The sequence below is a fragment of the Dasypus novemcinctus genome, chromosome 14 (genome assembly GCF_030445035.2).
Source record: "Dasypus novemcinctus isolate mDasNov1 chromosome 14, mDasNov1.1.hap2, whole genome shotgun sequence".
NCBI lineage: Eukaryota > Metazoa > Chordata > Mammalia > Cingulata > Dasypodidae > Dasypus > Dasypus novemcinctus.
The window spans coordinates 85,187,292-85,259,380 of record NC_080686.1 but is presented as its reverse complement, the minus strand read 5'-3'; the positions used below and the strand labels follow the sequence as shown (position 1 = coordinate 85,259,380).

The following is a 72,089-nucleotide window of genomic DNA, read 5'->3' as shown; positions in this document are numbered from 1 at the left end:
AAGAGAGGAGTCAACATAGCTTTAAAAAGATATAAATTTATTTCTCTCTCGTAAAATAATTCAGGACGTAGGATAGTTCAGGCCTTGTGTGACATGCCCACAAAGTTCTCAGGGATCCAAGATCCTTCTATTTTTCTGCTTTGCTGTCTTTAGCATAAAGATCTCCAAGGGCAAATTATGGTCCCAATTAGCAGTTGGAGCCCTAGCACATCTACATGCTAGGCCATGGCAAGGAGGATCTTCAAAGGGTAAAAAGAACCCCTAACTGAGTCAGACCCCTTCAATGAGCTTTCCTGAGTGTCCACACAGGACTTACACTCATATTCTCTTGGCCAGAAAATAGTCACATGGACACATATAGCTGCAAAGGATGATAGGAAATACGTTATTCAGCTGTGCATGCAGTATTAGCCCAAATAAAATTGGGATCCTTTCACTAAGAAAAAAGCGAGACTGGATATATGTTGGTGGTGTGTTATGGGTGGTCAGAGGAGAGGACAGAAGCCCATGTGATGGGAGGGCAGAGAAAGATTCTTAGGGGAAATAACTTCTACACTCACCACAGTTAGCCCAGGTTTAGAATGACATGTGCATATGCACATCTTTCTCACTTGGCTGTGAGCTCTGAGAGAGCAGGCACTCTGTCCTCTTCATTTGGGTAACCCCCCAGAAGGGAATTTTTACATAGGAGATCCCTAGCATTTTTTTGCTGAATTGAGAAAGGTGATGCACATTCCTAAAGAGCTTTTCAAGAACTTTGCACTGTCTTTTATCTTCTCAGAAATCGCCTCAGTCTTTAAATCACAAAGGCAACTTAATAATACTTTGGAATATTTGCAACTATGTAACCCTTAAAGACCCCCTTACTAACAGCTGATCTGTTATTTAGTCATCTCAAAGAGCAGAACTTCCCCTCTATCCCTCCTCCTTTAGCTGTCCTAGCATGCCTTTAAGCCTTAAAGACAAACCAACCCCCAAATCAGGCTAGACCATAGGCTTTATGAAGGTAAGAAGCAGTGACTCAGGGTTACAGACACCATGACTGTTGGTGTCACAGAGTACAGCTTTTGGAATAGGCAGCGCCACAAAGCCAACATTTGGACATAGGTCATCCCCATAACCGATTCCCAGATGAATCACATTAGCCATTTCCGGATTTATGGGGTTATCTAAAGTTGAACACGGTCACTGCTACTTTAGAGTCTAAAACCTAAACTAAAACAAATCCCAACCACCAGGGGAAATTTAAAAGCAGCTGCTAACACACCTTCTCTTATTTCATCCTATTTGTTTTACCTGGTTTGAGATTATGCACAGAAAGAATGCCTCTGTGAGATGACTACTGATTTACCCAGAAACGAAACCTGAGCTCTAACAGCTAGTTACCTTCCTGTTTGGTTTCATATTCTGTTACTAAGGAATGAGTGTCTATGCATGCACATGTTAATTATCGTGAAGCTGATGGGAAGTTGGCTGCCAGGTCTAAATGCTTGCTGAACGTGCATCTGGCTAGAGACCTGGTCCAGCTTGAACCTAGATTATGTCTTGACCCCCTGAATTGCCTGTTCCCACTTTCCAATTCTGAGAGCCTGATACAGGCATGCCGCCAGTTGCTCTGACTCCAGCATTTCCTCATTATCTATGACTGGGTGTGTAGGAGAGAAAGCAGACTGCACCCTTTCAGATTCTGCCTGGTAGATATGGAGAGTCAGGCTGGAATGTGGATTTCCAGGGCAAGGATCCTAGATGCGCTCTTTAGGGCTCTTCAACAGATGAGCTTCTTAGAGATAAGAAAACATTTTCTCTGTTACATTTCCGGTTTTCATGTGATGATTTGAGAGAAAGCAGGAGATCCAGGATACCATTTAGGACCGCAGAGCTATCACACAGGGCAAACTGATAAGCTGCCAAAGTCAGGCAACATAAAGATAGCTAGGAGCTTCTTGTTCATCTCTGCAGCCTGAGAAACTCTAAGAAACAGCACCTCAAGGGAGGAAGGTGAGAAGCTGCCCTTAAAACAGGAAGATGCTTCTTTCTCTAGGCAGGTCCTCAGAAATCACAGGTCCAGAGCCTGAAATCCAGCACACCTGACCTGTTGTGGTGTTTAGCCTTATGAGAAATGAAAAACAGAAGCTAAGAGCCATAGCATCACAGATCTATGCTGAACCTTGGATTTCTATTCCTACACTCTTTTGTTACAGATGATGAAACCAAGACACAGGCAGGTAAAATCAGAGGGTTAAAACCTAGTCATGACATAATGATTTGCTCCTAAATGGATTCTAACACAGTTGTTTACTGCCATCTTTAGCAGAAATTAGGCTGCAAGTTAACCAAAACACAGTTTATTTTCTTCTAACTAGAATTGTATCAGCTCAGTGTAGTCATACTAGTTTCTCACGAGAAAATGAAATCATAGTGTCATGAATGCAAGGTGACCTAGTGGAAAGAATATGAGGTTAATTGTGGCCCTGCCGACTAGCAGTAAATTGGACGGGTTACTTAAACTCTCTGAGCCACATTTTTTTTTTTTTTAATCTTTAAAAGAGTTAATTCTCACCTTGCAGTGCTGATGAAAGGATTCAGAATAATATATTGAAAGGATCCAAAATGGTAAATGGTATTGTTTGAGCTCAAAAAATAGCAATTAATATCTTTTTTGTTATTAAATATTAGAAAGACAAATTACCAAGTTGAAGTTGAGAGGGCAATCCATTGAATCATTTCATTATGGATTGTGGAATGACCTGTTGCTCACATTTGCAGCAAAACCTCTTCTCTGTTTACAAAGAAATCCTAACTTGTTCATCTGGGAGATCCTAGTCAAGCCTTCACGTAAGCGCTTGAATACCCCAAGGAAGTGCCCCTCAAACCTGCCTGGCCTGAAATACACTGTGTTCTTGGATATGCCTGAGTCCACATACATTTGTTGTGTTCTGAATGTTTCTGGTGTTGCCATGGTTTCTAATATTCATTTCTAATCTGCAACAGAATATCTGAAATGAAAGGTTGCCAGCTAAAAGGAGAAAATGGGCTGAATTCATGGCACCATGTGTGATCCCAAACATGCAGCAAAACCTTTTATTTTCCTTATTTATAAAGCAGGATCATAATGCCTGCTTCACACGTTTGTTGTGAGAATTACATGGACTAATGGATGTTAGAACATATAGTGTGCAATATGTCCAGTGATTACTACATATTTATATTTTTGTCCCCTGTATGTCCTATCAAAAGCACTATATTCCTACCAGTGTGGTTAACTCATCCTTCCCTTGAACACACAGTCATAACTACCTCTTTCCTCTGCTCTCTTCCCAACCAATTCTTTAACTCCCTTACCTTTTTTCTTTTTTTTTTTTTTAATTTATTTGATTTATTTCTCTTTCCTTCCCACCCACTGTCTGCTCCCTGTGTCCTATTGCTGTGTATTCTTCTGTGTCTGCTTGCATTATCAGACGGCACTGGGAAACTGCGTCTCTTTGTTGTGTCATCTTGCTGCGTCAGCTCTCCATGTGTGCCGTACCACTACTGAGTGGGTTGCGCTTTTCTCACGTGGGATGGCTCTCTTTGCAGGGTGCACACCTTGCGCATGGGACACCCCTATGCAGGGCACCCCTGCATGGCACGGCACTCCTTGCACGCAGCAGCACTGCACGTGGGCCAGCTTTACCACACGGGTCGGAGGCCCTGGGAATTGAACCCTGGACTCTCCATGTGGTAGACGGATGCTCTATCCGTTGAGCCATGTCCGCTTCCGACCTTTTTTCTAAACGATGGATTACATGGAGTTGCAGCAAAGAGTAAGGGGCCTTTTATAACTGCCTTTTTTTTCAATTGCTGACTTCATTACTCTTTGTTAGCCCCACCTAAACTCAAGCTACTGAGATATTTTGGTGAGCAAGAAGAAGCCCCATGAGAGGACAGGCTTTGTCAGTCTTACTCATTTATGTAACTCTCCAGTGCTCAGCACAGAGCCTGGTCTAAAGAATCAGCATTGGCTCTAGAATCTGCGTTTGTGATCTAAACTCCTCTATTTTCTACCTTCTGACTTGAGGCAAGTTTCTTAACATTTTTCTGCTCTATTTCTTAATCTAGGAAATGGAGGTAGTAATAGAACCTTCCTCAGTATTGTGTTGAATATAACATGCAAAATACTTAGCACATAAGTGCTCAAAAAATGTTATGTCTTTATAGACAGTTACTATTAAATAACAATTAGAATATCTCATGGGGCTAAAATAATTGGCAAAAAATGCACAAGTAATTTGAATTATCTATCCTGTAGATCAAGAGATAGATGAGCAGTGAACTCAGAGCCTCCGGGCCTTCTGACCCTTTTACAAAAGGGCACCCGAGGCAAACTCTCCCCAAACATGTGACAATACTGTTATTATGATACTTTCGTGCACGCGTTTCATTCCATTTCGAATGGCTCATCCTTTCTAGCCTTTAGAAATTCTATATACTTTTTACAATACAAATTGAACATTGAGTAGAACAGCCTCCATGATGTCTTCCTGGATTTCCCACCTCCTCCTTCCCCTGCAAGAGGCTGCATGTCTCCTCATCCCGTGACTCCTTGGCAACCTGCTCGCCTCCCTCACACCACCACACACAGTTGCCTGGCTGGCTTCTATGGCTTCTCTCTGCTAGATTAGGAATTTTTTCTCATCAGAGTCTTCATTTTTTATGTCTTTTATCTCCCCAGTCCCCTTTGCACAACAAGCACCTGTTGGATTCTATTGAATCACACACTATTGATTTAGTAGGAATTGACGGCAGTTTATGATATCGTTTACTTTGCTGCTTCTCACATCCTTGTTAATTTGACAATTACTCAAGTTACCTCTTACTGGAATTGTACTTCGTGTAGTTTCTTGAAATCTGCTTTAGTTTCCTCTTTGCTGAAGCGTATAGGATGCAATGGGTTGGCTTATTAAATAATGGGAATTTATTGGCTTGCGTTTTTAAGGCTAGGTCCAAATCAGTGTCTCATCAAGGCAATGCTTCCTTCCTGAAAACTGTCAGTCTGGGGCTGGCTGCTGAAAATCCTTGGTTCTGGGCTTTTCTGTTACATGACAGTGCACATAGTGGCCTCTCCTGGTTTCTCTCTTCTCTTTTAGGTTTCATGGACTTTCAGATTCTGGCTGCTCCCTTTGTATGGTTCTTTTCTACTCTTTGATCTTACCCATAAGGCCTCTAGTAATAGGACCAAGACCCATCCTGAGCCACACCTTATCCTCAGTGATCTCATCAAAAGGTCCTATTTACAAAGGTTCACACCCCCAGGAATAGATTGAATTTAAGGACTTGTTTTCTGGGTACATAGCTCCAAACCACCACAAGATCCAATTATAGCTACACACACACACAGTTGGGTGGGTTGAGGCTCTTTAGGAGGGATTTTAAGGGATTTAAAAGCAGTGTTTTAGAGGCATGCCAGTCAGTACCAAGAATCTACCCAGCTTATTCTCAGAGTTTTGTAAAATTTCTATCCTTTTCTGTTATAAGGAGTCACACTCATGAACTGAGCACAAGGGTTGCTTTAATCAATAGGCTGAATAGAACACACATGAACTCGCCTCTCTGAAGACCTTTAATTCTGAAAGTCTCTTCTGAGAGAGGCTAGCTGTGCCCACAGCCAGAGCATGAAAGGAAGCCTACCTTGCTCATTTGTGCTTTTGTTTATGTGCACATAGAAGTGTTTTCAAAGGGCTTTTGAAAGACTTTTTAATATGATAATCACTTTTTGTAAACACAATACTGAAAAAGCAAATGCTTATTGCTAAAAGGGTGTCTTAGGAAATAGACTCCCCTATTACATTTCTAAAAAGTATATGTACATTAAAAATCACATATTGGTATATTTTAAATTTTTCTTTAAAAATATAGTTGATCCCTTACTAATTTTTAAAATATTCTTTAAGGGAAATAAAACATTTTTATTAATTCCATACAAAATTTCCATGTTAGTTTGTAATTATATATCAATTCCCTTAAAATACGTTTTACATTGGGAAAACTATAAGCCACATTAAAATTATGCAAATAATTGTAAATGAATTTATCACACTTCAAGAAGCCATGAACGTTGAGGACACTTGGACTGTGTGAGTCTTAGCCCCTTCCTTCACTGTGGGTCCTTTGACATGCTCTCAGGCTCTCTCACTTCCTGTTCTCTGGACTAACCATCATACCTCCTTATAAGACTAATGTGAGGATTAAAATAGAAAACACATACAAAATGCTTAGCATAGTGCCTGACACCAATAAGTGCCCACCAACCTTTTTTTTTTTCTTTCTTTTAATCGTTAAAACTTAAGTATCCACTCTGATCTAGGCACCTTACCAGGCCAAGATGATATAAAGGTTAAAAAAATCATAACCCCTTAACCATAATCCTCAACCTCGACTTCATTGAGAAGAAAACCAAGGAGGTTGAAAAGAGTTGAGTAGGGAAGCGGACTTGGCCCAGTGGATAGGGCGTCCGCCTACCACATGGGAGGTCCGCGGTTCAAACCCCGGGCCTCCTTGACCTGTGTGGAGCTGGCCCGTGTGCAGCGCTGATGCACGCAAGGAGTGCCCTGCCATGCAGGGGAGTCCCCCGCATAGGGGAGCCCCACGCGCAAGGAGTGCGCCCCACAAGGAGAGCCGCCAGCGCAAAAGAAGGTCAGCCTGCCCAGGAATGGCGCTGTACACACGGAGAGCTGACACAACAAGATGACACAACAAAAAGAAACACAGATTCCCATGCCACTGACAACAACAGAAGTGGACAAAAACAAGAACATGCAGCAAATGGATACACAGAGCAGACAACGGGGTGGGGGAAAGGGGAGAGAAATAAATAAAATAAATCTTAAAAAGAAAAGAGTTGAGTAGCTTTTAACTAGTCACTCTGGGAAATTCTGACACTGGAAGCAAATAAAGATCTTTATATTTCTGAAATTCCAGCTAAGCAAAGCATTCAATTAATTTCGACTCTTAAAAAGCTGGAGATTCTAATTCCCAAAAGAATAAACTTCGAGTTGGGAGCTCAGTTATCTTGAAGTTTACTGGTGAGGAGCATGGATAGTTTCTTTCTTTGAGTGTACTCTCCTAGATTGGAACCTTTGAACAAGCAATTTCTCATCCTTACTTGACCTTTCTCTGTATCTTCAAAGCAAACTCCTATCTATCCTTCAAGATCTAGCTCAAAAGTTACTGCCTCTCTTTATTTTTTTCTATTTTCCCATATACTCCCAGTGATTAATTACTCTCTCCAGTGTTTCCACTGCACTTTTTTTATATTCCTCTATACTGGTACATAATATAAAATGGTTATAGAGAAATGTGTTCACTATTTATTCTCTAAGGATAAAAGTTGAACTATCGTATCTGGCTATATCCTCATTTGATGATGTTTTGTGGGCATTCAATAAGGACTGTTTGCTGAGGAGATACACAGGAAAAGAGAGCTCTACCATTTTTGAACCTGCAATGTGAAAGGACTCAAGGATTGCCAGCAGCCAAAGCTAGGTTTTAGGTTTGTCACTAATTGTGTAACAATGATCAAGGGGCTTAATCTCTAGACCTTAACTTTTTTAGCTACAAAATGTTAACTTGAAACATATAACCACTAAGATCCTTTTCGGTTCTGAAATGCTATAAATAACTAAAATAACATGAAATTCTGTTCTCCCTTCATTTTGAAAATTAGAAAACCAGAGTTCAGAGAATTTGAGTGATGTTAATGGTATTTAGGAACTAGAGCCTGGCTTGACAGAGCCAGAATCCACTCTGGATTGGATAACTGAACTTCAGTGCATTTGGAGGCAAAATCTGACTTGAACTGACATGAGACTATATATATATACATATATACACTGTATTTGTCCAATTTAATATAAACGTTTATGTGATTTACTATTATAGAATAATTAATTTTAATGGGGTACAGCCCTAAATCCTCTGAGGATATTATTAACATAAAGTATTTTGGTTGTTAGATTATATACATAGTTAGTACTGCATTGCCTTTCTATCATTCAAAACTTTGAAATTCTATTTTCTCAGGATGATGGAAATGTTTTATAACTATTGTGGTGATGGTTGCACAACTCTGTAAATTTACTAAAAATCATTGACTTGTACACTTAAAAAGGTGGATTTATGGTATGTAAATTATACCTTAAGCTGATTTCTTGGGATAGAGCACATGGGAATTCTTAACCAGAGTCCACAGACCCCCAAGGGGTCCATGAAAAGATTTCAGGGGGTCCATAAGCTTAACTTTTTTAAAAACATCAACTTATTATTTTATTTTCTCTGACCTCTAACTGAAACCTAGCATTTCCTTCACTTACAAATGTTTGCAATAAATGACAATAGTATTCATTTCATATCACATTACAGTTGTTGCAGATCTTGAAAAATTATTTTCTCTGACCTCTAACTGAAATCTAACATTTCATTCACTTATGAATGTATGCAATAAATTACAGTAGTATTTATTTCATACCACATTACAGTGTTGCACATCTAGAAAAATCGCTTATGCATATCCATACTTCAAAATTATGGTAATTATTAGACCGGACACTAGATCACACGTGATCACAGTCCTGCTGTGTACAAATGTGCGGTGTAGTTGGTCAACTATCTGGCAACACAAAATAGGTAACAAACAGAAGAATATCTCCCAAGTGGTGTCTTTGATCTTTTGAAGTACGGGGCACCATTTTGCAAGGTTAAATCACAGGGATGGCCAAGTTATAGATATTGAAAATTTCACTCCACACAGGTATAATCAATGTAACTATAACAAAAAATAAAAATATACAAAGCACAATTTTGAATAATCCTAAAATTTAATCTAAAGACATGCCAACGATGAGTGTCATAAAACTATCTGCTGCTACATTCTGAGAAGGGGCCTGTGGTTTTCACCTGACTGGCAAAAGCACCTGTAGAACAAAAAAGGTTAAGAACCCCTGAGTTAGAGTATTAACCTACTCTCTTTTCTTCAGAAACTACCAACTCTATCAGAAAACTCAAAACCATTAAGTGCATATTTTTTTTGTCTACTTTCTTCAAACTATAAGCATTACCTGAGCGAAATTCAATACCCAGAAGTAGACAAGCTAGTAAAGAAAAGAACGAAAAAATGGAAACACTTATCTCTAATTTAGTATTGTCTTTTTATCAAGCTCCTTAACAAATTATCTATCCATCTTCTCATGATGCAAATGGGTCCCTTACCATGATATGAGACCAAAGGATAAAACGTCAGATTTGAAAAGCAATAAATATAGTGCAGTACAGTTTCCTGGGAAAATTCAAATGTTTTGAGTTTGACTTCCTCTCTATCCCTAAAAACATTTCAGAAAGAAAAGACTGATAGATTCCTTATTGGTCTTTTTCCTTTGTATGTTTTGTTAGATTTTTTAAAGCAGGCTGTGAAAAGTTGTTGTTCATTAATGAAACTCAGAAAGCAGTGAAATCCCTTTGAAGTTTAAGAAAGCATCTGTTCCTCTGTCCAAAGAAAGTAGGGAAATTAGCATCTCCTTCACATGGGTTTCAATGTAATTCAAGTTTTTGCCACCCAGAAGTTGCAGGTGCAGTAGATAGCTAGCTTTGTTTATAAAGCATATTCATTTGTGTGTGCATATGTATGTGTGTGCATGAAAAATAAGGACCTGATCTCAGAAATTGCATATTTTTAAAGTTAACTTACAAACACATTGAAATTAAGTGAAAATTGCTCTTCAGGTGGATTTTTCTCAATTACCTATAAAAAGACATTTAGAGCTCAGTCAATAATGGTCTTGGTCTTATTGTTGAAAACATTCTAAGGGACAATTCAACTTTTCCAGTCCAGATCATTGAAAGGATAAGTTTATGACTGGGAAATCAAATTCATTCAGTATATAAAGGTAGTTCAACTATCCTCCCTAATCAAGATAAAATTTTAAAAATTAAATTGTGTGTTGTGACAGTTTGAAGTTTTGTGAATCCCTGAAAAGTTTGAGTTTTTGAACTAATCCATTTCTGTGAATGTGGGGGCCCTTGATTGTATTAGATTCAGTTAAGTGAACTTTTGATTAGATCACTTTAGGGCCTTTGATTGGACTTTTTATCAGTGAGGTGTAGGTAGGTCTTTGCCCTCTTGCTAGGGTCTTATATAAATTGAGAACTGAAAGTAGAACACACAGAGAAATGAGGTCTTGCCATTTTTACCCCGCCATGCAAGAAAGGACTCCAGGATCACCTGCAGGTGCAGAAAAAATAGCCTGAGAGGTTGAGAGAAAGGTTGAGAGAAAACCAAAAAGCATAGGCAATGGAACAGCTCAAATCTAAGAGAGCAGTCCTGCATGGAACTTGATTACCCATAGCTGAGCTCAAGGAGAAAGTGGTCTGGGAGAGAAGGCAAGACCCAGAAGGAGAGCCGCCATTTTGACTCTCCATGTAGCAGGAGTCCAGGATCCAGCAGCTGACCTTTGGTGAGAAAGAATTTCTGATGATGCCTGGATTTGGACATTTTCACAGCTCCAGAACTGTAAGCTTTTACTCTAATAAATTCCCTTTATAAAAACCAACGGTTTTCTGGTATTTTACATTGGCAGCCTTAGCAAACTGAAACAAGTATGCAAAGCTGTTTCAGTATTTGAAAACCATCCATATAATACAGGATATCAACAATCTAATGAACAACAATACAGAAAAAGCACTTGATAAAATTTAACACCCACTCATGATAATAACTCAGAAAATTTGGAATAGAGAACATTCTCAATTTGATAAATAGCACCCACAAAAAAAGCCTACAACTAAGATTATACTTAATGGCAAAGTCTGAATGTTTGACCTTTAAAATTGGGAATAAGGCAAACATTTCCTCTCTTGCCACTTTTGTGCAACATGTGCTGTCAGTTCTAGACAGTAGGCAAGAAAAGGAAATAAAACAATAAACATTGGAAATGAAATTAAATTATCCTTATTTGCAAATTTCATGATTGTCTATGTAGAAAATCCCAAGGAATCTATAAAACAAAGCCAAATAAAATGCCTAAAACTACTATGTGAGCTCAGGAATTTCACAGAATAAACCTACAAAATTCACTTATATTTTTATATACTAGCAATAAACATATGAACAACAAAATTAAAAAATAGAATAACATTTACAATACCTCCCCCAAAATGAAACACTTAGATGGCAACTTAACAAAACATGATGCAAGACTTATATGTTGAAATCTACAAAACTCTAATGAAACAAACCAAAGTGACCTAATAAGTGAAGAGATATACCATATTCAAGGACTGGAAGTCTCAAAAGTAGACCTGAGTTAGTCATGATTCACCTGAGAAACAGGACCAACAGGATATACACATTCTATTTCTCTTCCTGTAGGCCCTGTCACTTCAGCTTCCCTCCCTATGGTAGTAATATATTACACTTCCCATCCAATTGATGTCAACTTTGGCAATGTGACTTGCTTAAGCCAATAAACTATGAGCAGAATGAGCTTCGGAGCAGAAGCTTCATGAGCCTAGCCTGGTCTGCCGTGTTCTCTTTTCTCTTTGGCCTGAGATAAACCATGTCCCAGATAGAAGCTGCTCTGTCTGTCTGGGCCCCAAAATGAAAAGTCACAAAGGAAAGCTTCTGTTAGTCACATGGAACACCAAAAGAAAATGTTTTATGTTTCCTTCTGCAAAAGACAAGAATTATTTGTAAAAGTTAAACTAAGCACAGTTTATGCCAATTTGTTTTAAAGTTATCTTGAAACTGCAATTATTTTCCCCCCAATAATTCTAATTTTACCATTCTCCTCTCAAAAAATTCTTAACCTTAGGTGAGATCCCAATTTCACAATATTAATGGGAAAGAGAAAAAAGAACAAAGAGCTTTTATTAACTGATCTAATCTTAATTGCATTAGCCATTGTGGAGATTATGAGATAATTAAAATTCCATTATCAGAATAAAAATAAACCAAGAACCGTGATTATTAAAGAACAATAGTTTGTAGAAAGCATCATGATTAGTTTTCGCTTCCTCCTCCTTCCCTTCTTCCTTTTGTATATAAATATATGTTTTTAGAATCTAACATGTACCAACCAGGCAGTAGGCTAGGTGCTTGAGTTTCATCAAAGAATAGGGCAGTCTCTGTCCCTGCCATTAGTGAATGAATGTGCTTAGTAGATGGGGCAATTCCTTCCTTATGAAAACAAATCATATGACTTTCAGAACTGATTTCATGTCAACAAATTTGTACTGTCCTCCACTTGGAAAAAAGCAAACAGGTTACTAAGCAGCTGCCTAATCACCCTCATGTGTAGCTGATCTAACTCTGTTAGAGGCTCCTGAAGAAACAGAAGGTTGTATGTCTCATTCTCCAATTTTTGTTTTCTCTCTGGTTACAGGAGATACCTGTTGTACAAACAGCTAATTCTAAGAAGCCCATTGCTATGTCAGAGTTTTTTATTAAGATGAAATAGTATAAAATCATTATTTAGCTAAAAGGCAGAGTGGTGTACTTGAGAAAGCACTGGACTTGTAGAAGGAGGGAGTGTGAGACTTTTACTGGCAGGTCAGTTGTTCTATTTGAATCAAAGCTTGTTCATCTGCACAATGGATACTATCTTAGTTTGCTAGGCTGCTGGAATGTGGTATACCAGAAATTGGTCTGCTCTTCCAATGGGGATTTATTAACTTTCAAGCTTACAGTTCTGAGGCCACGAAAGTGTCCAAATCAAGGCCTTACCAATCAGGTGATGCTTTCTCTCCGAAGGCCGGCTGCCATGATCCTGAACTCCTCTCTCACATGGCAGCACCAGCTGGTCTTTCCCTTCTCTTCCAGGTTTTGTTGCTTTCAGCATCTGGCTTCCTCTGGTTTTCCCTCTCCTTCTATGCTTTTTCAGCCACAGGAGAGTAAAACTCCTGTGGCTTTACTCTCTGTCTCTCTCTCTGTATTCATCCTGTTTTTAAAGGTCTCCAGTAAAAGGATTAAGACCCACTCTGGGTCATGGCCTACTGAAGTGATCTAATCAACAGGCCCTACCACAGTAGGTTCACACCCACAGGAATGGATTAGCTCTAGGGACATGATGTTTTGGTGTCCATAAAAGCCTCAAACTACCATAGATGCCATAACAATAGCTTTATCCTCTCATAAATTTGTTACAAGGATCAAATTAAAACATGTAATGCCCACTGCTATTGTCTTTTACTCTATTTATTCCAAGCCCTATTATATAGTTCTTTTTCCTTCTTGCAATAGTAAAGGTGTAGCATATATCCAGACCAACTCCTCTGAGAACTTCCATCCACAGTTATATGAATAGATACTAAGTAACCAGTCACTAATCTACTCATGAATTTATTCATTCAGACAATGCTGAGTAAATACTTACTTTTAAGGCATTGTATCAGGTGCTCCAAAGATATAAAAGTGAATTTAGGAATTCCCTTTGAATAGACAGAAAACTAGTTTTCAGAATTTACCCTATAGAGAATTGTGTATGTTTGAAAAGATGGAAAATGAATGACACATCTTATAGCACTTTTATCACAGATAACAATGAGTAAAATAAGTAAAATTATCAATCAAGAGAGACTGATAAATGTTAAACTAGCACAGAATAATATTCAGTCATTAAAAAGGACTATGTAGAGCTCTATATCCTTACCCTGAAAATACACAGAATAGTCAAATAAAGAAAAAGTTACAAAATAAATGTTCCTCTTTGTATAACTTTTATATATCAACCAGTGTCTATATAGGAAAAATGGTAACTTTTCTGAGTTTTATTTTCTATTTGCATTCTTGTTTGGTGTGACTCATTTGCAATGAATAAGCCTGATTTCTCCAAAAACAATAAGCTCTTTTCAAAGAACTGAAAGAAAGTGAATATGTCAGGACCAGTCTTCAAAGATTTCACAACCAAAAACAGGAGATATGGCACATATAAAATATAACTATAGGGGAACCAATGTGGCTGAAATGGTTGAAAGCTTGCTTCCCACATGGGAGGCCCCAGGTTCACTTCCCAGTGCCTCCTAAAAAAAACCAAAATCAAACAACAAGCAAAACGATGAAAAAACTAACCCAGGTGAGTGGATGTGGCTTAGGGGTTGAGTACCAGCTTCCCACATACAAGGTCCCAGTTCAATCCCTGGGTCCAAAACAAACAAACAAACAAACAAAAACATAACTAAAACAAAGAAACAAAAAACATAACTAAAAACTTAGTAACAAATAAATATAATGTGAAAGGTAGGAATGGAGTATCCTCAAAGACAAGAGAAGGGAGAGGTAAGTAAGAATATTGGGGTAGGGAGAGATTGAAAGAGTATTGCAGGCAGACAGAACAAAATGGACTGATAGGTACTGAGATGGGAACATTTTCTCTAACTTGTTTAACACAGTATACTGTAAAAAGAAAAGTTTGTAATTAGTCTGGAAAGTTTAAGACCAGATCAGTCTGAGTTGGGTCTTTGCTGAATTGACAATGGAAAGTGGTGTGTCATAAAGCTGAAAATTAATATTATGTACTGCTTTGACATCTGAAGCTAGGAGGGCCTTACATGACTCGATTTCAAGTACTCCTATCCCCTGTGCTCCCATGGATATGGTCCCTGAGCCAAGCAATTCTCCTTATCACAGAGACCAGACACTGAGCCTACTTATCACTTAGTTGGGAGCTTCTATCTCTGCCAGTGTGTGGAATTGCTCACCCAAACCAATCACATCATCCCATGGAAGTGAGAGTTACCCCACCTTTTATCACTATAAAGCTTGCCTCCAACATTTCCTGCTTGTTTAGCAACCATAGTGTAGCCCAGCATGGCATGTGATATCCTTCTCTCCCAAGCTGTGAGTATATGTGACTAATAAACTGCTGTCAGTCTCCTCTGGCCTGTGTTGGGTATTGTGTTCAGCCATCCCCATAAAACTAGGGCACGAATCCCTCCCTCACCAATGCAGCCAAGAGGAGGTGAGTAAAACAAGTGGTACTATTGTGGGAATGGGAAAATGATTTATTCATATTGTATGGTAGAAGAGTGGATGTCTTGGTATGAAGGACCCCAGTCATGAGCACATTCTGAGGCCAGCACAGACTTCCATCCTTGGTTTGGAGGGCTGGGGTCTAAGGAGTGGTACAGTCGTGACTGATTGCAAAGACCATGGATCAGCTTGGATATGGAAGCCGGGGCATTCAATGTATGTGTGCAGGGCCCCTCCCAGTGAGGGATGTGGCCCAGGTGGGAAAAGAGGAGGGATGGACTGAGAATGAGGGACAGGAGTTAGCACTAGAGGGAAGGTAACTGGTGGAAGGTCCTCCTTGCACTACTGTCCTGTCCTGGAACTCAGAGGTTTTGAGAACTCTAAATTTGAAATTGGCCTTCCAAGTTTTTAATTTTTTAAAATTTAATTTAATTTTTTTTTTCCTTTACAAGGCACCAGGAACCAAACCTGGGACATCCCATGTGGAAGACAGACACGTAACTGCTTGAGCCACATCCAATCACCCTTCCAAGTTTTTATGCAGTTATATTTTATGCAGTTATAAAATTGTCAAGGTAAAAAGAGCTAATTTCATTCAATACTTTGCCAGCTTGATTTTTTAGTATTAGGTATTTAGACATAAGGTATGTAAGCCTCTGTTAGTACTCTTACACTGAGTCTGAGTCCAAGGCTTATGCCAGGCCCATAGTAGATGTTGATAACTCTTGGTGAATTAATACCTGGCCAAAGGGAATGAGATGACTCAAAATGAAAAGAGGATGGCAGAGACCAGATCAAATTGGCCAGAACTTCTAAGAGGTAAAATCTTTTACTACAGTTATAATTTAATATAGGCAGTGAAAATGTATAAATTCAGTTATTTCAAGGAAAGGAAGGATACCATATTTGAATTATTATATTTATAAATATCTTTTATTTTACTTAGAAATTTAAAATTGAAGAAAGTCATAAATCTTTGCTCCAAAACTGGAGGCACTAAGATTTTATTTTCAGTTAACTATCCTTGGACACTCCTACTGGCAAGACTTGCCAGAAGCCCTGGCAAAAAAAAATCCTTGACTTAATCTGGCCTGAATCACTGGCCATTTGACCTCTCTGTACCTCAGATCATTCAGCTGGAAACATGGGTGTAAAGAAAGAGTTTACTAAAAACCAAATGCTGCATCTAAGTAAATTTCCTTAAATAAATAAATTATGAAGGGAAAAGAGCATTCAGTCCTTTCAAAGGAACATTTTAAACATGGCATTTAGACCTTCTGAACATGGGGCTTCCTATCATTTAGGTAGACTTGGTGAATATTCATATAGCAAATTTCCTCTGAACTACATACTTCCTGCTGGATACTCAGTATGTTAAAGGGATTTTCTTTAGGAATTAAAACTCTAATCTATAGCTTTTATTTTATTTTTTTAAAAGATTTTTTTAAAAAATTTATTTCTCTCCCCTACCCCCCTCATTGTCTGCTCTCTGTGTCCTTGAGCTGTGTGTGTTCTTCTGTGTCTGCTTGGATTCTTGTCAGTGGCACCAGGAATCTGTATCTCTTTTTGTTGCATCATGCTGCAGCTCTCCTTACGGGGCACACTCCTTGTGTGTGAGACTCCCCTACGCAGAGGGCACCCCTATGGCACGGCACTTCTTGCATGCATCAGCACTGAACATGGGCCAGCTCATCACACAGGTCAGGAGGCCCTGGGTTTGAACCCTGGACCTCCCATGTGGTAGGTGGGTGCTCTATCAGTTGAACTAAATCCACTTCCCTATAGCTTTTAAATCTTCAAGGATTTAACCAGGTTTTTTCCTCCCCCATTCTGAGCATAATCTAGACATATATAGTAGCAGGAAGCCCACCCATAACTGAACATCTCCATTGCAACAGAGGAGTGATTTCTTAATGAACTGTCTCAACTTTTAACCAAACAGTGTTGTCACCAATAATTATGCCTAACATTTATTGAGCACTTACCAGAGCTCTAAAAGCACAATTTACTCCCACAATGAACTTCTAAGGTATGATTTTATTACTATTCCCATTTTGCAGAGAGAGAAACTGAGGCTTAGTGAGATTAAGCAATTTGCCAAATACCATGTAGATAATAAGTGTGGGGGTGTACTAAAACAGGTGAGGTTTAAGCCCAGAGCCCTTGCTTTTATGCTTGATATTGCCTCACCTGTGATGGAAATCACAGAATTAATGTGCTGGCAGATAACTTATTGATGAAACAAATCCTCAGAGTGTTGAAGGAAAACATACTGTCATTAAACAAAACTTTTTTGGAATTTGCAATGGTATTTTGCAAAAGAAGCAGTGTTACTATTTTTATTTTTTATTTTTTATTTTTTATTCATTTTTTAAAAAATATTACATTCAAAAAATATGAGGTCCTATTCAACCCCACTGCCCCCACCCCCCACTCCCCCCACAGCACAGTGTTACTATTTTGATATCCAAGTAAAGTTAAGAACAGAAATCCAATTTAAAGAGCTATGAGTTTAAAGCCCAAGAAAATGTATTTCTTTATCTACAACATCGTTAAGGCAGATGTTCCAGAACTTAAAAGAGCATAAGAATCACTTGGGGAGCTTTCAAAATAGGCATATTCTCAGGCACCATTGCCTACATATTCTGATGTAGCAGGTCTAGGGTCTAGGTTGGGACCTGGGAATCATTATTTTAAGAGCACTTAAAGGTGATTGTGAAGGAAGCTACCCTTGGACCACACTTTGAGAAAAACATACTTTTCACCTTTGCTGTTTGGAGACACCTGGCTTTTCAAAACAAACAATGCAGCTACTTCCCAAGTTGCTTAATTAAAATCCTGACAGGTTTGGGATGAACAAACAGCAGGTACTATCTGCATGAGATGAGTCAGGAACAAAACTAAAATAGGCCCAGTTCTTTTCTCAAGCAAAATATACAGAAGGAAACTTTCTAGACTTGTTCTGAGACCCACACAAATCTAGGAAGAATTTTGAAACTTTAAAATACTAGAAAGAAAATGCTATAAGTGCTAAGGGGGAGAACATTCCTATAATTCAGGAAAATGTAATTCCTTTGGTAAGCATCACAATTGCTTACCTTCATCTTTAAGTTATCCTGGGGAGAATTTCAGAGTAGTCAGGATATGACTAATGCTCAGAGTCACACTTTTTAATAACATTTCAGGACTGATAATGGCAGTATTTACGCTGAATAGTAATTCTGTGAATTGGGTCTTAAAGAGCTAACATCTCTCTTAAATATAAAGGTAGGAAGTTATCACTTAACTGAATTGGTTCAGGTTTTCTCCCCAAGGATTTCAGCCACCTGTATTTGAAGTCAGGTTTCTTAAACTAAATGCTTGGGATAGAATTTGGATTTTCTTGTTCTCCTAAAAATATAAAATCAGGTTTCAATTTACCTGAGGAAAAGGAAATGTAATAGGTTTTTAAAAAATCTTTTATTCTCAGTTGCCTATTTCCCTTGGATAGTTTTTTCTAAAATGACAAAATTTCTTTTATTTGAGATCCACCCCACCACCACCAAATTGATGAAGTTTTAAAAAAAAAAGTGCAGATCATTAGAGAAAATAATACTTTTCTTGGATAAGGGAATTTTTAAACTGTTCATAGACAGTTCGGGGAAAGCAGACTGTGAACCCCTTGAAATTGTGTAAATATTTTTTCAGTGTATAATCACTTTTCTGGGGAGAGAGTCACTTTTCCCCAAAATTATCAAAAAAGGTTCCCTTTACCTAGAAAAGCTTAAAAACTACTTCCTCTAATAAGAAATTAATCAGTTAACAGAAATTAAGTATATCTTTTTAAACTTTTTTAAAAACTGGAAAGTTTCTTAAGGTTTCTAGGAACAAATTGAAAGGCCACATAATTTGCCAGTACTGAAGTTACTGTGGCCATGGTCAAGATTATCAGCAATTGTGCACATTCACTTCAAAATCTTCTTCTTAGTCATTACAATTAATACATTAAAATATCAAAGGACAATTAGACCGCAGACCACAGGAATTGAGTATCACTCTCTGCTTTTGTTCATTTGTCATGTAAAATATAAGCCCTGGTTGATAGAAGTTGTTGGTATTTAAATAAAAGTCAAATTACTTTCTTCCTTTTCCATAATCTGGTTTAAAAAAATGCAAGTGACAATGTGCCATTTAGACTATGTAAAATAACTATTTCGCTTCGGATCTGAAACACATGCATGGGTCAGGAGATAATTCTTAAAAATTAATAGTACAATAATATGAAAGTAAAGCTCCCACTCGATTCCAGTTCTTTAAAAATGTACTTGAACTGAATAATTACTCTGTGATTTAAGTTGAAGTTCCAAAATACAAGTTTTTTTTTTTTTTTATATAAATGTTCCAGATGGTTGTCTGTGGGATTTTGTTGTTAATCAAATCACCATCACTGACTTCAGATACTTACAGGCATCCATGTTTTAGGGTTTAGCCAAAGTCTTCCAACATTTTAAAGCTAGTTTCCACATCAATGAAAGGAGCTGTTGAAAGTCAATTATAAAAATAATGTCTGATGATTTTTGCATTTTTGTCCGCTTCCATTTAATTTGGGTAATCCTTTAAAAAAATAATTCAAATAACATTTCGAGTCTAATTTGAAATGATCAAAGATTGGTAAATTACCACTATATCTGACAGTGAGACTTTGAAAACTACAATGAAAAAGAAAATTAGCCTTGTCTACCTATATCAATGAATAGACAAGTATTTGATTTCTTCCAATCTTTTAATTCTAATTTTTTGGGTGTCTGATAGATACTTAGATATCTCCTTCTACTCACATTTCCAAACCTAATGACTATCACAAACTTATTGTACCCATAACCTCTTCAAAATTTTGTCTTAATTATTCCCAGCTCCAGGGGATATCAGCCTTGGAAGTGATATTAAAGGTCAAGTAATTCAGTCTCTATGTGATGGTGGAAATCCCTTTGTATCATCTAACATGGGAGACAGAAAACTAAATTCCAGATCAATCATTTTCTATCTTTGCACAGCTCAGAATCCTATGAAATTCAACTAGTCCCATGGAATAGTATTTTAATCCCAACTGGTGTAGAGTCTTAGAGAATATGTTAAATCTCATGTGTATAAGCAAGCCCTATAAAAGTTTTCCAATGGCTGTCATGTTCTCTGAATCTTCTCTGTGCCATACAAGCATTTCTATTTCCTACAGCCATTCTTCAGATGACAAGGTTGATACTATGTTCCTCTTACTGCTAGACCTTCTCTTAATGTGCAACAGTTTATCTATACTACTTTGAAAGAATACTCAGAATTGTACACTGCTTCATGTGTTATGCGTAATACAAAGCAGCATTTTTAAAAGTATGGTCTGTGGACCCTTTGGGGGAGCCAGAGTTCCTCTGAGGGTACCAGGGAGACCAAAAATATTCTCATAAATACTAAGACATTATTTGTATCTTTCATGTGTTGACATTTGTAGTGATGGTACAAAAATAATGGTGGGCAATGCTGTTCTGCCTTAGCTGTATTTGAACTCAGGTTCTTAACCTGATTACTTGGAAACAAGGCTGTGACACAAAAACTGTACTAGCAGTCATTGCATTCTTCACTGTCATAGAATCAGAAAAACAAAAAGCCAGTTTTATTTAGGGAGTTCCTTGATAAAGCAGTAAACATTAATTACATTAAATTTCAACCCTTGAATATGTGCCTTGATTTTCTATGTGAAGAAGTGGAAATACAGTATGCATAACACACTCCTGCTTCATATCAATTTACCATGGTTGTGTGAAGGAAAAGCTTTAATGTGATTGTTGAGTTATGAACTGAGCCACTTTTATTGTGGAACACCATTTTTACTTGAAAGAACAACTGACAGGCAAATGACCACTACTCAGACTTGGGTATTTGGAAGGTTTTTTGTTTGTTTGTTTTTAATGAATTAAGTGAAGCTACCACTTCAATGAAAACAACCAACAGTTTTAGTTTCTAGGGACAATATTTGACCTTTTAAGAAAAAATTAGAATTTTGAAAAACCTGTTCTTGCCACCATGATGGTGACAGCTTCTCCATATTTGAAGAATTATTTTATGATATTGGTGGCAATAGTAATGGTTGTGATTTTTGATATTTAATAATGAAATGTACCAACATTTGTAAAATCTGCATAACTCAGTGAATCACTATGTTCCAAATGATCAATACATAGTAATACAAATTTGTGAATGTAGTAAAAGATTCATTTACAGTGCAAGATATGTCAATCCATTCTAACATGAAAGAGTACACAAAGGTCACTGAGATAGTTTTAGATTCAACTTTGCAGGTGACCTTTAAGAAATTATCATTTGTCAAGTTTTGATGAAGTATAAAAAAAATATCTTAAAAGAACATTAAAATATTTCTCCATTTCTGAATTATATATCTGTGAGGCCAACGTTTTTCATATACTCCTATCCAAACATCAGATTGAATGCAGTAGTTATGAGAGTCCAGCTGTCTTCCACTAAGCTATTAGTAAAGATATTTGCAAAAATATAAAACAATGTCATTTTACTTGCTAATTTTTGAGTTCATGGTAGTTATTTTTACAAAAATATGTTACTAAGTTATCATGGGGTTGCTGATATTATTTTAAATGAATTAAATATTTTTAAACTATTTCAGCTGGCTTTAATTTCTAACATTGTAAATATAGATATAACCTTTATAAACAAGTTTTTTTTGAGGTCTTCGATAATTAAGAGTGTAAAGCAATCCTTTATATTACAAAGCTGGAGAACCACTTATGTAAAGAATTATGAAGGTACTAAATCCATGCTCTCTATACTTCATCTCTCAGACACTTGAACTTGTTTTGTGCTGTGGGAGGGGATTAATGACAACATATTGCTCCTGCACGTTGACTAAAGTAAAAACTCCTGTCTGAAGTTCATTGCTCTGTATTTTATTGATATGGAGTACGTGGTGATTCCACCACTTCTTCTAGTCATTGTGACTTTAGGCGATATTGTCTTGTAGAGTCGAAAACATAATAGGGGATGGCTTGGCTAAGGTATGTCTTAGTGTTGGGGACCCAATCATGTACTCCACAAAAGATATGTTTAAGTCTTAATCCCCGTCCCTGTGGGTGTGAGCCCATGTGTAAACAGGACCTCTGAAGATGCTATTAGTAGTGAAGGTGGGGGTCTCATTTGTGAACAGCATCTTCCAAGATAGGTGGGTCTTAGCCATATGATTGGAGACCTTTTACAAAGAAAGGAAATTTGGGTGCAGTCAGTTTAAGAAAGTCATAAGAAGCCAAAAGTTAGAAGAAACCAGAGAGGAGAGAGAGATGGCCATATGAGGAGGGAGAATTGCCATCCCCAGAAAGTTACCTACCCTGGTGATGGCATGGCCTTGCAACATCTTGATTTTGGAATTTTAGTCTTCACAACTGTGAGGCAATAAATGTTTGTTTTAGCCAACACCTTGTATGGTATTTGCCATAACAGATATGGCAAACTGAGACACTTAGGATGCCAAAGGTTGAAGAAACATTTGCCATCTTCTAATCCAAATAGCTCATATTTGAAATAAGAAACCCGAAGTTTAACTGTCTAATGTTATTCCATTGGTTGGTATCATTGCTTGTTTGTGAAATTGTTTCACATCCCCTAATTTGGTGCTTTTGAATCTGTCTCTACAGATTACTGGTAGCAGGAAATGCAGGTCTGGGACCCAGAAACAAAGTTGAGTTAAATGTGAAGATTTGGAATGTATGTGGGGGGACACAGAATAATTCAATCTATTAAAGTCAGTGAGGGGACAACAGGATGCTGATGTAGGTGAAATAAGAGCATAAGTTGATGGCATGGTTAATGCTTACCAAGGAAAATTTAAGGTATAGAAATATATTATGCATACTTACAAAATAACAGGCACAGTATTTTAACAACTGTGTGAAGTAGGTATTTTCTTCATTTTCTAGGAAATGAAGGTTCAGAGAGGTGAAATATGTTTCTAGGATGACACAGTGAACATTAAAGATGGGATTTGAACTTAAGGTCTCTTATTCTGGACTTTCTCTTATAAAATCTGAAGATACAATTCTCTGCCCTCAAGGATCTTTCACCCCAGGCTTTAAATTGTACTAACCTCTTCCCAGAAATGCATGGATATATTATCAGCTATTATAGCCATCCATTTTCAGGGAACATGTTACTTTTGCTTTATGGATCATGAATTACAGATTCAAGAGAGGGAAAAAACGTGTTTTTGTTTAACAAAGAAAACCAGTTTTACTAAATTTTCTCATTGCTTGAACTATTATTACAGTAACAATCAAATGCTACTAGGCAAAAGTGCTTAGTATTATTTGTAATGCTCCTGTATTACATATAATATTCATGGAAGGTTAAGTGTTCCCCTGGGGTCTCACAGCTAGTCACTTGACACCCCACCATTTCTACCCTGCCCCTAAATTAGTTCAATCCACTTTAAATATAAGAGTAAGGAAGTCAGATAATATATTTTAAATTGTTATTTAGCATAAAAAATGACTATAAAAGTAAAAATTAGGAAGCTTGAGTCTGATTAAGTGGGACGAAATGAAACTGCTCTGAAATTCAAGCCAGTCTCTCAAGAGTTCAACCACCCAAGGCAAGGTTCAAACAAAGGTTGAAGTCTAGAAGCTTTGCTGGCGGAATATGAGTAAGTCGAGGTAATGCTTCCCAGAGGTGTAACCACTGTGCGTGTGTGGAGTGGGGGTGGGGCCAGGAACAAGGGACTGAAACTGGTAGATGCTGGTAGTTGGCTGGCCTGCCTCTGGGGACTGGGGTGGCTGAGCACCTGTACGGCAACAATTCCTGACCACAAATCGCAACCCCCACACCACATCCTCCCTGATGTGTCAAAAGCAGACCTCTCTTTTCACTGGACTTTTGTTTCAACTTGTTTATTATTGCTTAAAAAATGTGATAAGCCTCAATACTGAGGAATGAACAAACGTAAGGGGGGAAGGCAACTATGGACTAAAGTAGATTTATTATTATTCTAGAAATGGAAGGACTTCAAACACTAATATAAAGGCAGTGGCCACCAGAGGTTCTGAGGGGAGGGAGAGAGAAGAAAGAATATCATGGAGCATTTTGGGGACATTGGAATTGTCCTGCATAACATTGCAATGATGGATACAGGCCATTATACATTTTGTCAAAACCTATAATGTGTGAACTATAATGTAAATTATAGACCATGGTGCTATGTGTGAACTATAATGTAAATTATAGACCATGGTTACTAGCAATGTTTCAGTATGTGTTCACCAATTGTAACAAATGTACCTACACTAATGAAGGATGGAGCTAATGGGGAAAAGTGTGGGACGGGGAGGGGTGAGGTATATGGGAATCCCCCTATATTTTCCATGTTACATTTATGTAATCTAAAACTTCTTTCCAAATTACGTTAAATTTTTAAAAATGTGATAAGAAGCAAGAACAGTTTTCAAGGTCTGGATGAATCCGAAATAAGTCAACACCTCGAAGGAATCTTGGAAAGGAAAGTTGATGGTGGTGGTGGGGTGGCAGTAAAGAAATCTATTTTACCTCTAATAATTTCAGCAGAATCTCCAAAAGCAAATTCATAAGCTCTCATTTTTTCCTAAACAGTGCCACCTACTGTCCATTTTAAGTCATCAAGAGGCTTGTTGGTCGGGACCAGAAAGGGGGGAGGGAGAGGGGGAGGGGAAGATAGACACAGAAAGAAAGGGAAAAAAACCTTTCCCAGCCTTGGGGTTTTGGAAGAAAGATGAGAAAATGTCATCTCCCAGCAAGACTAAGCATTCTGACTTATCTTCATAAAATGCTCAAAAGGCGCAAAGGCCACTTAACTGCCATTTCCTTGGAGATAGCTGTATTTTTAAGCGCGCTATTTCAAATCCTCCAGAGGTCGATTTTTAATTATATGTTACTTTTAATGTGCGCTGTGCGCATATTTTTACATTACGGTGCCACTTTCAGCAAACAATGCAATTAGTTCTCTACTTTTTCAGCCCACCCAAGGCGGAAATTTCAGTATAAAGATGCTTTGACACTTGAAGTCAGTTCAGAAACTTCTGAGTCGGCGGGAAGAAAGGGTTAAAAAGTGGGGTCCACCAGTGGCCTACTTTTTAGCGTCCCCGCGGGCTTTTGGAGCCTCCAGGTACGTTCTAGCACACAGCGCCACCCAGCTATCCCTCCCCGGAGCGTTGACGAGCCGGGCAACTGTCCTTAAAGCACATTATTTAAACACAACAGGGAATTGATCGCAGAGTGGGGGTCCTTGTAACTCAGACAGGAGTTCGGGGATTTGTAAAAAGCGTGGCCTCCCCGCGCCTCCCGTGCGGGAGAAGAGGGAATCAGGTGGTGGGCAGCGGGTGCGCGCGGCGTCTCTCTGCACACGTTAGCAATCAAGTTAATTTAATTCATTGGCGTTTAGAACCCGCCTCGAGCTCCGAGAGGGTTTCATCGGCCAATTTCTCCAGCTCCCTCTCCCCCTCCCCGCCTCCCGCCCGCCCGCGCTCCCAGTGCCCTCCCCTCCCGGTTCCCCAGTCCGCACCTCCCTTCTCCACTCCCCCCACCCCCCACTCGCTCCTCGGCCCTATTAAAGCACCCACCGGCTCACTTGTTAAGACCCCCTTAAGTTGGAGGAGGCAGAAAGGCAACCAGAGCGGGGAAGGAGAAGTCAGGCCGTCTGGAAAGAATTACCCAGCCCTGGCTTCGAGCAGCCCATTGAACCAGGGACTTGAACCAGCCTCAGCCAAAGACTTTTTCCCCGATGCTGTGCTTCCTGGGTTCTGTGGAGGCTTCACCCGGCTTTTGATACCGAAAAGACTCTTTCCGATATCGGGGGAGAGGGACTGGAGCAAAATCATAATAAAAATAATAATTTATTTTTAAAACACATTTTTTTTTCTTCTTTTAAGCATTAGAAGGCTGAAGTGCAGCGGAAATAATAGAGAATAGTTGCAAACTCTTTTAATATAGGGGAGAACCGAACATTTAAGTCTCCCCCATTCTTCTTAAATGTTGTTTTTAAATTTTTTATTTTTTTTGGCCGGTCGTCTCAAATTCATCTGATCTCTTATTACCTCAGTTTTGGAAACTGCTGGCCACCGACCCTTCGGGACCACACAGACAGGCTGCAGACTACTTTATGACCGAAAGCTGAACAAGGTACGTTGCACTGGCGCGTTTCGGTGAATGATGAGGGTCCTCAAACAGGGCAAGGAGAGGAAAAGCATTGAGCCATAGCAGAGTTAAAAAATACCAAGCAGGGCTTCCATACAGAAGTTTGAAAGCTTCCAACCGACGGAAGGATTCGGGGTATTTCCGAACATGGTCAGGTTTAGCCGCACATCCCCATCCTTCCCCATCCCTGCGGCGCTCCCCAGAAATCCGCTGCCTTTAGGGGGGACGCAGGTAACCTTCCTGTCTCGGGAAGACCGCACGTCCCAGGATGTACTTTTCCGTTCTGTCTCTTCCGGAGCCGCCGAGGGCTCCCGAGTTAAGAAACAAGAATTTCCACTGTGAAAGGACAACTATCCCCTTCCCGTCTACCTTCCGTCCCCTCCCTGCTTTTTCCCACACACTTCACGTGCGGAGGAAAACTCTGGAACGGCACCGCGCTCTCACATGTTAAGTTGGAAGCCCGCCTCTCACTTAGGAGGCAAAGGGTTAAGCGACCCGCGCTCCCAGCTCTCACAGGCTGAGACCCCCGAGAAGGCGCTCCGCCACCCCCTCTCCGCGGCTGCTGCGCCACACCCCCAGTCTCCGGCCTGCCCTTCCTCGCCCCCCTCCGCACGCCTTTAAAGCGTTCAGCTGGGTCTGGCCCGGCTCAGCCCGGCTCCGGAAGCCCCCCTCCGGCCAGGGGTCCCGGAGGCAGGCCGCGGAGCACGCGGCCGCGGGCGGGAGGAGGCCGCGCATCCCTGCTCTCCGGGGACCGCGCGCCCGGCGCGCCTGCAGCTGCCGCGTCCCGGGAGCCAGTTCCGACGTGGCACCCAGCACGCCGGCGCTGCTTCCCGCAGCTGCAGCGCGGGGCCCGGCGGGGTGGGGGCTTCGGGGCTGCCCAGGCCCGGGGCTGGGAGCACGCGCGAGTCGGGGTGGAGGGGGAAGGCGAGCCGGAGACGCGGGGGAGGGTGTGTGTGTGAGGATAATCAACACCTTGGGCGGAATTCGTCACGCTGTTTCCCGCCCAGATGGAACCAGGGCTCCGAAATGGGTCCCTGTGAACAGGAGGGCGGGTCTGAAAGGAGGGTCTGTGTGAGGGCGAGAACCGCGAGGCGAGAGAGGCTTTTCCTCTGGCCAAAGGAAACGCAGCCGAGGGGAAACGGCGCTGAAAGGATAATTAAGCCTGGAAAGAGGGGCTGGGAGCGGGGAGGCGGTGCCTGGGGAGGAGGGTTTACGAGAGCCGGGTCCGGTTACAGCGCCGAGGTGCCAGCTTCGCGCAGCGCCTCTCCCTCCCCAAACACCCGGGTGGAGTGCTTGGAGTCCCTGCCCAGCGCCTCTGCGGCGAGAGGGAGGGGAAGGCGGCCCGCCGGCCCTGCCCTGCTCAGGTCCCCACCCTCTGTGACCGTTGCAGTGGAAGGTGTCTCCTCTGCAGCCGCCCAGAAAGGCTGTAGTTCCCCAACCCACGTGGCCAGGCTGGGATTGCCTTTGACGTCACGCCCAGAGGGGGAGGTGTGATGCAATAGATCCGAGGGCCCTGATTGGCTGCGAAGGGCTTCCCCGAACTGGAGGCCTGAGTATATATACACTTTCACTCCCGGGTGGGGGAAAGCAAAGAGAGTTAGTTGGCAGTTGAGCTTTTCCTTGAGCAGGAAACTGATAAGAGGGAGAACAACTTCACTGCCTCTGGTAGATTTCAAGGCATAGTCTCAGATTTCTCTTTCTGGGTAAGGCATATCATACACTTTGAGAGGTATTAAATGGATAAGGACTTTTTCGGAAATCGTTGTAGGAATTAAGTTCTTAAAGGTCAACACATTCTAACTTATGCCAATGCTGCTGGTTTTAAAATTTTTAAATGGGCTAGAACAAATATTTTGACCACCCAACTCTTAACAGGTATATTTTGAATGTTTACTGGAGAATTGAATTCTAAACTTTTCTAAACGTTTTCACTTTATCCCAATGTATGCAAGTTGACTCATTCATAATATTAACTTCACTACAATTTTCTAGAAGCTTAACAAGATTACTCATACAAGAAGTACTGTTTTTCCAATACCCATCAGACTCCACCAAGGATGGTCCTAGTATTTGCTATTTTTTTTACATTTTCAGTGAAAGTTAACTCTTTAAAGAATTAACTAAGTATTTGTTGTGTATGTATATTATGTTGTGGATATGTTTCCAATTCTGACACAAATAAATTGGAGTTCTAAGAGGACAGTTCTAAAGTATTTTAACTAGAATAGCATTCCTTCTTTTTTTTAATTTTTATATTACTTGAGATGAACATATTGAAAATTGTTGATGTATTGACAAATATATATTATCAGAGAGTTGTTTTCATTGTAACTAGAAGTGAATTCTTACGCTCCTAAAGAAAGTTATGCAGTTTGTGAAAATTCAAGGCATTTTCTCACATACGTACGAATAATAATACTTATTAATGAATGTATAACAAATTTGACTAGCATCAAATTTTGAATGTCATTCACCGCTAAGCAAAGACTATTTAGTCACCCAGTTTCCTGGAAGGCGAGAGTTATGTAACAAATGAGAAACTTACTAGAAAGTTAGGTAGCTCGGAGCTGAACATTCTTCCTAGGTCTATAAAATATAGCCCCCCCCCCACCATTATTGAATTGCATAAATACTTTTTTTACACATGGTTTCCTTACCAGGTACAGTTATTTCTAAAACCAAATTTTCTTGAAATTTTAAACATAGATTTTATGCTTTTCATTCATTCATTATCTGGTATTAGCACTGTGGGGAAATTACATTTGCCTATGGACTGGGTGGAGATCCCTTTTGAAGTTAGGTTACTCAGTTACATGTTTAAGAAAAGGTAGTTATGTTCTTTGTCAGCCTTCCGGCTCGTGCATGAAGCAGGAGTGATGAACTGATATAATGGGAGAACAGAGCATAAGCCCACTGCCCCTTTCTGGTTCTCCTTTTGTCCTTATACACCCAGGCTTGTGTCCTCTTTGTGTCCTCTAAGAGTCTAAAAGGACAGAGCCTGTGGCAGCTGGTAAGACAGCTGAGTAGGGGAAAGCTCCTTGTAGAAAAATTTCCATCACTCTGACTTGGTTTTAACCCTTTTATCGTTAGCAGCGATCTGCTGGTAATATACAAGTATCATACCATTGCATATGTCCTTAAATTAAATCAAGTATATTTTGAATGCCATCTCTATCAAGTTCCTAAGTATATACTGCCTTAACCACAACTAGAAATATGTTAGTGATAGGAATTGATTAGATAACAAGCTCACATTGTTAACTATTTCATTATTTAAAGTAAATACTTAATAATGAATGCCTCTTAAATGTATAAATCTATATAGTAGATGATTGAAAAATGAATGATTATAGTATGCATATTGTTTTGCAAATTCACAACTTCTCTAATGAAAAAATGAATAAGATACATTTCACATCTTCGTGTAACTCATGGTACAAAAAAACGTACTCAGAGGAGTCTTTAAATAACCATACTACTCTAAGGCAAAATTTGATCTGGCCCATAAGAAAATGAAATGGTGGCTACTGTTTATCACATGCCTCCTATGTTTCAGGTACCAATTAGACACTTTACATACATTACATCTAATTCTAAGCTGCAAAGAGAAATTTATAAAAATTGCCTCAGAAAAATTAAACAACTTACTCAAAGTAACAGTAAGGAATGAGGGGGGTGGAATTTAGTCCAGGACACTGTGCTTGGACTACACGATGCTACGGTTGGATTAGACTGGTTTTATGGGAGCCCAAATAGAGGAGAAATCACATCTGATTGAGAGGTCAGGAAAGATTTCATGGAGAGATTTGGCATTTGTGCTACATGGGGTTTTGACTTAAAGAGAAAGTGCTTGAGAGCTAATATAGATATTTAAAAAAAACAGATTCCATGTCAAGACTTTTTGTAATTTTACTGCACTATGAACTAATTTTAGGATCATGGAGTTCAGGAACCAGCAGGGCAGCTGGGAGACTTGGCATCCTAGAAGTGGTTAAGACTGATGGTGCAAAGGAAGAGAAACCTAAAACCTGAAGCCCTGGATGCAGGCACAGCTGGGCTGACAAGACCTTTGAAAGGCTCCTATCCTAACTTTGCAAACTTAGTTCCAGAGTCTCTACTAGGATAACTGCTGTGGGAATGCAGAACAAAAGACCACCTTCAGAGTCCTTCAGAGAGGGAAAGGGGGAACTTGTTTCTCAGAGTAATGTGTCTAACATGAAACCCTCTAAGGGGACTTCACTGGGGTGCTTCTGCTTCCGATTTCTAGTTAGGGCCAGAGCTGCAGAGGGAGTAGCCATAAGGCATGTGTGTCCATGCAGATGAGGTCATGAAAGTCTTTGTCTTTAACTCACTGATTCCCAAAATTTGTATGTCAGAATGATCTGGGGAGATTTAAAAAATCCTGATGCCCGGTTGTACCCCACACAGATGAACTCAGAATGCTGTGGTAGCCACACATCAGTAATTTTTAAAGATTCCTAGGTAATTGCAAAGTTTGGAAACCACAGCTTTAACCATTTGATCAACACAGCTTCCTTAATCCACTGTTAACAGGCAGATAACTACCATATGAAAATGCCTTTTTTTTTTTTTGCAAAGAAGCAGCTTTCCATACTCCTTTGTAGTGTGATCTGCTTATATTAATATTCTCAATTCTAATACTACATATGATTTGAAGCCTATTCATTCTTCCCCCCCATACAGCATAGGTTTAGGGGTAAAGAAAATCTGTGTTCATAACCAATTTAGATGTGATCTTGGCCAATATAGTTATTAAACATTCTTTAAATGTTTCCTATCATCCTTTGTGCTGGTATCTGTTTGAATATTGGCTATAAGTAGAAAAAAAGAGACCCTGGCCTAGTCTTTATGGGTTTTAGAATATAACAAGGAAGAGAGAAGTGAGATTTCTAACTTCTTACTCTTCCTTTTTGTTAAGACACTGAAGCCATCAATAATAATGATGACAATAACAACCAAATATTGAATGCATACTATATTTCAAGTGCTAAGCTATATATAAATCACCCTTATTAGTTACAGTAACCCTGCAAGGACAGTATTCCCATTTTGTGGGTGAGAACATGATGCTTAGAGAGTAGATAACAACAAAAGTTTGCTCCCCCTTCCCCAAAATTTGTATTTCAGAGATACTCAGTGAATTGTCCAAGGACACATGGCTCATTCATGGAATCTGTAAGTGGTTTGTCTAAGTTTAGGTAGCTAGTATGAGGTAGAGCCTGAAATGGAATCCTTCTCTTCTGATTCCCAAGCCTGCTAATTCTTTCCACCATGTCACAGTTATCACTTGTTAACTAATGAACAGTAGATTCAAAAGGAAAGAGAGTCAGACTGATCAGGAAGTTACTGGCATGGAGCTAACATTATTAGCTCTAACAGTTAAATATAAGTTTTAAAATACTTCACATGATGAGTTCCTTATTTTAATCTCTTGATCTGTTTTTGTGACATCAATATGATAACCTTCATTTTATATATGACAATGAAGATTATGGATGTTATATAACGTGTTCAGCATTACCCAACCATTAAAAGGAAAAGTCAGGATTCTCTTATAATTTAGTCTGCTCCCAGAGGTCAAATTTTCCAAGTCTAGCAGAGACCTACTGTGAGGTCAAATGGATAGTAGATGGCAGAGCTGGGATTTGAATATAGGTGTATCTGACTTCAGAGCTGTTGTTAATCTGTTTAATACCATGTAATTTCTCCAGTTAAGAGTCAACACACATATGCTTACACTCCGAATCATTGAAACCAAAATACAAGCAGTGTATGAATAAATGGACAATACTGTCAGAGTACTGGAGTTTAAGTTGACCAAAGATGATCCCCTCATGCCCCAAACTTGACCCCGGAACTCATTAGATTGCTCAGAATGTCAGTCATAATTGCCTGGAAATGCTCTTAGGTGCCATCTGCCTTTTCTGTGTTTGTTATCCAAAAGTTTCCTGGAGCTTGTCTTGGACTCCCCGTGATAATTATCTTTAGACAGCTGAGCAAGAAATTATGGACCTGGCTAATAGCAAGAGAAGAAACATCTGCTGAAAAAGGGTGACCTTAAGGGTTGGCTTGGCTCTCAGCATGTATTCACTGCCCCTGTGGCAAAGATAGGGCAGGGACCTGAGTCCAATGTGCCAACCCATTTTTTTGGCACATGGGTATAGGAGACACATAAGTCCCTCTGAGTCTGGAGCAAACACAGGTGCTACTTAGAAAATAAAGCAGGGAAGGAGAGTGTGTGAAGGGAGTGGAGAGGGAAGGACAGTGGAGTTACCTTAGAAGGGAGTGGGAGCTAAGACCTCTCTCAAGAGTGAGCAATTGACGTTACTTCTACAGCCCTTTCCAGATGCTGACTCAGCTCATTTGAATTCATGTCAGCTTCTGCCAGATCCAAAACTGAGAGACCACTTTATGACAGTGCAGTTCTTGCCACTGTACTAGGGCAGTGAGAGTGACTGCCGTTCTCCCTTTATTTAACCCTTTTCCCTCTGACAATACAGCAAGGTCAAAGAGAAGAAACAGGCTCTGGTACCCAATAACCCAGAGTCCCACTTGCAGTGTGTGAGCTACCAGCAAGGCTTTACACCTACTCAAGATGGAAGCAGTAGAAGTAGGTAGTGGCTTTCTCAGGGAAAAACAGGATTTTGGCTGCTGGCATTTGAAGCAACATTTCTGTTCCATGAATGGGGTCGTCAGCTTCCCTTGGCACAACCCCTTTTCATGAGCCACATAGGAAAGTATATGAGCCCAGAACATTCTCTGAATATTAGCTGGCCTTATATCCAAACCTAAATGAGTGCTAATTCCCTATTTTGATAATAACAGAAGAACAGTCTTCAAAGTTCTTCACCAGTCTTCCCTTGTACATCATGATTTTATTGGCCTGAAATAAGAAACTGCTATTTTGTCATAAAGATTCAAATCTATTCAGCAAATATTTATTGAAAGTGTCCTAATCACTGACATTATGCCTTTGTGTGGATTCTATTCCTGGTTTTGTGACTGGTCAAGTTACTTAAATACTCAGAGTCTTGGTTTCCTCATCATATGAATATGTCATTTATAACATGAGATTAATAATCTGTTTACCACTTAAAGTCACTAAGATAAAGTAATGCAAAACAAACAAAATTGTCCCTACTGACTGGAACCTAGTAATTGCTGAGTGTTAGTGGCCATTTTAATGACTATGATGATTTTTTTAAAAAATTTACTTATTTTTATTGTCTTTTTTTGAAAGATACATAGATCACACAAAATGTTACATTAAAAAAATTTAAGAGGTTTCCATATACCCCACTCTCTGCCCCACCCCCCCACTCGTCCCACATCAACAGCCTCTTTCATCAGTGTGGCACATTCATTGCATTTGGTGAATACATTTTGAAGCACTGATGCACCATATGAATTATGGTGTACATTGTAGTTTACACTCTCCCCCAGTCCATTCAGTGGGTTATGGCAGGATATATAATGTCCTGTATCTGTTCCTGCAGTATCATTCACGACAACTCCAAGTCCCGAAAATGCCCCAATATCACACCTTTTGCTCCCTCTCTCTGCCCTCAGCAACTCCTATGGCCACTGTCTCCACATCAGTGATAACAATTTCTTCCACTGCTGGAGTCACAATAGTTCTATAGTAGAATACCAGTAAGTCCACTCTAATCCATATTTTATTCCTCATTCTGTGGGATGGCGATCTCCATGATGATGATTTTAATCAATAAAATTACATTCATTCATTCAACAAATATTTATTGAATAGCAAACACAAGCCAGGCAGTGTTTTATGTCTTTGCAGTATCTCAATGAAAACAAAAAAATTCCACAACTTTGTGGAGCTTATGTTATGGTGTATCAAGCCATTCTATAACACTTGGTTTGGCTCAGAATTCTGTGGAGAATAGTAGCTAGTAAATAATTTGCTTCAAGCCCGATGGTAATTTAAGACCTAAATGATAGGCTAATGTGTGATAGGGCAAAAACAAATTCAAGTTTTATATTTTAAATGATTGTGGAATGTAGATTTCTAAGTCATTTTCCTATCTAGCAGGAAACTTTTTTTTTTTTTTAAAGATTTATCCATTTTGTTTTGCCCCTTCCCCTCCCCCTTCCCTTCCCCCCTCCCTGCTGTTTTTGCCTTCTGTGTCCATTCACTATGTGATCTTCTGTATCTGTTTCTCTTTTTGGTCTTCTCATTTTTTCCCCTCAGTAAACTCTTTTGATCTAGGGTTGTCCTAAATATATTTTCCAATTTAATAAAAAAGGCACACGTCTGACAAGGAAAGTATGCACATGAAGCAGAGTATTTGAATTGAGGATTGTCTTAGAAACAAACACTTAAGGTGCCCATATCTATGAAATTGTTCAGGGGCAATTATAATCTCTCTGAGATCCATGTATTCCTTCAACAAAGCTGGCTCCAAAACATGCCTTTCACCTTTGGCCTGTACTAAGATGCTGCATGTGTTATACTAGGCAACAATGAGATCTTGCAAAAATATAAAGATTTAACTCCAGCCACATTGCTTAGCTTACCAGTAACTTTTCCCAGGCTTTGAAAGGACATTCTGTGGACGCCGATGATGTAAGAGGGTGTTCCCACTTTAGCTGTGGCCAGCAGATGCTATGTGAACACTCTATGTCCACGTGTGCTGATAAAAGCAAGGAAAATGTGAATAATGGAAAGGAATGGCAGGCCGTTCTTTTGCTGGCTTCGGTGATTTTAAAGTCAAGCTAAACACACGCTTAAACTTCTCCCTGGCAAAGTGTTTTAGCCCCCTTGAAATTTTTCACACTTGTGAGAATGACTCACGTCTTGGAAATGACAAGTTGCATGGCCAGTGCTCGCAGAACTTCTATGCATTGGTTAATGCACCCTTTGGGAGTTTTTAGCATCCCATCAACTGTGTTAATTAATGAGGGATGCTGTACTCTCTTTCCTTTCACTGAAAACTCAGCATTTTCCCTATGAACTTTGCATTTGTGTTAAGATTACCTTTATCAGGCTGACTTATTACATACTCTTAATTCCTACATAGCTGCTAGAAGTGGGACACAAATTCTTTTGTTTTATTTTTATTTCTCAGTAAGCAGATAATTTACACTGCATTGTATTTCTGTTTTGAAAAATACTTTTGCAAACATTATTTCATTTTGCTTTCCACCACAGACCTGTGAAGGGGCTTTGACAAATAATGTCATCTCCAGTTAGCAAAGGAAAATGTCACCCAAAAACTAGAATCCTGACCTCCACACTCTTTTGCATTGCCTGTGTTATATAGTTAGGGTAAACTAAATTTCAAAATGGGTAGTGGGTAACGAATAAACAAAAACCTAGAAGATTATCTCTTGCTAACACAAGGGTCCAAGTCATGTGTTGCTCATTGGTGGGTGGCTCCCTTCCATGTAGCCAATGGACCAACATCCTTCTAGCTTGGAGCTCTGCAGTCCACTGGGACCTTGTTGACAGGTGTATCAAACCTGTGGGAAGCACAAGTGAGGCTGGGGGAACCCCTCCCTCTCTCTTAAAAGTCTTTCCTGGAAGTGATACATTTCAGATTTCCAGAGGCTGAAATGCCATATCCATGCCACATTCTCTGTGCTCAGGAAAGAGAGGTAACACAACTGATGAACAGTCACAGGAAAAGTTCCCCAAAAGAATAAGATTTACCCACTCAGGACCACCTCAATGTGTGAGTATTGGGAATAGAATGTGAATAGTGCCTCCTGGAACTGAACAGCGTGGTGGTGCTGCAACTGGGAACAACCGAGATGATTTTAGGTGATATGTGGATATTTAATTTAGTTTCTATGTGGATTAGAAAAATTCATTTACCATATGAAGCAAGGCATATGGCAGAAATCATTGCTGCACATAAGTCTCCTTTTAAAAGAAATGTATATAGTTTTCAAAAATTAGTTGAATTAAAGAAGAAATTTAAGGACTTTAAACTCAACTGTTGAAATTAAGCATGGCTTTAATTCATTAATATATTTTTCTTCGAACATTTATTGTGTACCTGCTAGTTCCAGGAAGTATGCTAAGCCAGAAGAATACGGAGATGAATCTGAAAAGATTTTTGTTCTCCAGGTTTTACCATAGGATGGTTAGTGATGGTGGATGGGGGGACAGACACCTGACCAAAGAAGTGCAGTTTAGAATTACAAGGGCTTTTATAAATGTCCTTGCAGAATACCTAGGGATAGAGAATTTCTCATACCAGCAGGGCCTTTGGAAATAATTGATTGTTTGATATTAAAGAACTGAGATCTCATTTGACATTAGTGAACTGAGACCAAGAGAGGTAAAGTGACTCACCCAAGGTCATGCAGGCAGCTAGTAGAAAACCTGTAACTGGAATCCAGGTAACATTTTCCTCAGTCTCAGTTCCTTGCATGGAAAGGTATGAGTTGAAGGATTTGCATTGGGAATGAGATGAAATTACACATGAGAAATTTAGCCAATTCTCCTGTGGATTATTGACTGGTCATTATTGGGGGTCAGGAGGTGGTGGGCTGGGTACAGGAGAAAAAACTGTCCTGGGAGTTCAGAAATTTTAGATTCTGGATCTAGCTATTATCGTGCTTGTAAAGCGCAGGCTTAGATAAATGATCTAAGGCACTGAAAATAGTACATCTACGATTAACGCATTACAATATTCAATAGTGCCTTGCACCATCCTCCCATTTGATTCTTTAACTCTCTGAGGTGTGCCAGAAGGACACCCTTATTCCTGTTTTGCAGATGAGCAAACTGAGAATGCAATAAGTCGCCAGCTAGCTAAGTGAGCAACTTATGGCTAAAAGCCCTAAATGCTTCTAGTCCAGTACTCTTCCCCATGAAACCATGTATATAACATTTGTGGGACAAGAATGGTTAACCAAGCATATCACTTTATTATATTACAGATGCATTGTGAGAGGTTTCTATGCATCCTGAGAATAATTGGAACCACACTTTTTGGAGTCTCTCTCCTCCTTGGAATCACAGCTGCTTATATTGTTGGCTACCAGTTTATCCAAACGGATAATTACTATTTCTCTTTTGGACTGTACGGTGCCTTTTTAGCATCACATCTCATCATCCAAAGCCTGTTTGCCTTTCTGGAGCACCGAAAAATGAAAAAATCTCTAGAAACCCCTATTAAATTGAACAAAACAGTTGCTCTTTGCATCGCTGCTTACCAAGAAGACCCAGACTACTTAAGGAAATGTTTGCAGTCTGTGAAGAGACTAACCTACCCTGGGATTAAAGTCGTCATGGTCATCGATGGGAACTCAGAGGATGACCTTTACATGATGGACATCTTCAGCGAAGTCATGGGCAGAGACAAATCAGCCACTTATATCTGGAAGAACAACTTTCACGAAAAGGGTCCTGGTGAGACAGATGAGTCACATAAAGAAAGCTCACAACATGTAACCCAAATGGTTTTGTCCAACAAAAGTATTTGCATCATGCAAAAATGGGGTGGAAAAAGAGAAGTCATGTATACAGCCTTCAGAGCACTGGGACGAAGTGTAGATTATGTACAGGTAGGTCTCCAAATTCCTGCCAGTGCAAACATACATTTAAATAAAGCAGCTTTTGTATCTCTGCAGTCATATGCTATAGCCCATCCCTGTCCCTTCTGAGCACAGTACTCCTTTCAGTTCATTTGAAAACAGCATGGCTGTTGAAAGCACATTTTGAAAGAGAGAAAAAAAATGTGTAAAACTGTTAAGACTATCTATGAAAATGCTTAACTTGTGCAATGTTACTGGTTGAAAATCAAGATTATTTTAAACAGGAGACCCTTCCTTCCCTTCTCTCCGCCTCCTTTACCTTCTCTGCCCCCTTGGTTCTGCCAAGTCAAATCCAGCGTCATTTTCCACACTCTCAAGCTCTCCAGCCTGGTAAGAAAATAGTGTCTGCCTGAGCATAAGGGTCTTGAGAAAACCTGTAGGCTGAAGGAAAGGCTATAAAATGTTTTTCTTAGAGACTTGGCAAATAGGGGAGGCAAGAGCAGTTTTTGTTTTAAAAGAATAAGGAATTCAAAACTGAGAGAAAGAAAGGAGAGGGAAAGACAAATTGGGGGAGAAAAAAATCCCCAAAACGTCTACAAGCAAAGCCAAAGTAATGTTTACTTCACTCCCAAAACAGCATTACCTCACTCACTGCAACTTGACCTTTGAAAGCATTTGTGATGGTGTTTGTTTGCATAAAAATTAGGCAGCCTGTGTCCCTCATTAATTTCCTGACTGCTCACAATAGAGTTTCTACTCTCCTAATTCTCATTGTAGCGTTATTCTTTAGTACATTAGTAGGGACCCTGTGTGTTTTCTAGTTTTGTATTTCTGCAGATACTTTAGTTAGATTTTGGCTCTGATGATGTTGAGAAGGGAGAAACATCCCTGGTTTAAAAATTTCACTCGGATATTCTTCCTCTTCTTTTAAAAATGAGATCACAGTTTCCAGAAGCCCCATTATGTATTTTAAGGGCCTTGACTGCCACAAAGTTGCATCCAGTGGTTCCCTCAGTTTAATGGGATGTGACTGGGCACTGGCTTTAGAGTCCACTGCCTCAAGTGCTACTTACAGGTATTACTATAGGTATTGCCTTAAGCAAGACCACTTCCCTGGACCTCAGTTTTCTGGATGGAAAAAAACAGTTTCCCCAGACTTTTGGGATCGTTATTTCAAAGAATGTATTCAAGGTGCTTAGCAAAAGTGCTAATGTTGCTAATGCTATTATTTGTATTACTAAAGCTGCCTCCATTAGTATTGTTACTCACTTTATTATCAAATCCTTACTAGAAAATTATTAGAGTGCCTCTTAGTTGCCACCGCAGTGTTAATCTTGATTATTATCTAGAGTTCTGCCATATTTCTTCAGTGGTTACTGGATATTGATTTTGCTTCTCCAGAGTTGGTAGAGTTTCTCCTAATTTCTCAACTCTTGAATTCTCACTATTAAGGTTGTTTCAGGTATCTCAGGGCCTTCAGAATTTACGTAGTGCAACTTGAGGCCCAGATGAGAGGATGATGACATGACGGTTTTAAGGGAAGAGAGGACTAGGCCTAAACTGAGAAAACATGTGTTTTCATATTTTGCTTTTAATTCTACTTAAAACAAGCACCTTGTTTGCCATCTCTAATCAGGGACTCCTTGTGTGGTTTTTTGTTTTGTTTTGTTTGTTTTTACTGTTCCTCCCCAATCCCCTTCTCCCATCAGTCTAATTTCAAAATTTGTTTGTATCCTTGACAACTCTACACTGTGCTTGTCCAGGAAATAATAATAGAAAATATAAAATGTTAGAATAAGCTTTCTGCTTGAGTCTTTGTCAGGCTTGAGACTCTTTCCTTCTACCACATAAACTGACCCGAGCAACAGCTGTTCACAAGTTCTTGACACCTCTTGGGACTCTCAGCCAGTCCCATGCACTCAGACAAGGAGAAGAAACCTATTAGCATTCTAAAACCTGTTAATTCCATCCTGCCTTCCCACAACAAATCCTCCCAGGGTTTTTAAGATTTATTTGCCTCTCCCCACCCCCTCATTGTTTGCATTTGCTGTGTCTGTTCATTGTGTGCTCCTCTTCCTCCTCAGGAGACATTGGGAACCAAACTCAGGACCTCCCATGTGGGAGGGAGGTACCCAATCGCTTGAGCCATTTCTGCTCCCCGCTTTGTTGTGTCCCTCACTGTTTTCCTCCTTGTGTCTCTTGTTGTGTCAGTTTGCTGCACTGTCCTGTCTCACCAGCTCGCTGTCTTGCTTGTTCTCTCTAGGAGGCATCAGAAACTGAACCCAGGACCTCCCATGGTATCACCTGAGCCACATCCGCTTCCCAGTTAACCACTTTTCACCTATAAAAATGGCAGTTTCATAAGTTTCAAACTAATGTACTCTTCTCTTCTGACTAACTCAGGGTTCAAGAATTGCAGAACAGAAGCCACAGAGAGACAAAGGGGAGGGTGGTTGAGGGTATGGATTCTAAGTATTCCAAGTGACTGAACTTGGGTGCAGATTGGTTAGGGAAGGAAGGAAGCAAAATTTAGGTACAAGAAAATGGGGCCTGGAAGAGCACAACTGACCATCTGCTTAGGTAATTGCTAACCTGGCTGGAGAACCCTGCTAAATTGTGCATAGAGATGGCCAAAAAGATTTGTTTCCAATTGCAGCTGGGTCCTTGATTCTGGTCAGCACTCTTTTCACTTGACATTGGAAAAGATTTCTTGCTTATTGCTCTCATGACCTATTATTTCATACCTTCCCAGTCTCTCAGCACCCTATCCAGACCCCTCCCTGCTTAACTACTAACAGATGACCTTGCCTCCTACTAAAGAGGAAATCAAAATGACTGGTTCTGAATGCTGTCCAGATCCTTAGTCTTTCTTCCTTAAAAAGTTTCAAGGGGACCATCTCACTTCCTGTCTTAAGGGTAACCTTTCAAGCTGTGCTCCCATCTCTCTTGGGTCTGCTTCCTCTGGTCTCCTCCAGAACAAGGCTTTGTCGATTACAACCCCTCCCTCTGCTTTATTCTCTAGTCTTTTCGACTGACTCCTGTCTCAGCCTTCTAGCCATTCTGATACTCAGTGCTGACATACAATACTGAGGGAAGCTCTACCCCAGGATAAAGCCTGTGTGATGGTTAGGCTAATGTGTCAACTCCACCAGGTAACTGTGCCCAGTTGTTTGGTCAAGCAAGCACTGGGCTAACTGTAATACAAGGACAGTTATGAGATTTAGTCATCAGTGAGTTTGCTTAGATGACTGATTACATCTACATCGACCAGGGAGATCGCCATCAGCAGTGAGTGATGCCTTTATCCAATCAGTTGAATGCCCTAAAAGGGGAAGTGATTTCAGCATTCAGAGAATTTCCCAGCTCCTCTTTGGACAGGCAACCTCTCCTGGAAACTCATCAAGGACCTTCATTGGACTTTCATCATCAGAGCCCCTGGTTTGTAGTCTCCTAGCAGAATCTGGACTTATGCATCCCCACGGTCACGTGAGAGACTCTTCTAAATCTCATACTACTTACAGATATTTCCCATTGATTCTGTTTCCCAAAAGAACCCTCACTAGTACAACCTGATGACCCTGGTGGCACATTCAGAAATAGGAAAGATGGAAAAACAGAAGAGGAAAAAAAAAAAGTGAAAAAAGAAGATGAAGAGAATTATTAATAGAAATAAAGGGGTGAATGAGGAAGATTTTCTTAATTCTGAAAATATATTTCTTTGTATTCTTTACTTGGAGAATAAGATTAAGAGCACACTGAAAGGAGAAAACTGAATTCTAGATCCAACTCTACGGGCCTCAATTGAAGAAGCATCAATTGAGCTGGTAGGACAGATGGTCTCTAAAACCCCATCTAACTCAGTAGTGTAGCTAAGAACTGTTTCAATTTCTCTGACATCTAGATTTCCTTCTAACAACATTCTGAGCCTCTGGTAGAATGCAATCAATACAAAGCAAAAAGGGATATTGGAATTTTAATTTATCTCTTGCTATCACGTTTCTCACTTCACTTATAATCTGCTTCTTCCCCTAAAATTGGATTCTTCAATATAAACCCTGATTTAAGGCCACCATAATGGGCTGTCACAGTTCTCTTCATCTTAATGAAAATTCAATCATTGGGAAGAAGGGCAGTTTTTGGCTTAAGCATCAGTGGTGACAACATTTGGTTTCCCACTTTTCCAGCTGGCTTGTCACCTTTCCTTTGCACTTTCTATAGCTGTCACTCATGTTTATACTTTCCTAAAGAGGAAAAAAGAATAACCTAATGATGCTCTTTTTTACCTTAATGCTTGGAAGAAATTCTAGGTTTATCAATGGCTGGATTTATTTTATAACAATTTGGATGATTCATTCTACCAAGTAAGGCTTATTTCTTCCCAATTCTTTTAAGAGCAACAAAGAAGCACTAATAATACCATAAACTGAATTACTAGGAAAGTATCATCCTCCCCTGTCCCCTGTCGCAAAAGGTATGGAATAGTTTTAATTGTTAACGTCAAAGGATTTTTGTAGCTGTAAAAGTCTTATGATTGTGATTTTTGCATTTGCCACTTTAGTCAGATATAGGACTTAATGTGAGGTTGGAAAAGTTAGCTATGTGCTGCCTAGTTGTAAATTCCATTTATCCAGAACAAAATAAATAGAATATCAAGAAAAATTCTTTTATCGAAGTATCATGCTAATATTGATAATATCCTAGAAGTTTTGTAATTTAATTAACAACCATATACTGTGAGCTTTTGGCTGACCTTTTTGGTTATAAGAGAAATTTTAAGTTGTGAGCAATATTCTATGTTGTGAAGATTGTTCCACATCCTAATTGTTTGGTTTCCTCTATCTTCTGCATGTATATGATTCTACACAAATTATCAATCACATATACTGTTTTTTCACCAGACAATGCTGTCCTTAGTGTCTAGATTAAAAAGTAATCTAGTTTGACATACACATTCACATACCTCCAAAATCAAATATGATGTTGCTGTTTTAATCAACATCACATTTAATAGGTCCAATGTCAAGGAAGACATGCCAAGTCCAGTTTGGATTCTACAAGCAATTCTGTACATTTCTATAGGGCTAGCTTCTACCCTTTTCTACTTGATGAACTTTCATACTTTGTACACCACGGGTATATCCAGGTTGTAAATGAAGCACAGTCAGTCCAAACATTTAACTACTTTCTTTTCCCTAGTAAACAACCCAACCTAAAGTCTTTTACACTGCCTGCTGAAGAGTTCAATTTGTTTAATTAAATTTTTGGGTTTTTGTGTATGTGATATTGGACTAGGCATTCGTTTCCTTTTCAGTGACTGAGTCATAGCTTATTTACAGTAATAAGAGGAAAGACCCTTCTATCTTCGGACTAGTGTCTCCAGTTAGTGCCTCTGATTTTGTTTTATCATATCATAGTATATATGACTTCTGTTTATTGGGCAATTACTGTGAGCTAGCCAAAATTGCTTTACCTATATTACCTCACTAAATAACCATTATAACAGAGTCAGGAGGTATTATCCATATTTTTCACTTGAGGGATGTGGCTCAGGGAAGTGAGCTAAGGAGTCCAAAGTTAAGGAACCCAGTGGTAGATTATATACTGTGTAAATAATGGATTGGGACTCAGACCTTTTTAAAAAGCCTCACATAGTGTTTTCTCTTTCAGTAATGTCTTACCCTAGCATTAACTCTGCAAGGGCTTATGGGAGGCTGCCATTAGCTTATTTTTTTAGTAAACACCTGTTTGTAAAAATTTTAGTTGTGGTCCCTATTCCTTTTTAACTACAGAAATCGATGTGGAGGGTACTTTTTCATTTGCAACAGGTGAAGTTTTAGTCTGGGAAGCTGGGAAGGAGGTCATAAGCAGGAGTAAATAATGCTCGCTCTACAAATAGTTTCACAGGGCCAATGTTAAATGAAGGGTCAAGGTTAAGTCAGGGTTGTGCCTTACAAGCAGGGAACTGGTGAAGACATTAGCAGCAAAAGGAAATTCCTATTTCCTCATTGAAGTCAGCCCAAGTAATTAAGATTTCCTTCTGGGTAGCCTGTGAAATAGAATGTGGAGGATCCATCATTAAGTCTGGAAGAAAGATGTTAAAAATGAAGAAACATGGAGAGTCTTGACTTTTAGGCTTGGGTCTTAGAATTTGAAAGGCATTTGCTAGAATAAATAACAGTAATTCTGCAGGAAATTTGTTAATCGTTGTGAGGTAGGTTAGCTTTAAGATCAGTGAGAAGTTGGAATGGACAGGAATAACACCAATAGGAATGTACCTAATATCGATCAATATAGATATTAGATATATATACAGTTACAGATCCATCAAATTTGAATTCTGTCATTGTGATGAGCGATTCTTGGTAAATTAGCGTTTCCTTTTAGTGAGCCATTTGGTGTGGGTTTATTTAGGGAATATAAAAAATTTAAGGACTATGAACTTATACTATTGGCTTACAGCTCCAAAGTCATATGATTCACAAAGCATTTTTATATGCAGTGTGACTGATAACATGATGGTAAATGATTTGTTCAAGATAGTAGAAATAGTAAGTTACAAGATTTAAGACTTTAATCTAGATTCTTGATTCTGAAGGCACTTGTTCTTATATTAAGTCAAATCTTGGCTAAAGAAAATTTGGTTCATTCATGTTTTATGTTTTTAATGCAGATGTTACTATATATTACACATGACAATGGAGACAACCTGTAAAAAGAAATCTACCAGAATTTAAATCAGGGCTTAAGACCTATTTATCTCGACTTAGTTCTTTTCTTTTTACAAATGCAGACTTCCTTCCCCACTACCAATTATTTTAGACCAGGGGTCAGCAAACTTGGTAAAGCTCTGAATAGTAAACATAAGACTTTGACGGCCATATGTTCTCTGTGGCAAGTACTTAACTTTGCTGTTAAAATGCATAAGCTGTGTACTATGAATGAACGGTATGGATGGGTTCTCATAAAACTATTTATGGGCACTGAAATTTAATTCATGTAATTTTTATTTGTTATGAAATATTCTTATTTTTTTTCAACCATTTAAAAATGTAAAGAAACCTTCTTAGCTTACAGCTATATGAAAACAGGTAGAAGAAAGGACTTGGCCTACAGGTCAGAGCTTGCCAAGCCTTGTTTTAGAGCGAGGAAAGGGGAAGGAGATATCTCTTGACTCTAATAATGGAGTTAAGAGTGATTGTCTTACATGCTTTAGTTGAGGATTCTGTTTAGACTGAGATGGCCAGTTTCTCCCTATATCTTTTCCTTTTCCCATTTTCCACTTACTTTTCGGTTGCTCTCCTTCATCTCCTAGTGAGAAATCTTATGGCTTGCGGTTTAAACGAATGAATGACACAGTGTGATAGGCTCAGTGTGGCCAGTCATTTTGATTTGTTCTTTCATTGTTTCCTGTGTACAAATCATGTCCTATAGTTCTCCCCTATGTGAGGGAAAGCTCTGCATGAACTGGTGTGTGTTCCCCTGAGTCTAGCCCAGAGCTAATTAGCTAACTGGTGACAGTTATTACTAAGTGGTGAGGAGTCAACCAGAAATCCTGCCTCTGCTACAATGACTTTAAGCAGGGTTAGAGCTACACTTTCTTTCTGCACTAGTTAAGTAAATCCTTTTTACAGATTGTTACAGGCAGTGGCTTTCATGTTGGTGTTGTCACCAAACAGCATCCAGAAGTTGACCTTCGTTAGAGCTCTCAAACCCTGTGATAATAAACCCCTTCCCAAGAGATTTCTGAGAGCTTTCCCTTCTGAACGAAACCTAGCCAAACCCACCATGAGAACAATCTCTCTCAGAGAACTCCTGGCACTTGGCTATTGGAAACTGGGAGGAGCAGAAACCAATTTAAATATGCAGAACCTCGAAGTGTGGTTCACGTTTAGTCGTTTCAGAGGCAGTTCCTCTGCTTGCTTGTGCTTGCAAGCAGGCCAGGTTATTTAAATATTAATTCTGGATTTTCCCCTTCCTGTTGTCTTTAGTCTTATTTTAGCTTTCTGGTTTTACCTTTCCCAGCTTAAGTCAATAGAGATGGGCGTGACCATAAACTTTCAGGATGCTAGTTTCTAGAGGTGGTTTGGACTTGTCTTCACCTTTCTCTATCCTCATTACAGTCTTCCTGTCTAGCCTATAGCCATATACAAACTAGTGATCATTAAGCCAGGGAGAAGCAAAGCATCATTTTTGAAAGCATTTGTCTAGGTTCTTGTGGTTTGAGATGCTTGGGTACATACTCAAGTATTAGCAAAATCCTGTTGTCTCCAATGAAAAACTAATGTCTAGCTTCTGCCTCTTTTTTTTTTTTCCATAACATGAATGAGTGCATGCTAGACCAAAATGTAATGTTAAAAAGCATGTGTCGCTCTTAAAAAAGCAGAGTAAAATACAAAAATTTAGAAGTTAAGCCCAAAATTGCTATAGTAGTTAAATCTGCAGGAGATAAGTTCACTTTTTAGAAATGGATGCCCCATATACTCCTGACATCATAAGTTCCAACAACACATTTAAATTTCTATTTAAGAGAAAACAGCTATTAGTAAAATTGAGGCAGAGACATTTTTAGAAATGTTAGGGTTCAATATGAGGGACTCATGCTTCCTATATCTAAAGTCCCCTCTATGATTCTATAAGTTTTCCTAGCCTTTGTTTTTTTCCATTCAAATCTGATACGTCAAATCCTAACTATTTTTATAAAGAGTAGTTTGGAGAACTGTTAAGATATTTTGATAGAAATAAATAGACTAATTCTTGGCTAAATCTAACCAGTGTAACCAGACTAAATGGCAGAATGATAGGAATTGCACGCAAGTCCCCAGTCTCTGCCAATCACGTTGACCTGGTTCATCACAAGCCAACTCTGATCCATTTATAACTCCTGCCTGGAGGCTTCCTGGGCCTTGCTGCCTGCAGTGGAAAAAAAGTCCAGTTAGAAATGGGAAGGTAGTTCTTTCCTATTACAGATTTTCTTTGATCCTGTAAACTCCAACCACATGTATAGCCCACTTGGGCCTTTCCCAACTATCTCACTCATTCCTTCCCAAGAGAAGATGAGTGATTTAATCTGATTAGTGAGTTTGGAAGAAGGAACAAGTATGGGTAGCCCAGCCCCTCCTTTCCTTTTTCTTTTGGGAGTGAGCTATCCTCAATGGCGGGCATCTGCTGTACCATTAGAAAAGACATCCTCTATATCTGCAAGGAAAGAGTCTCGCTTCACTGTTGTCTGGAACTGAGCAAGTCCACCTAATACAAGGGACCAGTATTATGAAGCCATATTGCCACAGATGTAAGCCATCTTCTCCATATCATCTTTATCAGCAGAAAGGTGGTATTTTGGTTTCTTATCTGCCTTATTTGTCTTTTTTTTTCAGGTGGTTTAGAAATCAGGCTGGAAAGAAAAGTACTATTTATAATCATGTACCCTTGGATCCCACAATGAAATGTGTGCCGGGGTTTTACCAGTGACACCCTTGTCTCTAGAATGGCTATCCCTGATCTAGATGAATCGGAGGTCCATTTGATTTTGTTTTAGATTTTTTTTTACATTTAGTAAACTTTATTTCAACTTCAAAAAATAAAATAACAAGCAAAAGGCAATTTAACGAGTTAGGGAAGTGTTGTTTTTTGGTTTTCACCCATGTAAAACACTTTTTAATATATTCATATGAAATAGTCATGTAGAGATTATTTTTAAGAACAATGATTGGCATTTCTAGAAAGGCTTAAGGTGATATGTATATATGTGCTTTAAAATATAAGCACCTAAATTAATACCTTACTACTGTGGATTTAAAAGGTTTTTCTAAAGGTCATCTAAGCTCCTTTCCTAATACAGTATCATCTACTAAGCCCAGGACATGTGACCATCTTGTTCCTCAACTACACAACTACACAATGGATGTTCTTCCATCTTTTAGCTACCATATAAAAATGGGAAAATAATCACTGTAAAACATACCCTGTTTATGATATTTTCATAGGATTTCCACTTATCACTCAGACCTGAGGGACAAGTTGCCTAAAAGCGTAGTAAAGGCAAATCAAAACAAAACAGAATAATTATAAACAGACATCTAGGGTAACCAGCAGTCCAGGGGTGCCTGGGACTGAAGGATTTCTGAGATGTGGGACTTTGAATGCTAAAATTGGGAGGTCCTTGGCTAGCCAGGATAAGCTGGTCATCCTATGAGAGATCCCTTTAGCTGTTTCATCCAACAATGCCTTTAATGTAAATATTGAGCTTTTTGGAAACAAGGTTTTTATTATTGGCCATGACAGAACAAACTTTCTGTCATTCTTGTGATACTTGCTTATTGAGGCCATGTGAGTTTTGACTATATGGAGTACTTGAATATTTCTTCCGTTTCTTTAAATCATTCTCTACTTTCTTCTTTGTAGGTTTGTGATTCAGATACCATGCTTGACCCTGCCTCATCTGTGGAGATGGTTAAAGTTTTAGAAGAAGACCCCATGGTTGGGGGAGTCGGGGGAGATGTCCAGGTGTGTATAGCTTTCTCTTTTTGCTAAACACCTTTAGGAGCACTAATTCTTATTCATTGACTCATGAAAAACATTCACTATGCACCTTCTCTGTGCCACACACTCTTGTTGCTGGAGACACATTAGAATGTGCCTTGTACCTACTTCATGACTTTTCTCCTGTCTAAATTGAAATAATTTAGAATTTACTTGCTTTGCTCTGGGGTATAATTCATGACTGTTGTGACAGATATGTATCCAGCATAACTTAAGTATATAATGATTTCTGTTGTATCTTTTGAGCTGTAACTTAATGTTTTGCTAAAATTTGATGTTGAAGTTCACTTAGTTGCATGGGTAAAGAAATGGAAATGTATTAGGGAATGGAGTCTATATCCTATACTTCTGCATTTAAAATCTGGCCAGTATGTGGTTGATCAAAAATTCAAATTGGTAAACAAAGGAAGAAAAGAGAAATAGCAACTCAAATTCATATTAATGAGAAAAGCAAAAGAAACAATTAATTAATAAGTGGTTTCTCCAGTACAACCTATTATTTGCTACTAATGGAGAAATAATTAATGGAAGAAATATTAATGAAGGCAGTTTGTGGAATGGAAAAATAAATATGTGAAAGTATGAAGATTACATTGGGTGCCTTGCAAACATGAGATTAGATTTTAGCAAAAGGTGAAGTAATGGGAAAATTGACTTAACAAATTTAGATACTGCATTGCTACATATCCCATGTTGTAAATGCATTGTAATAGTGAAGGCATAGAAAATGCACTAGAGAGGACAGAGAAATAATCTGGTGATAAAAAGAAAGCAAACATGCAAAATCCAGATGAAAATTAAACAAAATTTAGAACAGAGGGGAGAATTTAAGAGATGTCCAGAAAAAGCTGATGATTTTAATACAGAAAACATTATTTCATGATTTCTATTTTGAGAGGCCAGAACAAACTTTTTTTTTTTTTTTTTTTTTTTTTAATATCACTGGCATTGCAGAGAAGTGTAGAGGAAGGAGAAAGAGAATTAATAGCCAAGGATCGGAGGAGGTGGAAATTAAGCAGAACAGAAGAGAATGGGACTTAAAAACTTTCTGTACTTATAGGGTAGAAAAGAGTGTCTGGGGGAAGAATTTGGGGACTGAGCTCTAAAGCCTAAAATCAGTCTCACTATTATGACACAACCACAAATACAATGTAAGAACCAAAAACCCTCACAAAAAGAGAGCAGAGAGTGTATGAGGTAGAAAAAAAATGACCATCAATGAGTCCCTATCAAAACACCCACTACCACCACCAACAAAACTTGTCAGATTAATCTAGTAATACACAATCAGGAAAAAACAATATAACCATGAAAAAAGAGCAAGGAAGGTGAAAATAGGGGGATAAAAATAACAAACCCAGTCTAGGCAGTAAGCTCAGCCTGATGCAGGTATGTTGGTATCTTTGGCTAAAGTTTCTCTTTTATTTTCTTATTTTTCCCTTCTTGCAGATTTTAAACAAGTACGATTCCTGGATCTCCTTCCTCAGCAGTGTGAGATACTGGATGGCTTTTAACATAGAAAGGGCCTGCCAGTCTTATTTTGGGTGCGTCCAGTGCATTAGTGGACCCCTGGGGATGTACAGAAACTCTTTGCTCCATGAATTTGTGGAAGACTGGTACAATCAGGAATTTATGGGCAGCCAATGTAGTTTTGGTGATGACCGGCACCTGACAAACAGGGTGCTGAGTCTGGGCTATGCGACAAAATACACAGCTCGATCCAAGTGCCTTACTGAAACGCCTGTCGAATATCTCAGATGGTTAAACCAACAGACCCGTTGGAGCAAGTCCTACTTCCGAGAGTGGCTGTACAATGCAATGTGGTTTCATAAACACCACTTGTGGATGACCTACGAGGCGGTTATCACTGGATTCTTTCCTTTCTTTCTCATTGCCACAGTAATCCAGCTCTTCTACCGGGGTAAAATTTGGAACATCCTCCTCTTTTTGTTGACTGTCCAGTTAGTAGGTCTCATAAAATCATCCTTTGCCAGCTGCCTTAGAGGAAACATCGTCATGGTCTTCATGTCCCTCTACTCAGTGTTATACATGTCAAGTTTACTTCCCGCCAAGATGTTTGCAATCGCAACGATAAACAAGGCTGGGTGGGGCACATCTGGAAGGAAAACCATTGTTGTTAATTTCATAGGACTCATTCCAGTATCAGTTTGGTTTACAATCCTCCTGGGTGGTGTGATTTTCACCATTTACAAGGAATCTAAAAAGCCATTTTCAGAATCCAAACAGACAGTCCTAATTGTCGGAACGTTACTCTATGCATGCTATTGGGTCATGCTTTTGACACTGTATGTGGTTCTCATTAATAAATGTGGCAGGCGGAAGAAGGGACAACAGTATGACATGGTGCTTGATGTATGATCTTCCATTCTTTGATGTTTGCGGTCACACATGCAGATACAAACAACACCTTAGTTCCTCTAGGGACTGTACAGTGTTGTTGTATCAAACAATGCCACCAAAGGAGACATATCACTGCTGCTGGGACTTGAACAAAGACATTTCCATGGGTTTATTTTGACTCTGCCAAAGTAAAATGATACATCAAACAAGAAGAAACTCAGATTTAGCCTGTTATTTCTATGAAAATGGAATGAATTCTTTGTTTATGCACTTTGTCCTTACTGTGCATCCACCTGACAGTGTTTTGTCCTATATACCTCACGAGCCATGCTTTATGTGGGTTATCATAGAAAAAAAAGGATTTTGGAAACTCAAGGAAAAGTTCTTTCAACCTATACAACCTAACTTATGGACTGTTTTGATAGCTAATTTTTTTAAGGAAGGATTTTCTGTCTAACTCTACCAAATGAAATGCCAAAGGAAATTTTAAAGGCTGATGGCTATGCTGTATTTTTATATAATGTACTGTGTTTTTAAAATTTGTATGCCAATTTTTAAAACAAATTTTGCATACTCTATATTTTACTTCTCTGCCAAAATACACTTGTTTTTCCTTTTTAAAATATAAGATAGGTTTTGAAAAAAGTTCATACTTAAAAAAAAAACCTGCCCAAAATGTGAAGCTTGGTTGACCGATGTTGTTCATGATAGAAAGAATAAAATGTTTCTCTCTCTTTACCTTTAAAAATTGAATAGTTTGTTTCTGTGAAAAAAAGTACTTAAACACTCAATACTTTAACCCTCATCCCCATTTCTTTTAGAAACCAATATAACTGTTATACTTTGGGAGTAAAAATACATATGTGTGCACACACACAATCACTGAAAATCAAGGCCAAAGGGGTAGAAAAGTGCAATTTTTTCATAAGAATGATGATCATCAAAAGAAAACACTAGGCATCCAGCACTGGACAAAGCTTGAGTATCAAAGATGAACCATCTTTGCATATCCTGGCAGTGTTTTCCCAGGCCAAGTAAAATGGAAGATGTAAAAAATTATCTCTACAATGTGGACAAAAAAGAATGCAATTCATGAAAAGTTTTGTTTTGTGGCCTGAATTCACCTCATCTTGTCTAGCTATTGAACATATTTCACCTGTCTTTTTGTTCAGCTTGCAAGTTCACTTTACAAGTGAGATAGGATTACACGGGTGAATTGGATATATTATAACAAATAATAAGTCATACAGATTCAAAATTGGCAGATTCAAGTTCCAAATATCCCCTTTTACTTTCTAGGGAGGATGTCTTTTGAATTTACAGATAATTGCTTTATCTCTCCTGATCTTGGCTTTCATAAGTGTGTTTACATAGTAGCAGTGATATCAAGGTTTAATAAGTGTATGAAGAATTGGCACATATACAGATCAATGAACCAGGTACTCTGAACTTGGCTGGTTTAGCTACTCCAGGGCCTCAATTATCCAGTTTAACTTGACACTACCGATCTTGCCTTGTAACTGGTGCTACATAGACCTGTGTTAAAAACACAATACATGAATAGTTGCATAAAAACGTTGTGGTGAAGCAGAGCCATATGGAGAAGTGGTCACCAATGTGTTTCCTGCTTTGCTGCTTCCTTTTTCTGCAGACATCTATTAAATCTATCCTGCCTGAGAAAAAGTTGCACATTCTACCTTCCAAGTACAAAAAGATACATAGCATTCTGAAACCCCAACTCTCACTGATTAGAGAGCCTATGAGAAACAAACACCATGCCAATAACTGAGACTAAAACTTGAGTTTACCTTTTAACTATTTATGTTCTAAGTTAAGCTTTGATAACTCTCAAATGTCAAATTCTCTCATTCTTATAAAAGGTTGAATTAATTGCCTGTATTTATTTTAGCAATTATTCAGTGTATTTCCAGTATAGGATGTATAGTATAATTGATTCTTTTGTAAATAAAATATTTTTGATAAGATTATTGCCTTTTTTTCTAAGGGAAGGGGAAATTTAAAGCAAAATGAAACTTTGTTTCCTTGATTTTAATGGTATGGATTTAAGAATGAGGTATATAGAAAAACAGTTGTTGCTCAAAGATAAAAGTAATATAATGTTACTTATCTTAAGGTAGAAATTCCCCAATACGGTATGGTTTGGAAATATGGAACATCCATGAGAGAAGGACAGAGAGAAAGAGGGACTATCCAAGTGAACATGATTTCCTTCCTGTTTGTTTCTGAACTTCTCTTTCCTCTATTTTCCTTGAAAGCAGCCCAAGTTTACATAAGTTTTATACAGTAATTTATCATAGCAGGAGAAAGAGTGTAGATTTTCAGAAAAATTAGAAACAAGTTTGTTTTTCACATTTACCTACAACAAAATCCTTAAAATAATTTAAATATCCAACAATGAGAGCAATAATTAAATAAATTATGGCATATCTAAACAATGGAATATCATCCTTTAAAAACCATTTTCTCAAAGAATAAGAGTATTGGAAATGTTACATTAAAATATAGAATCATTTTGTACAATAACATCTCAATTTTGTAAAAAAAATGTTAATGTGGTTATCTCTAATATTAGGAATATGACTGATTTATATTCTGTATACAATTTTGTATCTCCAAATACCAGAAGAATGTATTGCTTTTATAATCAGAAAAAGGACAATAAATATTGTTTTTTATATAAAGTGGGTTGGGACATCTCACAGCATTTCCTGGTTTGGGCAGCTTTGATGGTAATTATCTCATTTAACTGCTTAACTGTCAAATTCATCTTTTTTCCCCACTCCCCTTTTTATTATTGTTTTCTAAGAACCCTTAATTTCTTTGGTACAGTTATGTTATAATAAGTAATAGCTAATTAACATTATTGCCACTGTAGACCTCAGAAATATTGACAGTTTTAGACCCAATGATTCATTGATAAAGTCATTTAGGGCTATATAATTGGTTGGCAACCTTTCGCTGTACAGAGCCAGATTCTAGTATACATTTTAGGCTTTGCTGGCTATATGGTCATTATCAAGACAACTCTGCTGTTGTAGCACAAGAACATCCATAGATAATATGTAAACAGATGTGTAGCCATATCCCAATAACACAATTTATGGACAATGACACTTGAATTTTATATAATTTTTGTGGGTTAGAAAATTTTTTGATGATTTGCAACTACTTAAAGATGAAAAAACAAAACAATTCATTGGCATTACTAAAACAGTAAACTATAGATTTCTGACCCTTGCTCTTTAGGAATCTATTTACTTATTCATAATATTAAATACTCATTCTGACATCTAATTTTTGTGTACATATTATATATCAGGTACTGCCAGAAGCAAGCTTTTTAGATCAGCTATTTTAGTTCTTGTATCAGTCCTAAGGAATACCACTGTTATTACCATTTTACAGGTGAGGAAGCTGATGCTTGAAGAGACAGTAACTTAAGGTCATAGAGCTAGGAAAGTGTGGATTTGGAATTTAAGCCCGGTCATTCTGATGGTAGATTTACCCCTTAAATCTGAGTTCTCAATATGTTGTCCACTGATGAGCAGCATCAGCATCAGCTTCACCTGGGACTTTATCAGAAATGCAAATACACGGACCCTACCCCAAATATACTAAATCAAGATCTCTAGGGTTGGGACCAAGAACCTGTGTTTAACAAGGTTCACAGATGATTTTCAAGCACATTAAAGCTAGAGAAGTACTTTTCTAACCCAATATCTTATATTGTTCCTCTCTGCCTTGGTATAATTTCAAAGATAGCTTTCAAGTCAAATATTTGTATTCTCCTGTTGAACTTTTTTACTTTTAGTATGATATATAAATCTTGGCAGATATATGATTTTAATTATATTTACTGAGTACCTGTTACGGGCAAGAAATGAAGAGATGTACAGTTTCTCTATGCTCAGAAACTTATTATCTAGTATGAAGGATCTGATAATACACAAAGATTTAGTGCAAAACAAAATAATCAGTATAAAGAGCAGGATGGGAATATAAAAGGAATGAACATATGCAATCAGCACTGTAAAGGCAGGCTTCATATGGTGTGGTGTTCAGAGTTACTCTTTAAGTTCGACAAATTTGAAGGAGAACTAAGGACTTTCTAGGTGTTTGTAATAATAAGGATCCTATTGATAAAGGTGTAATTTTGAGCAGTGGTCCTTTAAACAGGATTAACAAATTTAATTCAGGTGGGTTATAGTGAGCCAAGAGTTCGGACTTCAATCTAGGAAGTAAGTTTGAAGGTGCACCATAGAAGACCATGGTTTGATTTTGATGGTTTGGGTTTAATCATGTTACATATACATTATGTCTGGAAATTTGGTCTAAGTGTCCTTGTAATAAAGGGGTATTGTTCTCCCAGGACCTTGACTACATTCTTCATAATCGCTCTAAGCCTGCCTCCTGAGTCACATCCTCTGTTAATGAATGGCATCACCTTCTGCCATAACACAAACACTATCATCAGATTCTTTCATATGTCTTCTATCAAGCTAGTCACTGCAACCATGTGGCTTTACCTCTGCCGTGCCACTTATACTCTCACTCTGGTTAAGACCTTTATCTTGAATTATCGAAAACACATCCTAACTACCTATCTTTTCCCCCACTTTTGTTTCATGCAATGAGTTCTTCACATCTCTGTTAGAACTATTCATCTAAAGCCTACCTTTAAATCCAAAGCTTTAACTTCAACCCCTTGTCAATTGAATAAAAGCATTAAATACTTAAGAAAGCATTCAAGGCTCATGGTAATCCGTTTATAATCTATCTTCAAGGCTTCAAAGGTAGAACCGATGATTTCAGCAGTCAGAAAGAAAAATTTCTCCCTCATTTCAACCAGCCAGCTTCTCCTGGAAATTCACTGAAACCTTCATCAGAATTTTCACCTTGCAGCCTGCCCTGTGGAATGTGAACTTGCCAATCCCTATGACTGCATAAACCAATTCCTATAATAACTCTTGGTATTAATATATATACATGTTTACATATATACATATATACATGTCCTATCAGTTTTGCTTCTCTGGAAAATCCTGGCAATCACTTTTACCCTTGTTTAATATCTCTCTCAGAAGATAAGCTCCATGAGACTAGGAACTGTGTATGTCTCAGCATTGCGTTTCCTGGTCTTAATACACAGTTTGTCAGTGGGTAAGAACTAAATAGAAGTTTACCAGAATAAATGGACAAGGGAATGAAACTCCCAATAAAGGCTGGAAAACAGATAGAGCCAGATTATAAAAAAGTCAACTTTCTAGCTTTTCCTTTATGACAAACTATTCCTGGCTAGGCTTGTAACTTGTCATACAGGAAGAAGATAGAGCTAGTGGCAGTTTCACCAATTGAGGGAAAGAAAAGTCTGTGGGTAGAAGGTTGTTCTTTTTTTTTCAGATTTATTTATTTTTATTTATTTCTCCCCCTCCTTTTTGTTCATGCTCCCTATCTGCTTGTCTTCTTTTTTAGGAGGAACTAAGGACTGAACCTGGGGCCTCCCATGTGGGAGGGAGGTGCCTAATCACTTGAACCACTTCTGCTCCTTGTTTTTGTGATGTTTCTCATTGTGTTTCCTCTCTGTGTCTCTTGATTACATCATCTCACTGCATCATCTTGTGTCAGCTCACCATGCCAGCCTGCTGCGCCACCTCCTCTTCTCTAGGAGGCACTGGAAACCAAATCTGGCACTTCCCATATGGTAGCAGGAGCCCAACTGCTTGAGCCACATCTGCTTCCCTGGAGGCTGTTAAGTTGTACAAAAAGTGGGGAGACAGAGAGTTCACTAGAATTTCCATAAACAAGATGCACAACCCCCTACAAAAATACAGATTTTAACTTACTAAATTAAGTGTTAAATGCTTCATTTCCTGTCTTGGTTCATAGTTCATATTTTCCTTTGATGAAGTTTGGGTAAGTATTGCTGATACATTACTCTATTATCTGATTTGCTGGAATATAAAACTACTCTTTCATCTAAGAAGGACATTTCTGACAGTAAAGATTGTTTTCAAAACATTGTATGTGTGTGTGTGTTGGTATATGCTAGCACTTATTCAAATGCAGTACATGCATATATATGCACATGATATATATCTCTGGAGCCCTGCTTTGCCTGGTTCACTAATACTTGCCCCTTGTCAGGTCTGAGCTCCTCTATCAGAGTGGGGGGTCAGAACGCTTGGCGAAGAAAAAGGCACACAGCGCCACGGGAGTTTATGCATACTGAGTTTCTTCAGTGCTCCCTTAAGCTTCCTTGGTTCTCTCCACTCTGCTGTTTACATGGGAGCTGCTTTTATGTCCCTACTATCAGAATATATGATTGGTTCTTATAGTGGCAAACCTATCATGTTACATATATTGACTAACTGGCACATGTGTTGATCAGGACCAAGCCCATCCTCCAGAAGCTGAGTACTGTTTCCCGGATGTGGCCAAGAATTATCCAGGATGCTTAGGCCATTTAACTATTGGGCTCTAGCTCCCCCTACATTCTACCCCTTAAACAGCCAGAGTCTTAAGGGCTTGGTGCCGCAGGGCCACACCTTGGGCCTAAAGGCCACGGCAGCAATATAAGGCACAACAAAACATAACTAAGAGGGTTACAAAACCAATGCTGATTAACACAACCCATTTCCAAGTAGATCCCAGATGTTCCCACCATGCTTTTACAGGGTCATTGGCCATGTGTTGTATGTTTAGGACCTCATGGTCCATTTCTTGCAAGGCTGAATCACGGATTTTTTATTATCAGGTATATATACACAACACTGAACATGTATGAGAGCACATGTGCCCCCCTGTGCAGCTGTAATTAAATTTAAAGCCATTCGATTTTGTAGAACTACCTTTCGCATTTGTGTGGTTTCATTCACCATTAAAGCTAATGCATGTTCAGATTGATTGAATGCCTGTGCAGTATGCTTAGCTAAAGCTTCTACTTCTAACTCTACCTTAATAGTACCCCTTCCAGGTACTAAAAGAGCAAGTGGGTAAACCATCATGCTAAAACAAACAAACAAACAAATAAAAACACATCATGCTGCCCTTTTCTCCTGGTGCCAGCAATGGTATACCACATGCCAATTATGGGGAACTTCTGGAAGAGATTTATACACATATTCAGGGATATAGGACTGTCCCCATGTACGACATCTAGTCCAATCGGCAGGCAAGTATGGTCACCCATAATGCCATGCACCCATAAATATCCAGAGGGCAGCTGATCCGTAGGTTTGGTTCCCATGAATTTGGCACCGTTCCACCAATACCTGGTTCGACTATTGACTACAGTATGATTGCAAAGAAACTGGGGGGTCCATGCCACTATATTCTGGGAATCATTGGCACATTGTTCAATACACTGGGGTACTATTTTCCTTAATGTTACACATTCAGCTGGAAGCCACCCCCACCCATTCTAGATCGCATAACCCACTGGGGGGGCAGGTATTGTCCACATCTCTGTGGAGTAGTGCTTCTACTTGTCTTCATATTGTTTCCCACTCTGGTGTGGACTGGTCGGTTGTCTGAAGCGATGTCCAATTAGCCTCGGTTGCTGGGGCGATGGTCCATGGAAGGTCTTCTGCTCCTTCTGCTGGCAGGTCAGGGCATTCCTAGCACTGGGCTATGTTGTGAACATGGGCATAGTTATGAGCCCATTACTGTATAGTATTAGCTGCTGTCAACCTGGGCAGAAAGACAATAGGGCTAAAGATAACATGAGAGGTAAATCATGTCCCTCAGGCAATATACATGTGACCTGTTCATCTTGGGACAGAATGGTGGCAGGCACTGGTGGCTGCCCTGGCCTGGAATACCATACCTTGTCTCCCCACACTAATTTCAACCACAAAGGGGATAGCTCCACTGGGAACAATGGTAAGGGCCTCATTTGTTAGACAAAAATTCCCCTCAGAAGGGTTCCCCCTGAGTTTTCAGGCAGTGCAATTTGTACCTCAGATGGCCATTTACAAACCCATGGTGTCACAGTCAATCCCCTCTTCATGCCGTCTCCATATGGTAACGGGATGGCTCTCCAAGTGGGGACTTCAGTTACAACAGTCCATGACCATGTCCACACTGCTGTTTGTCCTGACCCCAAGGCAGTGGGAGCAGGCAATACCAAAGTTTCATCTAAAACTTGAGGAAATGCAAGAGAGTCTGAGGTATTCATTATTACATGTAAGGGAAAAGCATGTCCCTGTTCAACCAAGTCTAGGGGTGACTGCCCTGTTCAACGTGGCTGCTCATTTAGAAGGCGAACTGCCCATGGCAGACGGGTAGCCCACCCCTGCAAGGTTGGCTCCTTTGGAGACATCATGACTAATTTGTCCTTTAATAAACCATTATACTGTTCAATCATGCCGGCAGCCTGCAGTCAATATGGAACATGCAAATGCCAATCAATGTCTTCATTTTTACCCAGGGTTGCACTTTGGAACCTGTGAAATGGGTGCCTCTGTCACTCCACACTTCAAGGGGACACCCATACCAGGCACTCAAAATATTCAATGTCACAATGGTACTCTTTTGGGTGGCTATTCAGAATGGAAGGGCAAAAACTAAACCTGTATTAGTATCCACAGCTATGAACAGGAACTTATATCCTATATCAGAGGGCAGTGGTCTACTATAATCTACCTACATAACTGTAAGGGTCTATCACCTTGCTTTACAAGCCCTTCTTTCATGGGCACCTGACATCTATATGGATATTGTTTAGCTCACAGGCTGTTACCATGTTCATTGCATCTGCAGTTGTTAATGGGATGCCATATCACCTGGCTATCTGCAGGAGGATTTGAGCCCCCACATGTCCCGTGTGCCTATATAACCAGACGGCCCTTCCATCTGTCAGATGGTATAAAGCTCTTACTTGTGCTAGACTGTCTGTAGCATCATTTCCTGGGCTTAAGAGAGGTGTATACCCTGCAACATGATAAACAGTTATGCTACACTCTTGTCCTTTGGACCACAAGTTCTTCCACAAATTTTTTCCCCAGACAAAATCATCCATTCTAGCTTCTCTCACTGGGACAGCCATAAAACTAGTCCTTTGTACACAGCCCAAATATCTGTACACATGGTAAGGGGGCCGGGTTCATGCATTATAACTAGCCAAATGACTCTCATTTCAGCCCACTGGCTACTTTGACTAAATCCAGTTTCAAACCAGATATCTTCTGTATCCGCTCAGATACCTACAGTGGCCCAAGACAGGCCTTTACTGGGACCATCTGTATACCAGGCATCAGCTGGTATAGTGCTCATTCCATTCTTGTACAGGTTAAGCTCTAAAGCCTGGGGACCAGGAAGCCTTCTGGTCAAGGGATCAACTTGAAACTCTACCGGTCCTAACACTTCCTGCAACTGTGCAGACAGGGGCTAGTACTCGACATTGCCTGCTATTCCACATACATGCCCCATTTGGCCAATGTGGGCATCCGAGCCACCCCTGTCCTGGGGGCATTCAACCACAAATGTATCCATCCTGCCACAGGGAGGAAGGTTCATACTAGGAATTGTTGTGGTCCTGTAAGCACTTCACATACCTGAAGGGTGGCATACACGGCTGCTAACTGGTACTCAATATAAGAATAGTGGGGTTCTTCCCCTTTCCATAGTTGAGACCAGGACCCTATGGGCACCCTACATTTCCCATGTATTTGCCAGAGGTCCCAGTCATACCCAGCATCACAACAAGTGACATCAAGTTGGAAGGACAGAGAATGATCAATAACTTGACAAGCCTGAGCCTGACCAACTGTCTGCTTGGCAGCTTGAAAAGCATGTTCTTTGGTATCAGTCCAATGCCAAATACAAACCTTTTCCTGGAAGGCATAAAAGGGGCAGAGTATCCGTGCCAAATGAGGTATAAATACCCTCCAATATTCTAATAGGCTAGTAAATGCCTGTAACTATTTTACAGTAGTAGGTCAGGGGTATACTTGTTCCTTATCTATGACTGCCTCAGGGGTAACTTTGGTCCTACCTGACCAAACAACTCCCAAGAATTTGACAGATACTCCAGGCCTTTGGACCTTTGCTTCATTAACTGACCAACCCCATGTCATCAGCCTATCTCATAGGTCCTTGGCTACTTCTTCTAAGTAAAGAGAATCAGAGATTAGCATGACATCATCAGTATAATGAAATAGGTGAACAGAGGATTTTTGCATCCAAGTAGAGAGATCCTGTGTAATCAGACCATGATAGATGGTTGGGCTATGAATATACTCTCGAGGAAGCATCAAAAATCCACTGGCATCCTTCACACATAAAGGCAAATTGTTCTTGACTCTGGTGCAATATTTATAGAGAAAAAAAGCATTAGCCAAATCTACCACATAATGATATTGTCCTAACACATGAGATAGCTGATCCCTGATCTCAGTCACTGATGGGACTGCTGCATGTAAAGGTGAAGCCACTTTATTCAGTTCACGGTAATCTAGTCATGCACTGTGTTCCACCAGGCTTCCACACAGGCCACACAGGAGAGTTAAAAGGACTGTGGGTTGGTCATGTAATTCCTGCTTGAGCCAATTTGGCTTGCTTCACCATGGCCTCTGGGCAAACAGTACTGCCTCACAGCGACCTCATGCCAGGGGCAGGGGAGGATGACTGGAGCATGGTGCGGATGCCCACGCACCACAGGCTTTACTGTATGTACCCATAAGTGGAACTCTCCTTGTGTAGTTGCAAGAGTCAGTCCAGGAGGAAGGTCCATACCTAGGATATACTCTGGAATTGCAGAAATGTACACTAAACAGGCCCGTGGGGGCAATCATTCAATGCTAGCACCACAGAAGTTTGCTGAACACAGATCGACTGTCCCCCATAAGTGTCAATCCATGACAAGGGTCCCTCAAAATGGTCTGGATTGCCATAAATCAAAGTGCAATTGGCCCCTGTATCCACTAGGGCTAAAACTCATTGAACATTATGGGGGGCCTAATAAATTGCTAACTCTCTGTGCGGCCTCCAGTCCTCCAACCCCCTAATCAGATTCCTCAGCCCACTTGTCAGTCTTCATAAACATCGTCCTCTGGTTTTGCCTGTAAAACATCTTGTAAATGGAGAGGATGCCCCTTTAGAGGGAGCTTTTTCCCCCACAATTTTGTGTACTGCTGTTCTGGTGCCAACTCCTTCCAGAGAGCTAGTAATACTTCATTAGGCTGCTGGCCTATCTAATCTCGATCCACACCAGCAGCAATGACGTCTGCACACATTTGCTGTCAAGACACTTTCAGAGGCCTCAGGGACTTGCTCTCCTGGGCCGAGTTGGGCCAGTCCCTCGCCCCCCCATACGGCCCCCTCCCTGTGCTGCTCCAGAAGGGGGAGGGACCTTTTGGACTCCACGGTCCTACTTTATCCACGTGTGGGGCTAAGAAGGCTGCTAAAGAATCCAAAGTACCTGGAGGGGCTGTAGCCAGAATCATGTCCTTTGTACGGGTGGAAAAGAGTTCATCCTCCAGGCCTGTATGATTTGCCTGGAATATCATCCAGCGCATTCCCATCTCATGCACAATCTGAACCAGGTTTATATAAGTGGCCCATTTACTAACAGTCTTGGGGAGCTCCCCAGCATTGTGTCATATCATCTGACCCAGAGCCATCAGCCAGTTTATAAGGAAGTAATCACCCTGTAGGTTAAGCCGCCAACACGACAGAACACCTGCCACATGAAGGGTGGGAGGTGATAGGGCTCAACTGCTGCATCTCACCACTAGACAGGGAAACGCTGTCAGCACCATCATCCCAGAGGTACAGCAACCAAGTGGGTACAGTCTCAAAATGCTGCTGATGAAACTTCTTAGCCAGATTCCTCGCCCTTCAGGGGTATACAACATATAAGCAGTTTGTTGATGGACCTGGGGATCCCCTGCTGCTTCTCCACCTGGCACAAGTGGTTGATTATGCTCCTTCTGCCATTTCACAGTGGGCCGAGCCTGGGATGGAGTGGTGATCCCACCAGGACTCATCTCAAGTACTCACAGCACCATTGGCCTCTCCGAGAGCCATCTCTTCCTCCAGTGCACACAGACGGGCCTCCAGTCCCTCTTGCTGCCCTTTATGCTTCTGACACGTGCTTGCACAGCTAAAATTTCCATGTGTTGTTCACCAGCATAGTCAGGAACAACCAGGACACTTTCCCAATCTATTCCTTCTGGAATGGAGATAACACAGTTCCCAAAGATTTCAGCACCTGTGTAATGGACTCCGGAATGAGACAAACTGTACCCCAGCTCTCCAGGGAGGCCCATTGTGAGAGAATTGCCACCACCAGATACCAAGGAACTGAAGGGGGCCACATCCCGCACCCATAATGCACGGTCGGTCTGCTGGGGCTGAAGATCCACTCACCATGCTCGGAATATCCTACTAACTATACCAAACGTCAGGTCCCAGCTCCTCTGTCAGTGTCGGGGGGTCAAGGGCATTGGCAAAGAAAAAGGCGTGTGGAGCCATGGGGAGTTCATGCATACTGAGTTTATTTGATGCTCCTTTAAGCTTCCTTGGTTCTTTCCACTCCGCTGTTTACATGAGAGCTACTATCAGAATATATGATTGGTTCTTACAGTGGCATACCTATCATGTTACATATACTGATTGGCTGGCACATGTGTTGGTCAGGACCAAACCCATCCCCCAGAAGTTCAGTGCAGTTATGCTGTGTCACTGTTTCCTGGATTTGGCCAAGAATTATCCAGGATGCTTAGGCCATTTAACTATTGGGCTCTCGCTCCCTCTACACTATTTAAGACTCAATTCAAATATTACCTTCATCAGAAATTTTCCTTGACCTCCTGTGTTTTTTAGCACCTATACTTACCCTTAGTTATCTCTCTCCCCATGGGACATTGGGTACCATCATCTTGTTCTAGACTTTCAGCTCTGTAACACCTAGCATAGAGCATAGAGCTCCTCTTAAACAGCAGGAGCTCAATAAATGTAGGTTTGGATGATGCTAGATGTCTTTCTACAGGAAAATATTTATTTATAGTATTAGTCTATGCATATCCTTATTTTACATGACTCCGTTTATTCATGAACTCATTTATTTTTTTACAAGTATTTATTAAATACCTACCATATGCCAGATTTTGTGCTTGGAAAAGGAAGAACTCTTAGTACAGTAATTGCTTGCTATATCAATGCTCATGGATGTTGAAAGTTAGTCCAAGAAATTAAAGTCTCCTCAGCTATGTCAGGAAGCACCGAGTATATAGATTTCTTCACTGCAGAAATTCTCTGAAACCTTTAATGAACTGATGAGCTCTGTGAATCTTGAAGAAAAATTATATACAGAAATCCCCGCACTTACTTGACCATGGTTCCCTGGATTAACATTATTATCCTGCAGAATATGATTAGGCAACACTGGTATGTAATTCCTGACATCACGAGTTGGATTGTTTTCAGTCAGGATCTAGAAACAACACTCAGGGCTTAACTTCGTTATTACTACAGTAATCAACTCCAGGTGTGGAGACCACAGGGCTCCTTCAGGCCCATTTGGTTCAGCCTCTGAGCTACAGAAACAGGCTTTTCTCAGAAGATCAATTCGCCCGTTTGCTGTCAGAAAGCTTTCCGCATTGCAGCTTAGGCAAGCCTAAGTGACTTGCTTTTAACTCTTCTGTTCAGGGGAACAAGGAGTTTACCTTTGATATGTTGGGAAAATGTACACATAGTGGGCTAGCCTAAACTTTGAAATAACTTTGGCAATGTATGAAAACACTGACCAAAAGAAGAGAGGTTTTGTTTTGAAAAACAAAGATCATCCTCCAGCTTGGATCTAGCTGATAGTCGAGTCACAAAATCAAGTTCAAATTTTTTTTAAAATGTGCGTCAGGATAGAAACAAAACACAGTACACATGTTCACTCCCAGAAAGAAGAGAAGCACTAGCATGTCACATAAGTAAACAATACCTTCCTTTTTTTCAAACTAAATAAATAGATGGAAGTTTAAGGTAATAAAAATCCTAAAAGAAGGATCTTTGGAAATCAAAATTGAATAGCTTTTTTTTTTCAAGTAGCTAATAGAATCACTGTAGAAAGGAAAATTAAAGGTTATTTTGCCAACTCAGCTGCCTCAAACCCTTGTTGGAATTAGGCAAGGTACAGGCATGCCTCAGAGATATGCGGGTTTGGTTCTGGGCCACCACAATAAAGTGAATTTTGCAATAAAGTGAGTCACAATTTTTTTGGTTTCCCAGGGCACATAAAAGTTATGTATACACCATACTGTAGTCTATTAAGTGTGCAACAGCATTATGTCTAAGAAAATGTACATACCTTAATTAAAATATGACACAGAGATGGAAAGTGAACACAAGCTGTTCAAAAAATGGCACTGACAGACTTGCACTCAGGGTTGCTACAAATCTGCAGTTTGTAAAAAAAAAAAACAAAGTACCTGCAAAGCACAATAAAGCAAAATGCAATAAAAAGAGTTATGCCTGTTTAGTGAAAAAGAGAGGTGGAGAAAGTTCAGGCTCTTTATTGCAAATGAGCAAACTGAGATCCAGCTGATTGCTCAAGGAGTCACAGCTGGTTACAAACTGTGGGGCAGTTGATTGGTCGTGGAGTCACATCTGGGTCTCTTTTACCCAGATAAGTGTTTTAGGCTTGCTTTTATATGTATAAAATGTTTATTATATATTAGAGAAGTTGTAGGCCTACAGAAAAATCATGTTTATTAACACCTTGCTTTAGAGTGGTATCTTCGTTACAACTAGTGAAAGAAATTATTACATCTGTACTATTAACTATAGTTCATAGTTTACATTAGGGTTCACTGTTTGTGTTATACAGTCCTAAGTGTTTTTTATATAATTTTTTATTCTAATAACATATACAGTGTACAATTTCCCCTTTTAACCCCGTTCAAATATATAATTTAGTGCTATTGTGTTCAAAATGTTGTACTACCATTACCACCACCCATTACCAAAACTTTTCCTCATCACCCCAAACAGAAATTCTGTACAAATTAAGCATTACTCCAGTTAATGCTTAGGCCTGTGTTTGTATGTGTGTGTTGTTGTTTTTTTTAGGAGGTACTAGGGACTAAACCTGGAACCTTGTATGTGGAAAACCAGTGCTCAAACACAAATTTGCAATTCCTCGGCTGCTTCTCTACTCTTAAACATGACATATTGGGACTATGCTTAAATGCATTTGCCTCAGAAGGAGATACAAAGTGTAAGTTCTCAGTCTTCTGGACTTTCATAATTATAATTTAAATATAAGTCACTTTAGTGGTCTATTAACATATATAAAAAAAGAGGTCCTAAAGTTCTTACCCAAATACAAATTGCTGCCATATTACCCTCTTCAGATGTGCATAGGGTTTGAACAAGTTTGGAGATATGACTTGTGCATTTGGATTTGGCTTCAGGTTGTCTTGCTTCAAACTACTGCCACTTCCAATTGTATGAATTTGAGAATTGTTCAGGACATTGCTTCTGGGCATATAGTGCTATCTCACTGGTTGGGTAGAAGCCCAGCCTGGATAAGATCCAATTAAGAAAGTGTCTCCTATCACTTCTGTGGAAGCAGTGGTCACTGGAGGTTTGAGGGGTGGGAGAGGGAAAAACAGGTACAATATGGGAGCATTTTTGGGACTTGGGAATTGTCCTGAATGACATTGCAATGACAGATATAGGCCATTACATATCTTGTCATAACTTACAAAATTGTGTGGGAGAGGGTGTAAACTACAATGTAAACTATAACCCATGCTTAGTGGCTGTATTAGTCAGCCAAAGGGATGCTGATGCAAAATACCAGAAAAAAGTTCATTTTTAAAAGGGTGTTTATTTATTACAGTTACCGGGCCGTGAAGTGTAAGTTACTTCCTTCACCAAAGTCTTTTGCCATGTGTTGGAGCAAGATGGCTGCCAACATCTGCCAGGGTTCAGGTTTCCTGGGTTCCTCTCTTCCCAATGTTCATTCTTCGCCAGGCTCAGCAGCTCTGTTTTCTCCACAAGGTCAGCTGTAGACTATGAGGCTCTCGAGGCTTTGCCTCTCCCCATAAGGTTAGCTATAGACTATCAGGCAAACAGCTCTGTCTCTCTCCCACGGCTTCTGCTGTGTATAAGGAGCTGTCTTTCTTCCTCTGTGTTCTTCCCCTGTGTTCACTTCCTGGGCTCTGGCTTAAAAACTCCAACATCAAAACTCCAACTCTGTTCTTTGCCATACCTTTTATCTGTGAATTCCCACCCATTAAACCATAATTTAATCATGCCCAGGTACAGACCAGTTTATAAACATAATCCAATATCTATTTTTGGAATTCATAAGAATATCAAATGCTACAGTAGCTGTGGCAGTTTGATACTACCGATGAATTGAAAAAAGAAATATTGATTGTTTGTAAACTGGTCTGTGCCTCTGGGCTAGTGATACCCTTAGACTGTATTGAATTCAGAGTTTTCACTTTTACTTGATTAAATTATGACCAGGGCTTTGACTGGGCCACGTCAGTAGGATGTTGGGTCCTCACCCTTTGGTGGGCAGGGACTCAAAGAGAAAATTACAAGGCAGAGGAGAGAGTTGAAGTTTTCAGTTGGAGCCCTGGGAAGTAAACTCACAGGAGAAGAACACAGAGAAATAGAGATAGATCCATAGACATGGCAGAGGCCCCAGGAAGAGAGACGAGCCTTGACCTGATAGTTTACAGCTGGCCTTGTGGAGAGACCAGAGCAGTTGGGCCCAGAGAGAAAAGAGCCTTGGGAGAGAGACAAGACTTATCCCAGCCTACAGCTGATATTGGAAGAAACTGAGACCACTGGAGCCAAGAGAGGAAGAGGGAGCCTGAACCCTTACAGATGTCGGCCGCCATCTTTAACACGTGGGAACAGACTTTGGTTAGGGAAGTGACTTATACTTTATGGTCTGGTAACTATAAGCTTCTACCCCAAATAAATATTCTTTATAAAACCAACAGATTTCTGGTATTTTGCATCACAGTCCTTTGGTTGACTAATACAAGGGCAAGGCTCCACAATGTGTTCATCAATTGTAACAAATGTATCACACTAATGAAGGATGCTGTTTATGTGGGAAAATGTGGGAGGGGTAGAAGTGGAGCATATGGGAATCCCCTGTTTTTTTAATGTAACATTTGTGTAATCTAAGTATCTTTTTAAAAAAAATTAAAAAGTATATTTTAAAAAAAAGTGTCTCCACAGGAATGATACTATCTTGCAAGCGACAGATCCAATGATGCCTTAGGTATTTTCCATCTTTCCTTCCCATACTTAATAGGCATGATAACAAGAAGTCTTACAGTACTGGAACTGGATGAGAATCGGCATATAAAAGTTGAAATAATTCTCCAGAGTTGAGCTGAGAATCTGTAATCTGCTCAAGTAGACTGTGATCTGCTCAAGGAGGAAGACTACATTTTATACATCTTTGAAAATATATTGTCCAACATAAAATGCTTATTGTCTCAGTGGGAAATCTATATTTGTTGATTGAATGAATAATTGATCTTATGTATTTTGATTTATAAATAAAAAATATAACCTTTCTTTAGGTCAATAACAAATATTGGTTGAATGCTTAGCAAATAGCAGGCAAGTTTGAATATATGGTTTCATTTAAATCTAAACAAGCTTATAAATTAAATATTAATAACTCCATTATATAGTTGAGAAACTGCAACTCAGAAGTATTAAAAATGCTTTTCTTCTATAAATGCTAATGACATTAAATTAAATATCTTAACACATTTTTGAAGACTATTAAATAATGGAATCCACTATGTTGCTCTTTTGTGTGTCTATGTGTAAAGATTTTTTAGCTTTATTTTGTAACTAGAGAGCTAGCATTGTTTCTTTGGTTGGGTAGATGTCTTGGATAATCCATTCAAGGCAGATCACTTAGTTCAATTTAATGAAGCTTATATCATTCATGTACTGAGGAAGCATTGGTGGCACATACTGAGGCTGATTCCATGCTGGTTTGCTTCAGTTTCTGCATTTATAAAATGGTGTCATATAAGTACTAATCTGAAGGGTTATGGAAGTTAATTCAGTCATCTATTGTATGTAACAAACCACCCCCAAATTTAGATTATTTCTCACAATTTGAACATCTGGGCTGGACAACAGGGTAGTTCTACTTCAAATGCCATCTCTTTGGGTTGGAATGTTCAAAATGTCTTCTTTAACCACAAGTCTGGTATCTCAGCTGGGATGGTTGGAACAGTTCTAGTCAAATCTTTTTTTTTTTTTCCCCTAGTCAAATCTTGGTTGCAGAGGTACAGACAAACTGCTAAACATTTAGCTTGAGGGGTCCCAGAGAGAGGCAGATTTATAAGAGAGAAAGCCTAATATGTAAGCTTTTTTGAAGCCTCTGCTTGCTTCATGCATACTAAAGTCCAGTTGGCCCAAACAGGTCATATGGAGAAGCCAGTATTGATGCAGAAGGACTACATATAGGAGGTGAATACGAATGGACACAGCTCATTAATATAGTCTACCACAAGGATTAAATGAATTATACACATAAAAATACTTAAAACAGTGCTTAGTAGCACAGTAGATGCCAGCTAATGAACTTAACACCATTTTACAAAATAGTAAAAAATAAAGATTTCTTATCATTGTCAGATATTTCAAGCAAAATTCTAACCAAGTCTTGATCATAGTGGTTTCTTGCCTGGGTACTCTTACTGTGTCTCTGAAACCACAATATTCTCCCTTGTCAGTTAAGAAGAGATACACACATTTATATACCAGACATTTAAGTAGCAAAGTAAGTATGCTTTCATAAAACTTGTTTCAACAATTTCATTTCCATTAGACAAGATGTACGAGCTCTACTGTGGGGCCATAAGTTTTCTCCACTTAACATGCTTTATTTATATTATTTTTATTTATTTCTCTTCCCCTTCCCCCCCCATCCCCTGTTGTCTGCTCCCTTGTGTCCATTCGCTGTGTGTTCTTCTGTGTCTGCTTGCATTCTCAGTGGCACTGGGAATCTATGTCTCTTTTTGTTGCATCATCTAGCTGTGTCAGCTCTCTGACTGTGCGGCGCCAGTCCTGGGTAGGCTGTACTTTTTTCACACGTGGTGATTCTCCTTGCGGAGCACACTAATTGCGCGTGGGGCTCCCCTACATGGGGGACACCCCTGCATGGCAGGGCACCTCTTGCATATGGCAGCATTGTGTGTGAGCCAGCTCACCACATGGGCCAGGAGGTCTTGGGTTCAAACCCTGGACCTCCTATATGGTAGGTGGACGCTTTATCAGTTGAGCCACATCCACTTTCCTTAACATGGTTTAGATCTGTTCAAACACTAGAATGAGACCCAGAGTTGCACTTTATGAGGGATGAAAAAGATAATTTGGGGCCAAAAAGCTTTAAGTGCAGGTGTTTACAATCATGTATTGGCCCATAAAAGAACCTCGGTATGCAGTCTGTTGATGGTTTGAATTCATGCTCATAAGTGAAGATGATAAATTTGGAAAGCTTCCTCCTTTCAGTATCTGAATTGAATTGGGCTGGAAATCATCTGGTATAGTCTATTTACCATAGCAAAATATGATTATTTTCAGTGTCAGATGTCTTGCTAATATTTCAAACTGTAATTAGCTAATAAACTTAGTCTTTTTGAATGTCTGGCATATGAATATTATGTTCCTTTTGAATCCTAGAACTCTCATAGTATCAGAACTCCATTGGTTGTAAGTCAGAGGAAACCAAATGCAACTACTTTAAACAAGGAAGGAAATTTATTTTTAAAATATTGAGGAAGGAACTGTGATTGGCCCACCTCAACTCAATATCCCTCTCCAACTAAGTAGATTCTGTCTAGAAGGCAGAATCACCCTCTTCTGCATGGGGACTGTGGAGACCAGGATCTGGAAGATTAGGAAGGATGAGCAGATAATTGCATAGGTGCCAATCACCAGTCACACATAGCATCCCAGAATCCATGGGTAAACTCACAAGTAAATAAAAACAAAGGAAACAGATGTGGTTCAACCAATTGGACTCCTGTCTACCATATAGGAGATCCAGAGTTCGATGCCTAGGGCCTTCTGGAGGACAAGCTGGCCCACGCGGAGTGCCGGCCCATGCAGGAATGTGGCCCTGAGCAGGAGTGCCGCCCTGCATGGGAATGCCATCTCGCGCGGGAAAGCCACCCTGTGCAGGAGTGCCGGCTGACACAGAGAGCTGGAGCAGCAAGATGATGCAACAAGAGATACAGAGGAGAGAAAATAAGAAGAGCAGGAGAGCTGAGGTGGCACAAGAGAGTAATCGCCTCTCTCCCACTCTGGAAGGTCCCAGGATTGGTTCTCGGAGCCACCTAATGAGAATACAAGCAGACACAGAAGGACACACAGAGAATGGACACAGAGAGCAGACAACAGGGAGAGTGCGGCAGGGAGAAATTAATAAAATAAATCTTTAAAAAATAAAAGATTAAAAATTAAAAAAAAACAAAAACAAACCTCTTGTGCATAACGTCTGGGATGCCAACTCCCCTCTCTCTTCCACTGCAATATCTGCCCAAGTCCCTTCTCTCCTTGAGGGGAAGTGATGTTGTCTTCTACGGGAGACATCTCACTTAGGTTTCCTCTGATGGTGTGCTCCTAGCATCTGGCTGCCAGGAGAGCATTACCTACAATTGTTTTCCTCTGCTGATGCTTCTGTAGCTACCATTTCCATTGTCACTTACACAGTGAAGTTTCCTCTTGGAGTGGTTCTTCCCACTTAGTCTTCTCTTGCTTCCTTTGCTTTTAGTGACTCAAGAGAGTAGGTGGCAACCCAGGAATATTCAAAGTAATTTTATACCATAGTCCGGGGCTGAGGCCTTTTCTTGTTATTTCTTTGTCCCCATGTCTAGAGATAAACACCTGGAAGAATACTGAACATTAACAGTGTATTTTATATCCAAATTCCCTAGAAACAGACCTTGAGATGGAGGGGTTTTTGTTTGTTTGTTTATTAGATGGTTTATTGAGGAGTGCTTTTAGGAACAACACCTGTCATGTACCGAGGGAAACAGGAGTAGGCAGAAGGAAAAGTTGAGCTAAGATGCGGTTTCATTAGCGGCCTCGCTCAGCCAATCCCCTAAAGGACTCTGGAAACGGAACGGCCTACCAGCGTTGTCCTGAATTTTTTGACAAGTGGGTCAGATATTTGTACTCCCGTCTCAACCAGTATTTGGATGCAGGCTGTCCCCAGGGGGAAGAACTCAGCTTTGGGCAAAGCTGCTCCCTTCTGTATATGGCATTTCCCGGGGAATAACTCAACTGCCAGTCAACAACCGCCAACCCCACCAGCAACTGGTGGAATAGCTGCTTTGATGCTGAGGCAAGGATAGAAGCATCACATCGTTGTATGTGCCCTACTGCACTCATTAGAAGTGCAGATTGCCAGGCCTTAGACATACAGCTT

At 39.6% G+C, this 72,089-nt stretch overlaps 1 protein-coding gene across 1 annotated transcript; it reads left to right on the top strand.

Moving 5' to 3' along the window:
• The first annotated feature begins 25,602 nt into the window (after positions 1-25,602).
• On the top strand, positions 25,603-53,343 carry HAS2 (hyaluronan synthase 2). The gene is made up of 4 exons (XM_004480750.5): positions 25,603-26,194; positions 37,145-37,771; positions 48,143-48,244; positions 49,730-53,343. The coding sequence occupies exons 2-4, from the start codon at positions 37,145-37,147 to the stop codon at positions 50,657-50,659; spliced, it is 1,659 nt and encodes a 552-aa protein (XP_004480807.1). The 5' UTR covers positions 25,603-26,194; the 3' UTR covers positions 50,660-53,343.
• The last annotated feature ends 18,746 nt before the right edge of the window (positions 53,344-72,089 follow it).

Excerpts from the sequence above, each read along its gene's own strand:
- HAS2 (XM_004480750.5), top strand. The coding sequence starts at position 37,145 with ATGCATTGTGAGAGGTTTCTATGCATCCTGAGAATAATTGGAACCACA. Across the intron at positions 37,772-48,142 it reads GAAGTGTAGATTATGTACAG|GTTTGTGATTCAGATACCAT; the intron begins GTAGGTCTCCAA and ends TCTTCTTTGTAG. Across the intron at positions 48,245-49,729 it reads GAGTCGGGGGAGATGTCCAG|ATTTTAAACAAGTACGATTC; the intron begins GTGTGTATAGCT and ends CCCTTCTTGCAG.